We start from the raw sequence: 71490 nt of genomic DNA on the forward strand, positions 1-71490 counted from the left end.
AATCCCTGTTGCGACCTTCACCTGTGGAGTGACCTTGGGCAGAGATTTCCCCTCTCCCAGCCTTAGTTTCCTCATCAGCAAAATGAGATGCTAATAACCATCTTGCAGAGTTGTGAAAAGGATGAAATGCAAAGTACATGGAATCTAGGAAGAGCTTACTTAAGGTTAGATTTTATTCCTTCTTGGCATAATCTGGGTCAGAACTGGGACCAGCTCCATGAAGGGTGCAACACTGGGTTTTTTTTCTAAAAGTGCTGTGGACATAGGGACAGCCCAAGCCAATACAATCTGGGAGTGAGGACAGCTGCCAAATGAGGGAAGAGTGGCTTCAGAGGGCTCAGGGTCATGGGCTGAAATCAGGGCACACAAATTTGTAGGCAAAGATGATAAGGAAGCTATTTCCAACATCTTTCCTATTCCATTTTTCTGTGGCCGACTGAACTGCTTGATTCTATTCTTTGCTAATGCAGACACATGCTTTTTTTCCCCCTGGTTTTCCATTCTTGTGTATTTTTAATGCCAGGGAGAAACATTGACTTTGTGCACTGTTTGGCCTCCTCAGATGTCTGACTTGTGCCCAATGTTATCATTGCACTTGGGCCAGAAAACCTTTGGTTAGCCCTGTTATTTCGTGAGCACTTTTTATGTGCTAGCTCAGGTAATGCAATGGCGAATAAGGCAGATGCTGTGTAGCCTCATGGAATTTACAGACTAAGGCAGTCTTTGAAAAATAAAAGGTTACCTCTTAAAGGAAAGTGTTGATTTAAGTTATTCTTATTATAATATTATTTAAATATATTCAAATCTAAAACTGTATATCAATTCCCTAATTTTGTAGGTAGCTTCTACAGAACTATAGAAGTAAAGCACATTTATAAAAAATAATTAAAACTATAAAGCAATAACGTTCAAATTATTACATTCCTGGCATGACAGATGATGCAGTTTTGCTGAAACTAAATGTCAAATTTGGGATTCAAAAGTAGAAAGATATTGCCCCATGTCTAGTTCTACATTTAATCTAATTTTGACTTCAATACAACACATGCACACACAGAATGCAAGAAAATATTTGCAAATCGTATCTGATAACGGACTTGTATCTAGAATATATAATGAACTCTTACAGCTCACAAAGAAAAAGTTAAATAACACAATTTTTTAAATGGGAAAATAATTTGCATGGACATTTCTCCAAAGAAGCTATGCAAGTGGCCAAAAAGCACACAAAAAGATGTTCAACATCATTACTCATCAAACACGAATCAAAACCACAATGAGATATCATTCTGAACCCACAGAATGGATATAATCCAAAAGTCAGATAACAAGTGTTGGCAAAAAATATGGAGACTTAGAACCATTACACATTCATGGTAGGAATTTTAAATGGTGTGGTCATTTTGGAAAATAGTTTGGCAGTTTCTGAATGTGTTAAACATCGCATCACCGTATGATCCAGAAATTCTACTCTTAGAATATAACCAATATAACTGAAAGCCCACATATATTCACACAAAAACTTGTACATAAATGTCCATAGTAGCAGTAGTCATAGTAGTGAAAACATAGAAATGTCCTCAGCTGATGAACGAATAAACCAAATATAATGTATTCATACAATGGAATATTACTTGGCAATAAAAAGGAAGGAAATACTGATGCATGATCCAAGGAATCATGAATGAACCTGTGTGTGTGCATACGTGTGGTTGCCATGCACAGATATGTGCACAATTGTCAGAGAGAAATCTCAGGCCTGAACTGAGAAATACAAATTGAAAGGCTACAGAACCAGGGTTTGGGCAGAAGGCAATAATAATGAGCCACGCAGGAGCAAATGGGTGGGTGTGCTGGTGGCGAGGTGGGTAGGGGTTGGTACAGGGTCCGGGACAATAAATTAAGCATTTGGACCACAATGGGCCAAGGTGAGGCACCACAGGTGGGAGGGGGCCAGAAACTGTATTTGAAGAGGAGAATTTGAATGATAAAATGTCACCAATCTCTTCTGCTCCTTTAATAGACCCTGGAGGCAGCTCCTGGCCTTTTTGCTATCCTGCACAAGGATTTGCAGCCATTTTCAGGTAAAAAGAAGAAACCACAGATGCAAAGAGGCTTCGGAAGCTGCCAGCAGTGAGCTGTTCCAGAGAGCAGCCAGAGGGGGCTGGCCTGCAGCCAAGGCCTGGCGCCCGCGGTGTCTCCACATCTTCTTTTGTTACTGGGGATGGAAAGGAGAGAAACTGACTCAATTAATGGAACCTAGAGCCACTAGTGAACAATGTGGATAAATAAGGACTGAGATGTCAGTCCCTTTCCTAAGCAGCCTCAATGATGGGGAGGTGCTGGTGAGTTTTCCATGCTGTGTAGCCACATTCGAATCCACAGACTCCTCTTAGCCCCGTGCCTTCCAGGGTGAACACACTCTTTGCGAAGTGCAAATTCTCCTTGTACAGGGACCCAGGAAGCAAATCCTCTTTTGTATTGAGCACATATAAGGGCCTACGTTTTGCTTCCAGAAGGTGGTGCTAACTGCAGATGCTGAGCAATGGGAAGTTCAAGGGTGAGTTTTCATTGGGACTGGGCGAGTGGAGAGCAGCGGCAGTGAGGAGAGCTTCCTATCCCAGCAAATCAGTTTCCTCTGCCCCAGCACCTGGCTCAGGACCTGGCCCACAGTAGGAGGCAGCACCCATGGGCTGGCATGCCTGAGTGATAGGGAGACTTGGAGGACCCTGGCGTGGACAAGTGCCCAGAATCCTGATGTCCAGGCACTGCCGCCCATAAACCTGAAAACAGGGGTTAGGCACTTGCCACAGACTCCTGGAAAGGAGAGGTCGTTTCCTGGAAAGGAGAGGTCCTTCACTGCCACCCTGGGGTCACATTCTGTACCTTACCAACTGCATGATCTTGGGCAAGTTACCGAACCTTGTTTTTCATCCATAAAAAGGAGCTTACAATACCTAACAATGACTGTGATAATAAATAAGGAGATGCTGAGTGGCAGCGAATGGCCACTCCCTTCCCCATCCTCACCGCCCCCCCGCCCCCAATCTGTGGCTTCCTCCCTGTTCTTCTGCTCACGATGGAGTGGTGGTTCCACTCTGCAGCATGGTAGTAGGAATCCCTTACTTGAGCATCTGCATATCCAGCACCTTATCGGGTCCTCCCCCAAGGTGAGGGCATGTGGCTCATTATTTCTGGGCAGCTAATGAGCCAAAGGAGACTTGGGAACTTAGACCACCTGGCACAGGTTCACTGGCTCTAAGTCAGGTGTCTGTGTCCCCTGCTGCCCCCTGGCGAAAGCGGCTGGTGGAGCCACTGTAGCCTGGAGCTCGCACCCCTCCATCAGCCCTGCAGCCCCTGCCTCAGGGCTGACAGCCCAGCACCCACCACTCACACTCCCGCCTCCCAGCCTCAGGTATCAAGTGTCTTTCACAGAGGTGACATCAGTGTCTCTTGTAAAAGAAGCTAAGGGATGTGTAAGAGCTGGACATGAAAGGTCACTCTTTGGCCCCAACCCCTTCCATACCTCCCCCACCCAAACTCCCTCCATGAAGGTTCTGGAACATCCTTCCAGCCCTTTTCTAAGCATTTACATACATATTCATGTGAATATATTTTAAAATGAATGTTGCCATACCATATATATCGTCCTGAATCTGATCTCAACAGTATGCCTGAAGGAGCCTTCTCAATCAGCTGCCTCATTTTTCAAGGATTTTCAGTGCTCTATTGTTGGCTGATCTCTTTTTGTCCAGGTCCTTAATGATGGATTTCAGGTTGCAGTAATGTCACAATGACCATCCCTAGACACGCATTTTTGTGCGCATGTGTAGAATTCTGCATTACACTCATATTACAGGTGAAGAAAGTAAGGTAAGACAAGGTGAAGGGATTTGCCAAAGGTCACCTACTACCCCACGTGGGACCACAGACTGGGTGTCCAGAATCCCCCATCCATGCTCTGTTCTCCAGAGCACAAAGAAGGGAATTCTAGGATTCCCACGGAGGAGTGATTCTCATCCTCATGTGGAATTCTGCGCACCCGCCCTTCCTCCCACAGTCGTCCCATACATGCAACTCTGCCTATGCCTTTCTCTGTTTAAAATGGCCTGGGGGGCCAGGGGCGGTGGCTCACGCCTGTAATCCGAGCACTTTGGGAGGCCGAGGCAGGCAGATCACGAGGTCAGGAGATCAAGACCATCCTGGCTAACACGATGAAACCCTGTCTCTACTAAAAATACAAAAAATTAGCCAGGTATGGTGGTAGGCGCCTGTAGTCCCAGCTACTCAGGAGGCTGAGGCAGGAGAATGGCATGAACCCGGGAGGTGGAGCTTGTGGTGAGCAGAGATCGTGCTACTGCACTCCAGCCTGGGCAACAAAGCGAGACTCCGTCTCAAAAAAAAAAACGGCCTGGGGTTCCCACTGTCTTCAGCGTGGAGCTGCACTTGGAAGCCTATGGGCCCCCCTGCCCCTCCCATGTGCTTCCTGAACTCCTAATCCACTGGGAAGGAGCCAGCCATGCCACACGCTTCCCCAGAGCGCTCTTCCCATGCTCTGCACAGCGTTGTTCATGAACATCCTTTTCTGTGCCACTGCCCCCTGGGCCAACTCCCACTCAGCTCTCAGGTCCCCACTGACCCATCACTCTACCTAGGAAACCCTCCTTAGGCCCCCTTCGCAGACCTTCCATCCTAGACTGTGATTCCCTGCTTACCTGCTCTCCTCAAGCCAGGTTGTGAGCTCCGTGGGAGTAAGGAGCCTTCTCCTTGTAGAAGGGAGTAGTAAGCCTTCTCCGTGTAGAAGGCTGTGTCGGCCATCTACCAGCACATCCCCAGTGCTATCAGCCTGATAATGAGTGTGGATGTGGGGAATGAATGAACACATGCATGCATACCAGAGACACACTCTGCTCCACCTTTGGTGCCCCTGGGACGCTGGAGATATACCAGTAACTCGAGAACACTGACACTTAAATGCAAGACCACCCACTGTATCCCAGGACAGTCCTGGATGCCCAGAATTAGGCCACTTCGGTTGATTTTATTTCTACTGTTGATGTAGCCATGTCTGAGTTTCCCTCAATGGAGGGGGAAGAGAGAAAAGAAGGAGGCCAAGGAGGAGGATCAGAGATGCCCTGAGGGGTCACAGGTGAGGATGTCTTCAGACACTGGCATCTCAGTGGCTGTGAATGTCACATTTTTTGTGAACAGCTTGTGTTTGGGGACCATGAAGTACGAAATACTCATGATGGGCAGGGTGGTGGTGGTGATGATGGCACCTGGGACTCAACAGGGTGGGGAAGGAACAGGGCAAGGAAATGAGACGACACTGTGGTTACACGGTGAGCATCTCCCTTTAGCCTCCATTCCAAAAGGACCAGCTCCCGGGAGCATATCCACCCGACAAGACCTGGGAGAGCTCACCTTCCGGCTCATCTACCTGGTGCTGGCTGCTCTGATGAACGTGAGCACAGACAGAACCATTCCGGGGCCTCCTGCTCAGGTGTGTGATGTCTCAGCACCCTCCACACATATGTTTCTCTGTTATTCCTGTAGTCACGCCTTCCTGCGATGTAGTTATTATTATTCCCATGGTACAACTGAACAAAGAAAACTGGAATCTGGAGAGATGGGCAGTGCACCTACAGGTTCAGGAGCCCCAGCATGGCTGCTCTGACTCCAGGGTTCGGACCCTGCTTGCAAGGCATTGCTACTGGCTCTTCGGGGTACACAGACTGTGTAGTCAGAGCCACACATGAGACCTGTGTTTCTCTCTCCCTCTCTTCCTATCCAGCCTTCTCGCTTCTTTTCTGCTGCATTCTATGCCAAGCCTCTCCTTCAGAACAGACCCCATGAGTAATTGTTCCTAGGAACACACAGTCCCCCGGGAAGAGACCCCTGCTGCCTTGTGGATGGGTCTGTGCAGCTAAAGCAGATTGAACGCTCGGGGACTGGAATCGTTTTTATTTTGAGGCAGGTGGCTGAGGCAGAGTAATCCCTAAAATTAGAGAAATGTGTAAAATGCTTCAGATTTTCTTTGGAGGAAGATTATTTGCCAGAGACTGGTATACCTCTCAGGCCCTAGTTTTCAGCCTAGCTCAGCATCTTCCCAGAGAATTTGCAATGAGTTTCAGGGTGGCAAGTGCCTTGTCCTTCACAGGTGGCTCTGATGTTAGAGTAATTCAAAGATTCCTCCAAATTCCAGAAAGGGCCAGGTGGGAATATCCAACCCATAGGGGAAGGAATCAGAAGACACAGAGACAGGCTTTCCACTGCTCACAGCGGGAGGCCCCCAAGTCCAAAGTGAGAGACAAAATTAAAGGAGAAATCAGTGAACTCATGCATGTTGGTTACAGGAGAAAAAAAAATGGTTACAGAAAATTCAGGGGAGAGGGGAATAAGTTAACGACATCATGAGAAAGCAGCTGGACAAAGGCCAGGTGTGGTGGCTCACACCTGTAATCCCAGCACTTTGAGAGGCTGAGGCAAGTGGATCACTTAAGGTCAAGAGTTTGAGACCAGCCTCACCAACATGGTGAAACCCCATCTCTACTAAACTTAGCTGGGCGTGATGACACACACCTGTGATCCCAGCTACTTGGGGGACTGAGGCGGGAGAATTGCTTGCACCTGGGAACCAGAGGCTGTAGTGAGCGGAGATCATGCCATTACACTCCAGCCTGGGCAATAAGAGTGAAACTCTGTCTCAAAGAAAAGAAAAAAGAGAGAGAGGGAGAGAGAGAGAGAAGAAAGAGAGAAAGAGAGAGAGAGAAAGAAAGAGAAAAGAAAAGAGAGAGAAAGAAGGAAAGAAAAGAAAGAAAGAAAGGAAGGAAGGGAGGGAAAGCAGCTGGACAAATCCCGCCAGTGGGTTTGTCTGTAGACACTGGCCTGGTCTCTTCATCAAGTTTGTATCACTTAATTGGGACATTGCTGAGCTCAAAGGGACCTAAGGACATAAACACATGGTCTGAGGGGTCCTGCATCAAATGCTGCTTTGGGAAAGTCAGCTCTAGAAGACATTGTTGGGTCAATCAGGAAAATCAGAATATAGTCTGGGTATTAGATAGCATTAAAATGTTCCAAACAGACAGCATAGTGGAGATCATTTACTGAAAAAATCAGATTATAAAACATGATGTGCAGAATGATCTCATTTGGTGAAGTAAAAAGGGAACGATATGTGTACTGAGGTGTTAAAAGTGGAAATTTCTGGGTGGTAGGAATGTGATAATTTTCCTTTTTATTTTTGTTTGACTGTATTTTCCATTTTTTACAATGCACACGTGGAGCTTCTGGAACAATGAAAGATTATTTAAAATTTATAAACCGAACAATTTGGGCAATATTAGTAAGTGAGCATGGCAGAAAAGGGCTCATAAGCCAAGGCAACTGTTCCCGGAAACTAATAAGAAAGCCAAGGCAGGAATGGAACCGCGGGCGTGGGAGGCAACTAGAAAATCCACCAACGAGGAAATGTGAAGGACGCATCTACTTAAAATGCTCAGCCTCATCAGTAATCAAGGAAATGCAAACTAGAAAGAAGAACCAAATTTCTACCCAACAAATGAACAAGCATTGAGAAGAAAAGGAAGATCCTGCCCTGAGGATGGTGAGAGGGGGTGCCGGTGGGCATACTCACTTGGCAATGAACACCAAGACCCTTCAAGCTGTCTGTGCTCAGCAATTCCATCTCTGGGATTCTTTCTTCTAAAAAAAAGAAACCATAATATGAAAAATGTGATGCTCATTACATTATTTATAATTCTAAAAAATTACAACTCCTCCCACCATCCGGCATTTGGAGGATGGTCAAGTAGACTGTTCTAAATCCATTGAATACAGCACCAGGCAGTGGTGACAGTGTGTCCTGAGAAAGTTGAGATGCATGTGGACTAGTTTTGTGATAACATAAGTAAGTAAAAGAACAATTAACAGTACAGTCCCAACTGAGAAAAACAAATAGTTAAAAAGAAGGATTTAAAAATACAATAAAGAAACACACAGAAACGTTCACACCATTGGGTTGTGGAGGTGGAATGACATTTCTCTATATCCAGATGTTGACAAATGCCTATTACTTTTATAATGAGGAGCTAGAAAAGAATAGAAGGCTGACCATGAAGTCTTTTGGGGTTTGAGAAAGTTGTGAAAGTTTTGGACATGCAGAAAGATCAACTTAGCCAGGGCCATAAATGGCAGCTGCCAATAGGCTAAGCAATTCTTATGGATGCTTGGGAGCCAGCAGGAGCCCCCACCTCCCAGGAAGGGCGTATGAGTGACAAAGGGGAAGGAGGCCTGGCCAAAGGCAAGACCCAGGCTGGAAAGTGGGACTTTGGCAGAGGCTGGGGAGCAGCCTCAGGGAGGTGAAGGTAACAGCCAGAACCATAGTCAGCTCCATCCCAGAAGCAAAGCCACACAGCCACGGAGTGGGACCAAGGACACTGTGCCACGTGCTCAGCAGGTTGCCTGGGATTGCAGAGGCTGCTCAGTATGCAGGACTGAATGGCAAGGCTGTGCCTGCTGGCCTGCTTCAGACCCTGGGCCCCTGTTCCTGCCCCCTGACATATTCTACTTCTGTCACTTCCTGGTCCTGTGGCTTTGGGCAAGGTGTTTGTACCTGTCTGAGCCAGTTGCTCCTCTGTAAGGTGGTGCATTCGTTTCCTAGGGCTGCCGTAACAAATCGGCACCTAACTAGGGAGCTTGAAACATCAGACACTGATTCTCTAACAAAGGAGGTTTGGGCTCCCTTTGAAGGTAAACTAATAGGACTTGGGATTCACAAGTCTCTGGCTATCAGACCAATGAAAACAGCATGGAGAAGAAAGCTGACATGGAATAAGAGGAAGAAGTGAGTGCTGGGGAAAGAAGGTGTCAGAGAGGGTGCGTTCCAGCACCTGCTTCCAGACATCGGCAGCTCCAGATGCTCCCGGCTCAAGGGTACATGAAGCCCAAGAACTCTCTTCTGCCTGAACTAGTTAAAATTGGGTTTCTGTCCATTGCAAACACAAATACCCTTACTAAAATAACTGGCTATGTACTTGGGACTTGGATGTAGTCCCTGTCCTCTTGGGACAGTTTGTCTGGGGAAAGGAGAAAATTGAACAAATAATTCTAACTGTAGAGAGAGTTATAAACAAGAAAGACATCAGGGACAGTGTGGTCTGATGCTACCGCTGTGGGTTTTAGTTTGCTCCCTTGTTCCTAGAGGGAAGAAAACAAAGGTGTGTGTGTGTGTGTGTGTGTGTGTGTGTGTGTGTGTGTGTGTGATTAAACACAAAAACAGCATCCTGTCTGCCCTGGCTGAATATTCAGAAATAGTCAATCTTCAAAAACAACAGCGTGCTAAGACGCCCAGGGTTTTATTTCTCAGGTGTTGGTGAGTGACAGGTGTTTTCTACATCCAGCTTGCTTGTCAACTCCTCGGGATGTTTCTAACCATATTTCACAGGGGAAAAGACTGGCTGGGGGAGATGTGGGAGCCCCCTTCTGATTGGAGAGGAGCTCCTGTTGTCTGCAGGGCACCACCATGTGACAGGTTGCCCACGCGGCTGAACATGGTCCTGACAGATGGTCTCCCTTCCAACAGGGGCAGAGAGTGGCTGTTGGCACCATTTGTTTGCAGTTAGTGGTGTCTATCACCTTGCTGGGGCCTTTCAAAACCTTTTTTTTTGTTTTTTTTTTTTTTTGTGGCTGGTTTTTGCTCACTCCCAAGTACGAAGCAAGACTGAGGAATAAGAAGTCTGGCCCCTTCACCTGAAGCACTAGAGATTCTCCCAGTGTTTCACTCTGCATTTGCACACACGCTGCCTTCTTCGGAAGATGCCCTCCTCATGGTATAATTTCAAAGCATAGCTCAGACATTCCTCTTTCCTCGGTCAGCCAACACATCTTTAGCAAGCAGGTACCTGCGATTTGCCAGGTACCAGCCTTGGGGGCAAGGCCTGGAGCTTCTTGGTTCTTGCACTTTCTGCAATACCCAGAGACCTTCCATAGCCTGTTGAGTGAAGGAATGGGCAGCACATGGGATGCTGAACAAATAGCACAGAGCTTTATGATGACTTGGAATTATTAAAAGCTTCTGGATGCAGAGCTGATGTCCCAAAAATTTGATGAGACACTAACTGAGAGATCTTGGATAACAACCAACACTCTGATGGGGCAAGTTTTTCCCAGGTTTCCCTCCCTTCTCCTGGATGGGTCCCAAAAGCTTCACACCCTGAGAAGCCCCACCCCAGCCGGCACGGGCTTCCTGTTGAAGCTCCATTCCTTCCACTGGAGAAAGCACCAGATTGCCTCGTGGATTCACACAGCGAGCCTTACCCAGCCCAGGGGAGCCAGGGCCCTGGGTCTTGGCTGAAGCACAGTTGTGACCTACCGTTAGGGTTTTGAGCCCTTTGGGATTCCCATAGCTGAAGCTTCAGTGACAGCGTAGGGCCAGTCTAGAGGGTTCTGCAGGATTTCAGGGCCCTGGTGTTGAAGTCTCTTGGCCCTTTCCTTGCCTTCCTGCTATAGGACTGTGCCCCCAGTGCTGAGGATTCGAGGTCTGCGCATTGTCAGGAAGTTCTGGAAGCTGCCTTCAAGTCCACCTGGACATGACTGGACAGAACCTGGATGGAGTGAGTGGAACCTTCCAGGAGCTGCTTGAAGAAGCAGCCAGTAGCAGTGAACCCACATGCTGGCCAATCCGATTCCCTCTTAGAATTGACAAAAGAGGTGGCCCAGCCCAGAGGTTGCTTGGCGTGGCCAAGGACATGGGCTTTAGAACTAACAGGCCTGGCCGGGCATGGTGGCTCACGCCTGTAATCCCAGCACTTTGGGAGGCCATGGTGGGCGGATCCCCTGAGGTCAGGAGTTCGAGACCAGCCTGGCCAATATGGTGAGACCCCCGTCTCTACTAAAAATACAAAAAGTAGACAGGCGTGGTGGCAGGCACCTGTAATCCCAACTACTTGGGAGGCTGAGGAAGGAGAATTGCTTGAACCCGGGAGGCGGAGGTTGCAGTGAGCCAAGATTGCACCATTGCACTCCAGCCTGGGTGACAACAGCGAGACTCCATCTCAAAAAAAAAAAGAAGAAGAAGAAGAAAAAAAGAAGAAAAAGAAAAAGAACTAGCAGGCTCTGGTTCTAACAGTCCTGCCCTCTCTTTTTGTAACTCAGGCTGGTTGCTTGACTTTTCGGAAACTCCGGCTGTAAAATTGGCTCATGATGGGCCCCTCATGGGGCTGCGTGACAAGGACAATGACATTGCAGGAGAAGCCGAGTACACTGGCTGGCACACAGCAGGCTCAGTAGCTGGGAGCCACCCCTCCCTTTCCTCTCTTCTGATGCTGTGTTGACATGGAGGAGAGGGGAGCTGCCTGTGCTCTCCTGAGAGGACCCAGCTTCCTGAAAAAAGCTGGAAGCTGGGGGCTGACTGCTGGGTATTTAGGAAGAAGGGGTCTTGCAAGAAGCAGGAGATAAGGAGCCCGCAGGAAGCCAGAAATTAGTCTCAGGGTGAATCTGCCTGGGCTGCAGCTGGGGCAGCTCCTCCCAGGGTCCCATCATGGGGACCGCCCCTCTGGCTTGCCCTGCAGGCATGTGGGCATCCTGGAATGAGTCCCTCACTGCAGCCAAAAAACCTTGAGGCTGACCTGCCCAGGAAGACAGGGGCTCAAAAGGAAGAGAGGCATTACCTCAGCCTGGCATGGCCTGGCTCACTCCCCTTCCCTCAATAATCACAGTGTCAGCCCTCAAATGTACCACTTGTGGGACTTCTGATTGACCTTCTCTTTGAAGGCAGGGAAGTTATACTCTCTAAGTGCAAAATAGAGCTCTTGTTTTTATTTTTATACTTTTTAAAAATAGCAATGGGATTTCACTATGTTGCCTAGGCTGGTCTTGAACTCCTGGGCTCAAGGGATCTTCCTGCCTGGGCCTCCCAAAGTGCTAGGATTACAGGTGTGAGATAGCACGCCCAGCCGAAATACAGCTCTTATCCCAGATTTCTCAGGGCACATGGAGTTGGGGAGAAGATGGATTACCTTCCTGTGCTGTCTCTCTATTATATCAAGTGGAAATAAGGAAGGATAGAACACAGGCTGGGGAACTGGAGCTGGGGCTCTGGGTTCTAGGTCCCAGTGCTGTGTGACCTTCACCAGCACCCTCACCCCCACCCAGGGTTTTTGATTTCCAACGGGTAAAATTCGGGGGCTGCAGTAGATTATCCTCAGGGTCCTAGTAGCATTCCATGGATGTGACGCTGATGATATGGGCTTACTTTATTGGGGACTTAGTGAAAGCTGATCAAGAGGGGAGAAGGCTGGGGGAGCCTGGAAGACATGGTTGAAATCCAGACTCGTGCCTCCTCAGCAAGTTGGGCATGAAATTAAAGAGCCCATGCATACGAGGAAAGACAAAGAGTTACCAACAACAACCAGAAGGATCTTGCTACATAAAGCTACAACAAAAGGGTTCTGCTACAAAACAAAGAAAAGGTTTTATTGACAAACCAGAAATCTTCTTTTGAGGTTTTGTGCTGTTGTGGCCACAAGATTTAGTGCTGGCAAAGATGTTGCAAAGATAAGTCTGATCTCAGGTACAGAAGGGCTTTGGCAAGAACCCTACTCTCTCGAGCCCACAGACCCCATCTCCCTCCCCAAACCTGGCTGGTAAACCTACATTTTCTTATATGTTGCTGGTGCTTTAGATCAAATTTTCTCAGAAGGTAACGATGGTGGAGTGGGAAGAGTAGACAGAGCATTAAACCCCATCTCTGCCACTTGCTACCTGTGTCACTTAAACTCTATTAGGTTTCTCATCTGTGAAATTGATATAATAACACCAAACTGTCTTCTTTTGCTATACAGTTGGGGTGAAAAAATACTTACAGTGGTCTTACTAATACTTACAAATGTTTTATATTATTAAGGGATGCAATACTAGAAGGCCAGTATTTGGAAAATCCTGAGTGCAATGCAGGAGTCCCTGGAAGGTGTGGGCCACCTGCCTCTTCATTCAATAGGAAGCCTCAGTCCTGACCCAGTCATTTGGGTTCTGGATGCTGCTTGGCAATAAGAAGCCCAAGGGGCAGGGCACAGTGGCTCATGCCTGTAATCCCAGCACTTTGGGAGGCCAAGGTGGGAGGACCACTTGAGTTCAAGAGTTTGAGACCAGTCTGGGCAACATGGTGAAAACTTGCCCCTAAAAAAAAAAAAAAATTAGCCAGGTGGCCACCTGTATTTCCAGCTATTCAGGAGGCTGAGGTGAGAGAATCACTTGAGCCTGGGAGGCGGAGGTGGCAGTGAGCCAAGATTACATCAGTTCACCATAACCTGGGCAACAGAGCCAAACCCTGTTGGAAGGAAAGGAAAGGAAAGGAAAGGAAAGGAAAGGAAAGGAAAGGAAAGGAAAGGAAAGGAAAGGAAAGGAAAGGAGGAAGGGGGAATGGGGAAGGGGAAGGGAGAAGGGGGAAGGGGGGAGGGGAGGGGGACGAGGAGGAAGGGAAGGGAAGGGAGTGAACAAATAAATAGAGAATAAAATTTACAAAACAATGGTGCATAGAATAACATAAAAACATAACATACCTAGAGATAAAAAAGAGAAATGTAAGGCTGAAAATGACAAATATTGCTGAGAAGAATTAAAGGAGCTCTAAAGAAATGAAAAGATGTACCATGTTCATGGACTGAAAAACTCAATATTGTTATAATGGCACATTTTCCCAAATGTATCTATGAATTCAGTGCCATCCAGTCAAAATTTCAGCATGTTTTTAAAATTTGTAAGCCAATTATAAAAATTATATGGAAAGTTAGAGAACCTAGAATGATGAAAACTATTTTGAAAAAGGAGAATAAAATTGAAGAACTCCTGTACCCTTAGTTTGGCACTTGGAGATCCCACTAAGGGGTCTGATGCTGATATTTATTTTAAGGTGATTATTTTAAGACTTACTACAAAGAAAATGTAATCAAAACAGGATAGATTGATGTCAAGATATAAAAAGAGATAGAACACAGTAAAGAGTGCAAAAATAGAATCTCTCTTATACAGTCAGTGATTTTTACAAAGCCCCCAAAGTTATTTAATGTAGGAAAAAAATCTGTTCAACAAAACTAGATATCAAATGGAAAAAAATGAACCTTAACCTTACCTCACCATCATATACAAAAATTAATTTGAATGAATCCTTTGCCTAAATATGAAAGTTAAAACTATAAAACTTCTAGTAGAAAACATATCTTTGCCAATTTGGGATAAGAAAATTTTTCTTAGCAGAACAAAGAATCATAAAGATATAGATTGGACTTCACAAATATTAAAAAGTTATGCTCATCAAAAGACACCATTAAGAAAAGAAATATGTAAGCCACAGATTAGGAGAGTATTTAGAACACATATATCTAATAAATTACTTATATCCAAAATATATTTTAAAACTCAATAAGTGAAAGATAACCTATTTTAATGCTGGTTGCATTGTAAAATTGTACAGACATTTTGGAAAACTGGCATTTTCTTATAAAGTTAAATATATATGTAGGTATTTACTAAAAAAAAAAAAACTAAAACATATGTATATTTAAAAAGTAGTGGAAGAGGGCCAGGTGCAGTGGCTCATTCCTGTAATCCTAGCACTTTGGGAGGCCGAGGCAGGCAGATCATGAGGTCAGAAGTTCAAGACCAGCCTGGCCAACATAGTGAAACCCCATCTCTACTAAAAATACAAGAATTAGCCAGGTGTGGTGGTGGGTGTCTGTAGTCCCAGCTACTTGGGAGGCTGAGGCAGGAGAATTGCTTGAATCCAGGAGGCGGAGGTTGCAGTGAGCTAAGATAGCGCCACTGCACTCCAACCTGGGTGACACAGCCAGATTCTGTCTCGAAAAAAAAAAAAAAAAAACAGTGGAAGAATGTCCAAAAAAAAGCTTTACTCAGAATGTCCCCAAATTGGATATAACACAGATGTTCATCAACAGGAAAATAACTAAAAACAAACAAAAAAACAAACAAAACAACCCTGTGGTATATTTATACAATAGAGTTCTGCTCAACAAGAGAAAGGAATGAACTGCTAAAATACACAACAGCATGGACAAACAAAAGATATTATGCTGAGTTAAAGAAGTTTGATGTAAAAGAGCACACACTGTATGGTTCCATTCAAATGACGTTCTAGAACTTGCAAAATTAATCTACAATGATAGAAAGCAGAACTCTATAGTTAGCTGGGGAAGATGAGACGTGGACTGCCTGGAAAGGGGCATGAGGGGGTTTTCTGGGGTGATAGAAATATTCTGTATCTTAATAGGTGTGTGAGTTACTTGGAAGATGTGTTTATCAAAACTCATCAAATAGTATACTTAGGATTTTTACTTTTCACTATGTAAATCATACCTTGCTAAGAAAAAACTTCTTACAATAAAGAAAAAATTTGAATCTGCACAGAGGGAAAATATGCCTCTACTCTCAGAGCCATGAGGAGCCAGAACAGAATGACTCAGGTGGTCTGACTACTGGACTGCATCACCAACAGGGGAGGAGGGGCTGCCAAGAGCGGAAAGGAAGGGGAGGTGGGGTGGGCAGGATCAAGGCTTCCGTTCCCATCCGGCTAGGCCAGGCCCTGTATCACCTCCTGGTGGAATCTCCAAGTGTCAACACCACAACTGGTTGGAATGGTGAGCTTCTGAGGCTGACAAGTGATATTTGAGAATGCATAGTCAGGCTACAGTTAGACAGAGGCACCAGATGAGCTTGGCAATCCCCTTTCTGTAACAGGCTCCCTCTAACCTCTCTGCCATGAGTGAATAGTTTGGTTTTCCATAAAGTGCCCTGAATAGTCATGCAAAATAAAGAAATGACCTTTTTTGCTTTCCAAATCTTGCTAAGCCCCGAGGAGTTGAGTCACTTAGTGAAAGAGACATATGTCTGCCTTGGTTTCCCTGCGTACCTACACCAATTTGCATAAGAAAACATCACTTCGAGGCTACTAACCAGACTTGAGCTTTTTTCTCTTTCTTGCACACACTCAGACACATCCACACATATGCACTGCCCCTGTCCCCAGCAGACTTACAAGTAGGCTGTCTCCCTGAATGCATGTACAGAGTGGGGCCTGAAATGCATAGGCCCTTTATGCATGATGAGGGCCAAAAGCTGAGCCCAGTGACTGTTCCCAGCAGTGCGGCCAGAGAAGAGTGAATCCTCCTCCACATGTCTACCCACACAGACCTCCGAAGCAAAAGTGGTGCATGGGCTTCATCTGCCACTGCAGCGGAAGGGATTTAATTTCAGCTATATGGGGGAAGGAAGGCCCTAAGATGCCTGTCTCTGTTTCCTTTTACTGGCCCATTTCCCCTTATCCAAGTTCCTTGTGTGGCATCTTCAAGGGGCCTAAATTGACCAGTGAAATCACCTCATCCACCCACCTCATTTCGCAGGTGGAGAATCTGAGTTACAAAAGCAGAAGGAATTGCCCAAAGGCATGTGATCAAGTAGGGTCACTGACTAGACCAGCATCCCGAACTCCTGGTTTGCAGTCCAGGGTGATGTCTGCTACACGATGCTGCCAGCCGACAGTCTCTTTTCCATCAGAGAAGGTGGCTTATTCCCATTGGAAAGTACTGGAAGGTGGCACCTAGGCTATGGGCTTCCCCAGTAGTCTGCCGGGGGCTCCCCACCAGGACTGTTTTCCCAGTCCTGGCGTGAGGGCACAATTAGAGCAGCTTCAGAATCACCAGTAAAGGGAGGTTCTCCCCTTTAGTTGTTCACTGAGAACATAGCCACAGAGGTACAGATTACGGTTCCCAGGAAGCCCAGTGGAGTCAGATTAAGTCAGGCCACACATACCACTGAGAGCAGCCTTGTATGTGCTCCACGTCGTGTAGGTTACAGGAGGATGGACAGAGGAAGTGGAAGGCATAGTTTTGAAATATTCTGGCTGGGCACCATGGCTCATGCCTGTAAACTCAGCACTTTGGGAGGCTGAGGTAGGCGGATCATCTGAGGTTGGGAGTTTGAGACCAGCCTGACCAACATGGAGAAACCCCATCTCTACTAAAAACACAAAATTAGCTGGGTGTGATGGTGCATGCCTGTAATCCCAGCTACTCGGGAGGCTGAGGCAGGAGAATTGCTTGAACCCGGGAGGCGGAGATTGTGGTGAGCCAATCGTGCCATTACACTCCAGCCTGGGCAACAAGAGTGAAACTCTGTCTCAAAAAAAAATTCTTTATTTCAAAATGATGAGACAGTATAGTTCAGCGATTAAAAGCATGGCCTTTGGAATTCAACAGACCTGAATGTTGCCTCTCACTGTATGTGTAGCCATGAACCCCACTTTCTGAGCCTGTAAATGGGAAGGAACAGTTACCCCAGCATCTACTCAGTGAACAGTACCTGAGGATGGCTTGCTTTGAAGATCTAGTTTCAGAACTCAGGAGACACAGTGCCCAGAGGCCAGCTCTGGGCCTTCACAGCCAGCGAATATAATTTTTTTATTTCTTTTCTCTTTTGTAGAGTCAGAGTCTCACTCTGTTGCCCAGGCAGGAGTGCAGTGGTAATCACAGCTCACTGCAGCCTCTAACTTCTGTGCTCAAGAGATCCTCCTGCTTCAGCCTCTCCAGTAGCTGGGACTATAGGCATGCACCACCACACCTGGCTGTGTTAGTCAGGGTTCTCTAGAGGGACAGGACTAATAGGATAGATGTATATATGAAAGAGGGTTTATTAAGGAGTATGGACGAACACGATCACAAGGTGAAGTCTCACAATAGGCCATCTGCAATCTGAGAAGCAAGGAAGCCAGTCCAAGTCCCAAAACCTCAAAAGTAGGGAAGCCAATAATACATCCTTCAGTCTGTGTCCAAAGGTCTGAGAGCCCCTGGCAAACCACTGGTGTAAGTCTAAGAATCCAAAAGCTGAAGAACTTGGAGTCTGATATTCAAGGGCAGGAAGCATCCAGCGCAGGAGAAAGATGAAGGCCGAAGACTCAGCCAGTCTAGTCCTTCCATGTTCCTCTGCCTGCTTTTATCCTAGCCACGCTAGCAGTTGATTAGATGGTGCCCACCCAGATTGAGGGTGGGTCTGCCTCTCCCAGTCCTGACTCAAATGTTAATCTCCTTTGTCCGCACCCTCACAGACATGCCCAGGAACAATACTTTGCAGCCTTCAATCCAATGAAGTTAACACTCAATATTAACCATCACATTGGTTAATTAAAAAAAATTTTTTTTTGTAAAGACAGGGTCTTGCAGTGTTACCCAGGCTTGTCTTGAACTTCTGGTCCCAAGCAATCCTCCCACCTCGGCTTCCCAAACTGGAATTACAGGTGTGAGCCTATACGCCTGGCCCCAGTGTTGCTTTTTAATTTCTTTTTGTGGAGACTGGGTTTTGCTCGGCCGGGCGCGGTGGCTCACGCCTGTAATCCCAGCACTTTGGGAGTTGAGGCGGGGGGATCACGAGGTCAGGAGATCGAGACCAACCTGGCTAACACATGGTGAAACCCCGTCTCTACTAAAAATAAAAAATAAATAGCCAGGAGTGGTGGCGGGCGCATGTAGTACCAGCTACTCCAGAGGCTGAGGCGGGAGAATGGCGTGAACCCAGGAGGCGGAGCTCGCAGCGAGCTGAGATCGCGCCACTGCACTCCAGCCTGGGCGACAGAGCAAGACTCTGTCTCAAAAAAAAAAAAAAAAAAAAGAGAGAGAGAGAGATTGAGACTGGGTCTGGGTCTTGCTATATTACCCAAGCTCTTCCTGGGCTTAAGCAATCCTCCTGCCTCAGCCTCCAAAAGTGCTGGGATTGTTACAGGCATGAGCCACCTCTCAGGGCCCAGTGTTTTTTGTTTGTTTGTTTTTTGTTTTTTAGACAAAGTCTCGCTCTTGTTGCCCAGGCTGGAGTGCAATGGCACAATCTCAGCTCACTGCAACCTCCGCCTCCCGGGTTCAAGCGATTCTCCTGCCTCAGCCTCCCAAGTAGCTGGGATTACAGGCACCTGCCACCACGCCTGGCACTTTTTGGATTTTTAGTAGAGACGGGGTTTCGCCATGTTGGCCAGGCTGGTCTCAAACTCCTGACCTCAGGCGATCCGCCCGCCTCGGCCTCCCAAAGTGCTGGGATTACAGGCGTGAGCCACCGCGCCCGCCCCTCAGTGTTCTTGAAAGTGATCAGAGGGCGGGAGGATGAGTGGGAGGAGAGGAGCTGTCCACTGTCCCAGTGCTGACCTGCTGAGAACTTCATCCTGAGCAGGACCCTGCAGGCTTGCAACCACTCAGGCCCCCTGGTAAATTTCTAGGCTGTGGTTCTGGGTGAGTGGGGGCTGGAGTGGGACAAAGAACTAGGAGAAATAGCTTTTCCTGAAGGCTCCAGTCCTGGGAATACAAGACAAGCTCCACTGCCTCACTCCAGCTCAGAGGCAGGAAATGAACAGGGCCAGACATCTTTAGAAGTCAGTTTAAACCCAGAGAAGCTGTTGTTCATGAACCAGTTCAATGCCTCGCAGTCTAACACTAAGGAAGATCAATCACACGCTTCTCTGCTCCTGGAGTCAGCCTGCATTGCAAATAAAGAAGCTGCTGCCACCACAGACACATTTAATGGATTTTCAAAGCAAGGTGCAAACTCACTGGCTGGCTGTGTGCCTGTGAGTTCAGTGGAGAGGAATGGCTTTGAGTCAGGTAGACTCTAGCTGAACTGCAACTCTTTCTATTTCTCCAACTGTGGGGCAACTGTGGTGTAGGCGATGAAGTCCTGGGCTGAGGGAGGACCTGCGTTCTCATTTCAGATCTGCCACGGGGCATCTGTGAGACCTTAAGCAAGCTGCTTGGCTGCAAGTTTCTGACACCCAGTCCATAATCAGGGTAATTATCCCTATCCCATGAATGATAAGAGGAGAAATGAATTTAATGTTCTTAGCAGAAGGTCTAGTCCACAGCGAGCCCTCAGATAGACACTGACTTTATATACTACTCAGCTGGCATTCAGTCCAAGCACTCGGTTTGGGGAGAGAGTTAGAGGAGAGAAGAATGGGAGTGATGGGCATTTGGGCATCATCTGGAAAGACTGGGAGAATCAAACCTGGGCATTAGAACAGAGTCAGCATGTTTATGAACATAGGCCTGGGTCCACATCACCTCCCTCATCAGCTCTGGCCCCCTGGGAATGCTGCTTAACCTCTTTGAATCTCAGTTTCCTCATCTGTATGATGGGGTAACTAAAGTATCTCTAGTAAAGGGCTGCCATGAAACTTACATGAGGTAAAGCAAGGGATCCTAGCAAACCTTCAATAGATGTTGCTCAGCTTTCTGAGTCCCTTCAGACAGTGGGGCCTCAGCTTCTTCCAAAAGTTCATCAGCTGACACTTCCAGGCAGTAGGCTTCCTCTTCTCTCTGGCTGGGCCTTCTGCCTGGCCTATGGGGCCTGGGCCAGCCAGAGACTCAGGAGCGGCAAAGGCCCTGTCTAGCAAGCCAATTCTTGTCCTATCTGATAATGAGCAAGTGAGCTGGAGGCTCAATGGTGCTGTTGGACTTTGCTTTCATGATTCGGCTTACCCCACTTGAGGACTGGGCCAGGGGTGTGCATAAACAGCTTTCCTGGGGGCAGGGACCACCTGTCTGATAGTAGTAGCAGAGAGACCATTAGACAGCAGTCAGGATCCTGAGTTCCAGGCCCTGGTTTGCCACATGTCCTTATGCAATGAACATCTCCTGCAGGGTTTCAGAATTCTTATCTGTGTGTCATTCCTACAACTCCCAGGGTTCTACAAGAATCCCATGAAGAATCAGATTTGTAAAAGCTTTAAAAATAGAGAACTGCTGGTGGGCCAAGGTGGAGAGACTAGAAGGGACCTATCCCCAGAATGACTGGATGCTGCAGGTCCTGAAGTTAACATCTGAATGGGACTGACCTTCCTGTCCAGCCTGACATTGGGCTGGTATCCACAGTTTGCATCCAGAGTTTGCCAATGCTCTTTCTTCCTGCTTTTCTACAGACCTATGTTATGCTCAAGAGCCACAACCACATGCCAGGCTTCAGGTTCCAGGCATTTGCTCAGGCACTTCCTTTCCCATGGAATGCCAGGCCCTGGTCCCACTCCACTTGCAGAGCTCCAGATTTCCCCAAGGGATGTGCTCTCTGTGTCCATGGCACTTTTACAAAACTTCCCTTGGGGCATTGGTGACATTCTGGTTTGTGTTCAGTTTATATCAATATTTCATCTCTTTCTAAAGATAGTGGTGGAAAGGACCACTGCAGTCTGCAACCTCTCATTGGAGTGTGTACTCAGGCACATTCATGGATTAAAGACAGTAGCACAGTGGAAATAACAATGGATTTGAATCCTGACTCTTCATCAATTCATTTTATTCTATCTATTGGTGCTTACTTGGAGTGACCTTAAACAAATGTGGACCTCTCTGAGTCTCAGCTCCTTCACTTGTCAAGATGGAATCATGATATTTATGCCGCAGGGTTGCTGCAGGATAGGCGATGACGTGCACTTCCATCTGCCTTTACCATAGTTCTGTTTTGAGCTCTCCCTTGGGTACCAGTTACAGTATTTAGTGATTCACGTTGACTCTGTCACGAACATTCCATTGCTGCTGACTTCCCTCCAGCTTGAAGGAGCAAGCCATGCAGATCCAGCCACAGTGTGTTCTCCTGGTGGGCACACTCCAGGTCTTGTTGCCCCTGGTCAGGTGGGATCAATCATTGTGGCTTTTCATGGGGGTGCAGTGAGGACTTGTATCAAGGCCTGGATAGGGACATGCATCTCCCCTCCTTGCTGAGTGTGATCTCACTGCCAACTGGTGTCTGGGGCCATGTTGGAATCCGTGTTTGGGGAGGCTCAGCCTGGCTGAAGCTAACAGGATTGGGGCCCTGGTTACTATGGGATATCAGTGCCCCCTCAAACCATGGTCCAACTGAAGGCAGGAAATTTTGCTTAAAACTAGAGGAAAATGAGCTCAGTCTCTTTAGGAAACTGAGTTAATATATTCTGAGTATCTTTCTGGCATTTTAACCTTTCAATGTTGCCTTTAGGAATTCAGAAAGCAAATGATCTTTAAAATATGTGAGAGGGTATATAAATGTGTGTGTGTGTGTGTGTGTGTGTGTGTTCATTTGTTTATTGATGTTGGACCTAGTTACCAAGTCACCAACATCAGTTTGGTGTTGCAAAATTGAGACACTTTTAAGTTACAGCCCAAGGACACCTTCCTGAGAAGGGGGCTGAGGACCTCTGGAGTGTGCAGAAAGAGCCAAGCCATGGAGCCAGAGGTACTGGCTTCATCCCTCACCAACTCTGTCACTTAACTTCTTTGAGTCTTTGCGTTCTCATCTGGAAAACGTGGGGCAGCAATAGAAGCTTTTCTTCCTGTCTTTGTTGCAAGAACTAAATAAAGTATGGTAATGTTTGGACATGTTTTATAAACTCCAATGTGCTAGGAGAATATTAATTGACATGTTATATTGTCAATATAAATATAAATAAATATTATATAAAGATATAAAAATATAAATGGGATCCCGCGTGTCTAGAGTCTCTGGTGAGGCTTCAGTGAGTGCCTCCAGGACAGAACATCAGGTCATGGTTGGAGGATGTGCCCAGGTGATTGTTTGGCATCCAGTGGCTTACCCTGACCATTTCTCATAGAGCACACTCCTGAGAGCATGACCACAGACCACCCTCACCAGAACTATCTAAGGAGCTCATGAAAATGCAGACTTCCAGACCTTCTGATTTGGAAACCCCAGGGGGTGTGACCCAGGAATCAAACTCTTTAACCAGCACCCCAGGCTTACCAGGTGACTCTGATACACACAAAAGTGTGAGAATCACAGATCCAATAGTGACCCCAAAACATTGGCTGATTTACTCCACAGACAGTACTTGGGCACTATCTTAGTCTATTTTGTGCTGATATAACAGAATACCTGAGACTTGGTAATTTGTAATGAATAGAAATTTATTGTTCATGGTTCTGGAGGCTGGGAAGTCCAAAATTCAGGGGCTGGCATATGGTGAGGGACTTTTTGCTACATCATCCCCTGGCAGAAAGTGGAAGAGCAGAGGGAGGGAGACACACAGGGAGAGAGAGAGAGAGAGAAGGAGGGGGTGGTGGCAAACTCATCCTTTAATAAGGAACCCATTCCCATGATAATGGCACTAATCCACTTATGAAGGCAGTGCCTCCATGAGTCAAACACCTCCCATTGGGACCCACCTCCCAATACTGTTGCATTGGGGGTCAGGTTTCCAACACATGAACTTTGGGGGACACATTCAAACTATAGCACAAATAGCTCCTATCTCCTGCCAGGAGCTATTTGTAGGGGACACTTCCTTGGCAGCAGGAGAGACACACAGATGAACAGCGTCCTCTGCTGTCATATACCAGGTATTTAATGAGACATGTAGCCAACACTAAAATCTGTAGGCTACATGAGGGGGCCAAGGGATGATGATATTACTAGCATTCTGCCCTGTTTCCTTCTCTGGGAAGCAAAGCTAAACATACACATTACCTTATGTAGTCATCACCACAGCTCTGAAAGGTAAATAAGAAAACCTAGCCTCAGGGATGTTGAGTAAGTTGCCCAGGGTCCTATGAAATCAGTGAGTGGTGTGTCGTTAAATGTTTAACCACAGGCTGGGGTGGGAGAAGCCCTGATTTATGGAGTTTGCTGATTTCTATAATGCAAAAACTCTCATTGTGGTGGATTTTAAGCAACCAACATGCTGTCACTGAAGCAGAGATGGAGAGAGATGCCCATAATGGGCCCTTTTGAGCTGGTGTGAGCTGGCTTCAGAACTCCACTGTCTGCAGCTGTCAGTCACTCAGATAACTGTCAATGAGTGTCATCTGTGGACACACAGAGAAGAGAGGGAATCTTGTTTCTGCCCTCCTGACACCTCATTTCATGAGCATTTAATAAAGTTTGGATGTTTGTCCCCTCCAAATCTCATGTTGAAACATAATCCCCAATGTTGGAGGTGGGCCCTGGTGGGAGGCGAAGGCGATTGGATAATGGGGGCAGAGCCCTCATGAATGGGTTGGCACCATCCTGAATGACTTCTCAGTCCATGAGAGATATGGTGTTTAAATGCCTGGGACCTCCCCCTTCTGTTTCTGGCTTTCACTTTTGCCATGACATGCCTGCTCCCACTTTGCCTTTTGCCATGATTAGAAGCTTCCTGAGGCCCTCATCAGAAGCTGAGCAGATGTTGGAGCCATGATTGCATACCTTGCAGAATCATGAGCCAATTCAACCTCTTTTCTTCATCAATTACCCAATCTCAGGTATTCCTTTACAGCAAAGAAAAATGGCACAATACAGCATCTACAATGTGCTTGGTACTATGTGAAGGAGATAATTAAGTATAATGAGGTCTCTACCTTCAGGGGGTAGAGTCAACCACGTCCTTGCTTGGCTTACTTTATCTAGTGGCTTGAGGCCCAGGAATGTCCAGTCACCACTGGCCACACCAGGAGGCTCCAGAACAGGGCTTTCTATGTCCAGGACAGGGACCTGAGGTTGCTGACATGGTGCAGGGGGTCACTGCAGGGCAGCGTCTCACAGAGTTGAAGGGGGCTGCAGGGGCTCTGAGAGCTGCCCCTGCCTGTCCATCCCCACCCCTTCCCCACAGAGTCTTGGTTGAGAACCGAAGGGCCACAGTCCCTGCACACTTTCCTGAGGGGAGGCAGGGGTCCCCTGTGTCCAGGGTCTCTGTTGCTTGGACCATGCCTGCCAGCTGACACCCTCCCCATTTTCTGAAGAGTTATGGCACCTTATATCAGGCAGGTCCCTCATAAACTAGAATGTGCTACCTCACCAGTCTCAGGGCAGAGGGGTGTGTGGCTTCAGGGCTACAGGAGGCAGCTGCTGGAACTTGGAGCAGGACAGCAGAGTATCCACCACACTAGGGCTGCTGTCTAGGCTGGTTGTGGACAGCCTGGCTTGCCCAGGTGGGAGCAGTCAGGGTCAGCAAAGGCCTCTCCCAGCTGGAGAGATGCCCAGGGGATGTTACAGAGAGCCTCGGGGTCCCTGCAGCAGGCTTAGGATTCAGCCGAAGCTCTGGCTGTTGGGCGACGGAAAGAAGGCACTGAGAATCGAGTAACCTCAGTCATGTAGCAGCTGTTCTTGGGACAGACAGGCTGGGACACTCACGTCAAGGTCTGCCAGGATAGCATGCAGGCGGGGATAGGTGGCACTGGGGCGTGAAGGTGTCCAGGCATCCCTTCCTTTTCTCAGAGAGATTTCCTTGACTCAGCCTGTCTTTGACACACACGGGGGGATGGAGGATGTTGGGGGAAGGGAGCCACAGTGAGCCAATCACCCTGCACCGGAGCCTTCGGGGCTGGTTCCCTCCGAGCCTGTAAGTGTGAGTGTGTGTGCGCGAGTGTGTCTGTGTGTGCACCAGTGGGGATTTCTGTGATAGAAGCAGCCAGATTCCAGAGACAGAGAGAAGAGGAGGGGGAAGAACAAGAGGGGGGAGAAAATTGGGGGTGGGAGAGACAGACGGAGAGAACAGCGCGGGGGGCGGGGAGAGGGAGAGAGGTGGAGGGGAGAGCAGAGAGAGAGAGCGAGCCAGAGAGCAGAGAGGGAGGAAGAGAGAAAGCAAGAGAGCGGGAGGGTGCGCGGAGCGGAGACAGAGCTCGCGGGCATGGGGTGAGAGCGGGAGGAAGCAGAGGCAGAGGCGGAGCAGGGGCGCAGGTGCCTGCAACCCAGGATCCCGGGGCGCTAAAGGCTTCGGGTTCGACCGCACGCTCAGTCGCTGGCTCCAGAGGTGCTGCTGGGGGCCAGGGTTCACTGCCGCGCGCCAGGTGCCTGCCCGTGAGGCGGCGCGGGGCTCCCGGGTGGCTGCGCGCCCAGACGCCTGCCCGGGAGGCCGCCTGAGGCTCCGGGGTGGCCGCGCGCCCTCCTGGGAGCCATGGCGGCTGGGGCCGGGGGTCGCCGGGCGGCGGCGGCGCCGAGGGGCTGAGCCGGCCGCGGGCAGCGCCATGGCGGCGCCGGGTTGCGGACCCTGAGCGCCGGCGCGGGGCGCGCACCATGAACTCGTGGGACGCGGGCCTGGCGGGGCTACTGGTGGGCACGATGGGCGTCTCGCTGCTGTCCAACGCGCTGGTGCTGCTCTGCCTGCTGCACAGCGCGGACATCCGCCGCCAGGCGCCGGCGCTCTTCACCCTGAACCTCACGTGCGGGAACCTGCTGTGCACCGTGGTCAACATGCCGCTCACGCTGGCCGGCGTCGTGGCGCAGCGGCAGCCGGCGGGCGACCGCCTGTGCCGCCTGGCTGCCTTCCTCGACACCTTCCTGGCTGCCAACTCCATGCTCAGCATGGCCGCGCTCAGCATCGACCGCTGGGTGGCCGTGGTCTTCCCGCTGAGCTACCGGGCCAAGATGCGCCTCCGCGACGCGGCGCTCATGGTGGCCTACACGTGGCTGCACGCGCTCACCTTCCCAGCCGCCGCGCTCGCCCTGTCCTGGCTCGGCTTCCACCAGCTGTACGCCTCGTGCACGCTGTGCAGCCGGCGGCCGGACGAGCGCCTGCGCTTCGCCGTCTTCACTGGCGCCTTCCACGCTCTCAGCTTCCTGCTCTCCTTCGTCGTGCTGTGCTGCACGTACCTCAAGGTGCTCAAGGTGGCCCGCTTCCATTGCAAGCGCATCGACGTGATCACCATGCAGACGCTCGTGCTGCTGGTGGACCTGCACCCCAGGTGAGCCGAGCCCAGCTAGGGCTCTGGGAACAGCCGCGCGGGATCTCGGCGGGAGTGGGAGGTCCCTAGCCCCAGGGGCTCTTTTCCACCGAGCCTCTGTTTCTTCTGAGAACTCGAGGGTGGGGAAAGCGGCCCAGCTGTGGGGCTTAAGGAGGTGCTTAGGGTATCAGCAAACCAGGGCCACAAAAAATGCGGGTGAGCCCATCTATACATCGGTTTTTGAAGCATCAGGGTAGAAATCACAGACAGTCAGAACTCTGTTGGGCTTCTTCATGCACATTTTCTGTGTTTGTAGCTTTCACTTTAAATGGCACATGGGAAGTCCGTGGTCTTTGTTCCCTATTAAAGACCTTCAAAGTGTTTGATTCTGGCCGAGAGGGCGGCCTCGATGCTTAGGGAGCTCCTTAAGAGCTTTTCAGACCAGTGTGTCGCTTCTCTGAGTCTTTCCCTTCTCGGGTGTGTGGCGCTGCCTCTGTCTCACGACTGTGTGTGTGTGTGTGTGTGTGTGTGTGTGTGTGTGTGAATTCTGATGGACTCGGGCTGCGTCCTTCCCTGTAGTGGGCCCTGAGGGGTGGGGTGGGGGGCTCTTCCTGCCCTCCCCAGAGAGCACTGTCCAATGTCTGCCTGACTTGGTGCCTAGAGGCTCCTGCAGAAGGAGTGTGCCCCAAGGCTCCGGGGGCTGAATCTGCCCCCACCTCCATCGTCACGCTGGCTGCTGTTCTCAGGAGGGCAGATGGAGCTGGGCAAGCATGGGTACCCTCTGGGAACCCCTGCCATTGCAGGAGCCTGTCAGGGAGAGAAGGAGGGAACTCTTAGCTGCGCTGTCCTGAGCTCACCTCAGCTTTCCCCAGGAGAGTAGGAAATCGAGGAGGGAAACAGCTGGCAGTGTCTGGACTCTGCTATTTTACATCCTGTTGTCCCAGGGGAAGGCAGGCTCCCTGCTCTGTGTCCTGGGACCCTAGATAAGGGGGTGCTGGGGTCCAGATGGTGTCGCAGGTGAGGCAGGCAGAGAGCTCTGACAGGGCCAGCGTGGGCCTTCCGTGTGGGAGAACCCTGGGAACCCAGGGGAGCCTCGGGGCAGAGGAAGCTCTATCCTCTGGTGGATATGTTCCACACCAGGGTTGAAGGGGACAGGCTGGAGGTGTCAGGCGAGCATTCTGAGTATTTCCTGCACGAGAGCAGTAACAAGCAGTCCTTGACCTTCACAATGCCGACACATTGAAGGGCAAGTGTGCACGTGTTCATTGTCCCCCTGAGCACAGCCATTCCTGATTACACACTGGACCAATCTTCCAGCCACAGAATCCCCACAGATTCAGGAACAGAATGTACATGTGAGTGACTGAGAGCACATAGATACCAGGCCATGTAAACGTGGGAGCTCCACACACAATCTCATGTGTTCACACATAAACTGTATATGTACCAGACAGCTGGCCATGTGTACACAGGTTTACAGGAGTGACATGAGTGCATTATGCCACAAAGACATACATTGGCTGTCACAGCACATGTCTCTGCATAGTTCAGTGTCCTTCAAGGAAATATTTGCAGCCACAGTTGCAGAGCTATTGCCCTTTCCATGACTCAGAGCTGAGAGGCTCTTCCTTAGAGGGTGCATCCTTAGCGCTTGGGCTGGGACTGCTCTTAGAAGATGTAGGGCAATGTTGTTTAACTCCCGGGACTAAAGACTCCTAGAGGGGGCCCTCTCACCATGAGTCTAACAGCAGAGGAGGGTTGAGCTGGGAGTGGAACCAGTTCTTATTTAGAGCAGTACAAACTGCATTCCCACTCTTCCTCCAACTTCCAGAAGAGGAGGGGCCGTGGTTCCTGTTCAGCCTATTTGGGATGTAGGGCCAGCTCCACTCCTGCAAATCCCTCTGGCTGATGTCAGGCCAGACACTGCAGAGAGAGTCCTGGGGTCTCAGGAGTGGAGGCAGCTACTCTGCTTGCCTTCAATTTCCCCTCCATTCCTCTGGGAGGACCTTGATCTCTTCCTAGCCCCAGGCTGCTTTGAAGAGCCCCTGCTCCCAATGCCCTGGGACCCTCCAGGCCCAGTCTCGTTGGAGAGAGAAAAGACTTCTGGGGCCGGGGTTGCCATCGGCCAGTGCCAACAGGCTCCCTGGACTAATGCTCCCTGAGGTCATGGAATAGTGGCAGACCTGATAGCACTGCCCCTTTAGTGAATACAAACTTGTCCTTCTCTGAGGGGTTGATCCCCACCAAGCATGTGGGAGGGACAACACAAGAGGGGATGACCAGTCCTCAAGAGACCCTGACAGCCAGTCCACCAGCTTCTATCTTGACAGCACTAAACTCTTCCTCCCTACAAATGAGCAAGTACAGAGCTAGCTCAGGGGCTGCCCCAGGCACCACCAGTCTCAGGCAGTGAGCCTCTCAGGGCCATTCGGTGCTGAGAGCCTGTAGGACCCAGGAGTGCTGGTCTTGGGCAGCAGGAGCTGGCTTCTCCCTCTGGACAGCCAGGACAGCAGCCAGAGTCTTTGCTCACTGGAAGTTTTGTCAGCCTCCACACTGATGGCCTGCTGGGACTTACTTACAAAGGACCTGTTTTGAGGACCCAGGGTGGCGTTTGTCTTTGTCAGGAAGCTCCTGGTGGTGTCTGCTCTACCTGCAGGATGTTTGGCACCATAAGTAGCAGTCCTCACTACTTTGCTTCAGCCACCTCCAAAATACCCGGGACCCTCTCTTCTTAATTCAATCTGGGACCCTGGCCCTGGGAAACATTCCGCACTCCTGCCTTTCTGTGGTGATTTCTTGAGTTACGTTTCTGAAGCAGTTTGGAGTTTCTAATATTTGTTAAACACCTGGTGCTCCACCTGAATGAGCAGCATTCACTTCTCCCAAACCACAGCTGGGGACTAGTTATAGGCAGCCCCTCTCCCTGGTGCTCCCAGGCATGGCAGAGCAGGTGGGCCCCAGGGTGTGGTTGCAGGGACCTTGCTCTTCCCTGACTCACTGGCTTGGCTTAGTGATTTAACAGAAACAGAATGTTGATGATGAGGTCTCAAAGGGAAGCAGTGCCAAACCTAACTGGAGCTTCCTCTGAGGCTGCCCCAGGCTCTGCTGGTTCCCCCAGTGTGTCCTCTGTGTCCTGTGAGCAATGTCTGCAGATGTTGCCTGAGTGGCTGACTCTGGAGGGTGTCAGAATTGTGGCTCAGTAGACAGGAACTACACTGTGCCCTTGACTTTACAGATGAGAAAATGAGAGACCCAATTTTCTAAGAGAAGAGAAGCATTCGCCTAATTCAACAGATCTAGAAAGTGTCTCAAGCTAAGACTCACACTCAGGTCTGCCCCTAAGATTTATGCATGGAGCAAATAGTGCAAATGGAGGCTCACCAACTGTGTCTATAGAGACTTAGACGTTCTATATTAAGCTTACAAACTGTTAAATGAAATGTGTTCTGCCCTCCTGCCTTGGTGAATATACCTTTATAATGACCGGCAAGGCTGGGTTCGCATTTAGAATTCTCAGGCTCCTTGGGGATCAACCTCATATGTGCTGGGAGAGCCGAGCTGGCCCACCGCCTTGCCTCCCACCCCAGCTCTACCCAGCACCACGAGGGGCCTCCCTTGCACACTGCACGTTGCACACCCATATTCCATGCACATGTGTTGCTCACAAACACCACCCCTCAGGCGTCTAGCTGGGCACACAGATGGCACAGTCTATCCTCAGGAGGGTGGGACCAGGGGAGATGCCCACACATGTCTTGCAGGCAGGATGAGGGCGTTTGGGCAAAGAATTCCATGTTTTAGGCATTTAGAGCTTGGTTTGGAATGGAAAGTCGGGGCTGTAGGTAGGCACATCCCCTTAGCCCTATGAACTCTTTATTGTGTGGGGAGGGATGAGGGACTCTTAATGTGCAGGGCCCAGGGCAGGGGTCCCTCTTGCTGGATTTGAGGGCCAGACTGCTTATGCCAGTATCCTGACCCCAAACTCAGGGCTCTTGCCCTCCATCAGTCGGCTTGTTCCCTTGCCTTAAAAGCCAGAAAAACCAATCTGAGTCACTCCTTAAATACTCAGAGCGTGGGCTCTGGCTGGACTTTAGTTGTCTAGGGATCCTTCAGGACCCAGGCCCCTTGTGGAGAGAAGGGAGGTGTCTGTGGATGGAAGGTTTTAGCTGAGATCACCTCATTGATTGACTTTTCAGATATTCCCAGAATGTGCCATCCCCTCTACCCTATGACTGGAGCCGCTGGGGAACATCTCTTCCACCCCACATGTCATAATGCTGGAGGGCCTGTCTCCTTTTGTCTCAAGGAAACTGTTGTGTCACAGCCTCGGGACCTCTCCCCTCCCCCGCCCAGCCACACCAACACACATGCTCGCACTCTGGCTGAACAGTACCTGTCACAATGCTGGAGGGCCTGTCTCCTTTTGTCTCAAGGAAACTGTCATGTCACAGCCTTGGGACCTCCTCCCTCCCCCACTCAGCCACACCTGCACACATGCTCACACTCTGACTGAACGTACCTGACTGGGTTGCCTCGGGAGAGCTTTGAACCTCACACCCTCTGCACCATAGATTCTGCCTGCAGGTCTGAGGACTCTGGGTACCACCACCAGGCCCAGGTATGTTTGAGAATGCCCGCCACTCAGTGATTCTGTGGCAGGCAGTGGGGTCTCAGGGAGCCACCCCAGAACTCACTCAGGAGACCTGGGAAGAGCCCTGACTCTGTCCTGATCTCTCTATGTAACCTTGGGCATGTTGTAAACTTCCCAGTCCTCAGTGTTCTCATCTGAATATAAGTAAAATAACAGCTCATAGGGCTGCAAGATTTCAAGGAGCTCAGTTTTGCAAAGCTATGGAGGGGGAAAAAATGACAGCAAGAGCAAAGTGATGTTGTTCTGGGAGCGGGTGAGCTGTTCTCATACTGTGCTTAAATAATAATCATAATAATAAGCAAGAGGGCCGTGATGTTTCCCTTGGAGCCTGGGGATGGCTCTGCCTTGCTCACCTCTTGCCACCTCCCTGTTCTCACCTGGAAAGCAGGAGAGCCCCAGGCAGAGGAGATGGATTCATCCTTTTCTTTTGGAAGATTTCAGGAAATGAGTGATGTGGCTCCTGACTAGGAGCACCAGACTAGAAGCCAGTGACTGGATGCTAGCCCCACCTGCACTGTACTCCCTGAGTGGAAAAATCACTCTCTCTTTTGAGCCTCAGTTTCCCCCATCTGTGATCTGGGGTGCGTGGATGAGCCGACCTTTCATACTATACATGGCTGTGGAGTCTTTTAGCTGGTCTGTCCCAAAGCAGAGGCATGACCGGGCCCATGTGGATGTGAACCCCAGGCACAGCACCCACTGTGTAGACACCCTTTGGGCTCCGTGGCAGGCCTGGTGCCATTAAGGTTAGGAAACCATGTCCACCAGGTCCCTGGAGGCCCAGAGAGGGTCACAGAGCCAGCACAAGCATCAGATCTCCACCTCAGGCCTCCTGACTCTTGGTTCACTCTTGCTGCACCTTTGGCACAGTCTCTGGTTACAGCTGTCTCTGTCAAATGCATAGGGCAGGAAGAGAACTTCTACAGTGGGGGGAGCTCTGTGGCTTTGGAGGTGGTGCACATGGCCCCAGAGTCAGAAGGTCTGGGTTCAGGTCCTGCCATCACCTAGAGTGACGAACCGTCCTGGTTTGCCTGAGGTAGAGGAGGGATTCTCGGATCTGAGCCTTTTCCTTTTAAAACTTGGATAGTCTCCTGCAAACTGTTCAGGAACAGTCCCAGATAAACTGGAACAATTGGTCACCCTATCACCACCATTTTCCCACTGTGTGATCTTGGGCCAGTTTCTTAACACTTCTGTAATTTATATCTTCTCATCTGAAAAATGGGGACCATGATGATATCAGTCCCTCACTCACATAAATGTTGTGAGTTTTAAATAAATGAATAATTCCCCATCACGATATCTAGCATGGCACACATATTATAGACTCAAGAAATGTGAGTTGCTAATTAATATTAATTTCTAGAAATTAATTAGTAATATTAGTCATGAGTAATACATTTTCAGCCAGGACGAAATCTGTTTGTACCAAGCCCAACTCCAGTTCTCAACTCTTTAAATTCCTGGAAATGCAGAAGTCGGGGGAAAAATCTTGGAAGAATTTTAGGAGGCTTCAGTCTAAACTAATGTGAAATTGTCCATCTGTGATAGGAAATCTAGTTAAGAGGAGTTTTGATTAAGTATCAAAATCATGAGTCTCCTGGCAGGCAGGGAAGGCTGCCCTGGCATTAGCGATGTACATGAACCTGGCTCATGAATATTCTCTCCACTGCTTGTATTTTTTTAACAGACTGCCTATTTTTGGAGCCAGGCCACTGCAGCTCAGGCTTGGCACTGCCAAGTTATCTTCACTTCCTGGGCAACTGTGTCCACAGTCTTCTTTCCTGTTCATTTTTGATCCTCTGGAAGGGTCCCACAGCAGAGTGGAGCAGAAACAGGGTTACAGTTGGAGGCACAGGTGGCTCTTGATTCCATCCTCAAAGCTATGTCATTGATTCCATGGGGATTTGGGAGTCTCCTTAGCTTCTTCAAGCTTGGTCCCTGGAGGAACCAAGTGACTCCTTCAATGACCCCATCATGTGGTGTCCATAGATCCAGGCAGGGATGAGGCTGTGGATGGAAGAAGCATGGTTGAAGAAATGGAGGAAAGGAAGCCTCATGCCACATACTGTGTGCATGGAGTCCAGGCTGCCCCAGATGTAAAAGACCAGCTTTGAGTCATGCACGAGGGTTCAAATCCTGCCTCCACTTAAGCAAATCACTTGGCCTCACAGAGCTTATGCTTTTCATTTCTTCTTTTCTTCTTCTTCTTCTTCTTCTTCTTCTTCTTCTTCTTCTTCTTCTTCTTCTTCTTCTTCTTCTTCTTCTTCTTCTTCTTCCTTTTCTTCTTTTTTGTTGTTGTCGTTGTTGAGACAAAGTTTCGCTTTTCTTGCCCAGGCTGAAGTGCAATGACACGGTCTCAGCTCACTGCAACCTCTGCCTCCTGGGTTCAAGTGATTCTCCTGTCTCAGCCTCCCAAGTAGCTGGGATTACAGGAGCCCACCACCACGCGTGGCTAATTTTTGTATTTTTGGTACAGGCGAGGTTTCACCACGTTGGCCAGGCTGGTCTCAAACTCCCGACCTCAGGTGATCCACCCACTTCGGCCTCCCAAAGTGCTGGGATTACAGGTGTGAGCCACTGTGCCAGGCTGAGCTCATGGTTTTCATTGTAAACCACGGCAGGTAAAAACTTTCCTTGCAGGTAAAACACACCTGCCAGGATTAGCTGTGGTAAAGAGAAGAATCTGAGATACTACTTAGAGAGTGGGGCACTCTGGAGCCAGCCCATAGCAGATGATCAGTGAATTATATGAGCAATAATAAGAGGTAATGTTTAATGTTTCTTTGTACTGACTTGGGCACTGTGCCGGTGGCTTTGTGTGCTTCACACATGGAATGCATTCCATGCATCTCTGTGCTTTATGCATTTAATTCTCAAAACAGCCTCTTGTAGCATTTTATTACATTATGTGTAATACACTAAAATATATGATGCATATTATTATTTTACACACGAGGACCTTGAGGCTTAGTAATGTCACACTGCTTGCCCAAGGTCAATAGCTACAGCCAAGAGTTGATGCTGGGTCTTTCTGACTCCATAGTCAAGTTCTCACACTAGAGACTGCTGCCTGTGTTAGTAAATAGTGGCTCATCCTGACCTAGCAAGGGTGCCTCGTAGTTCACCTTCTCTCCTCTCTCACATGCAGTGTGCGGGAACGCTGTCTGGAGGAGCAGAAGCGGAGGCGACAGCGAGCCACCAAGAAGATCAGCACCTTCATAGGGACCTTCCTTGTGTGCTTCGCACCCTATGTGATCACCAGGTGAGCCTGATTGGCAGGTGTGTGGTGGGACTTTGAAGAGCAAGGCAGGGCCCAGTGACCTTTAGCAGTGGCAGCCTCTCTTGGCCACACGTTCTTCTGCACGGTGTGTTGTGGGGGGCAAGAGTGAACTTGCCAGATTTAGTGAACAGGAGGCTGCTTGCTTTTCCTCTCCACCCTCGAATTCTTTTGGATTCAACTCAGAACCCAAAGGGTGTGAAAGACTCTCTCCCACTCGATTTCTAAATCACATAATTACACCCTTTATCCCAGGCTCCCAACCCCCAGGAGGCCCTAAAGAGAAGGAGAAGGTGAGAGAAGACAGAGGGAAACATCATCTACCCCAAAACCCAGCTCCCCACATCCTGCTTTACTGCCCACTGAATGCAAGATGGCCCAACCCCCAGGTGTCCCCAACCTGAACACCCAGGTCAACAGCAAAGTCACCTGCCACCTGCACAGGGAGCAGGTAGCATGCTCTGTGTCCAGCCAGGTGGGCATACTTGTCCTGTGGCTCAGGGGCTCTTCCACTGTTAGGCCAGGTGCTGTGAGGCTTGTTGTGTTCTCTACCAGATCTCCAGATCCTCGAGCCAGCCAAGGTTGCAATACACTAGCCTTGGGTTGTGTATCTCTCAAGCCAGCTTGCTCTAACTGGAGCACTCCCCACATGTGTTAGCCAGAAAGAAGGAAAATATATATTACTCAATCAGTTTTGTGCACTGGAGGGAAAATAAAAACTCCAGAACTTTGCATCTAAAGGGGCTTAACTAGTTGAGAAGTTGACAATAAAAAAGGAACTTCGATGGTTATTAGAAGGTGGATATGGAAGCTTTCATTGAATCTGGGAAGCAGCATCTGTGCAGGGTTTTCTGTGTGTGTGTGTGTGTGTGTGTGTGTGTGTGTAAGAGAGAGAGAGAGACCCAGAAAAAGAACAGATCCCAGCTGCCAGCAGCCCCCAGCATCCTCAGCTGCAGGAACCAGGAGGGGCACCCCTGCCTCACCATCACTCAGCATCTTGCACACCCCAGTGAGGAGGGGGCCCTGTGGACAGTTCGCCCTGTTTCCTCCCATTTGTCCTTACACTCAGCTGAAGCATGATTTGCCCTGGCCTCTGCTGCTGCTCCCAGTTCTTCTTTCTGCCATCCAGGAGGCTGTCTTCTACTCGCAGGAGCCCCTGTGGATTGCAGACACTGGGCCTGACTTCCTGGAGACCAGCTCTCTTCTTCTTTTCCCCAGATAGACAACGCTGGGGTGCCTTCCCCTGTCTTCTGTGGCATGCTGCTTTCTCTAGGGGAGATCTAGTTAGCGTGTGTCTCATTTTGAACGTGGAACCAAGGCCTGTCTGCAGGTCTCTGGATGGGTCTGACTGGAGCAGAACTATTGGTTCTTCTTTCTAAAACTGTCCGCTAGACCTCAGCACCACCGACATTCTATGCCAGATACTTATTTGGTGCCAGGGGCTGTCCTGGGCATCATGGGGTGTTCAGCAGCATCCCTGGCCTCTACCCAGGGGATGCCAGTAGCACCTCCTAGTGAGGCAGGGGTACCTTTCCAGTCCTTCTAAATTTTGATAACTAAAAATGTCTTCAGACATCACCAAATGCTCCCTGGAGACCAGAATCACCCCTGGTTGAGAACCAGTAGTCTAGACCCACCACATCTAGCCAGGAAGCCACAGCTTACATCATTCAGGGTTTTCCACAAGACACAAAGCCTAGGCAACAGAGGAGAAAGGATTTCTGTTGCTCCCCAAGTGAGGCGTGGCAGAGGACTTAGCAGCATGACTCTGGAGTGTGCCTCTCCAGAGCCCAAACCTCAGCTCCCCCACATCCTGCTGTGTGACTTTGGGTCAGTGATGTGGCCTCTCTGGGCCTCCAGAAAGGAGTGCAGTGTTGTGAGGATCTAAGGACAGGGACCATGGAGACAGGCAGCACAGGCCTGCAGAGGACATCTGTGGTCTTCACTGTCCTTCCCTCTGGCACTTACAGCACCATCCACAGTGCCCCTGCCCCGGACTGGCTGCTGCACCAAGAGGGGATTTGATCCAGTGCGGGAAGGTGCATCAGACAGGGAGGGCACACAGAGTGCCTCCTCTTAGGTCCCAGAGGCCGGACAGCCGTGGGCTAATGAGGTGAATGGGCACCCTCAGAGGATAGGTGACACGGTTCCAACTTCAAACTATTGGACTTTTCTCTGGCTTAATTTCATTTCCCAACATTTTCCTTTTAAAAAAAAAATTACAGCTAGGTTCTCTCTAATAGTGCCCAGGAAGTAACGTTTCAGTAAAATGGATGATGATAGATTACAACTCAATATGCTCCCTCCAAATGGATTTGATGCATCTTGGGTTTTAAAAACATTCACAGAACAGTTCATCCTCCATGGGGATGAGCAGCACCTTACCCGGGAGAGAAGCGATGCCCAGAAAACCTCATGAGTACAAAATATGTCTGGCAGAACCCCGCCGGGCCCCACTGCCACCACCCCAGCTGCTCCTGCCTTGGCTTTCTTATGTGTGTGGAGGAGCCATCCTAAGAACACCTCCTAAAATGAGCACACACCCACATTCCAGGCCAGCACATCTCTAGAGCACCTTTTCTGTGGAGCATAAAAGAATCCCTCCAGTGGAGGCATGGGTTGGTGCGACCCCGGGAGTTCCCCTCTGCTGGGGACATTGATCTTGTAGTCCTCTAACCCAGATGGAGCACTGTGTCATGGGAAAGGCCCAGGCTCCACAGGTTCTGGGGCAGGAATGAGCTCTCACAGCTGGGGCTTCACGGACAAGCCTTGTGAAGTGGGCCTGGCTGTTCAGGGCAACTGTCCAGGGAGAAGGGACAGCATGAGCCAGGTCTAGAGCTGTGCTGTCCAGCACGGGGGCCACCAGCAACAGGTGGCTACAGGGCACTTGAAACATGGCCTGTCCAAATAGATATGCTATAGGTTTAAAAACACACGAGCTCTGAGACTTAGCATGACACACTCTATATATGAAATTAATACATTTTTGGCCAGGGTCAGCAGCTGACACCTGTCATCCCAGGGCTTTGGGAGGCCAAGGTGGGAGGATTACTTGAGGCCAGGGGTTTGAGACCAGTCGGGGCAACATAGTGAGACCTCTTTCTCTGAAAAAACATTTAAAATAATAACTAGCAATTTTATATAGAATTCACAGTGAAATGATAAAGTTAAATAAAATATGTAATTAAAATTAATTGCACCTGTTTCTATTCACTAGCAGAACATTTCAGGTGACACCCGTGCCTGCCTTCTCTCTCTGTCAGCCCTCGCTGGCCTGTGGTCAGGGAAGTCAGGGGTGTGAGGTGTGCCGGTGCCCTTCTCCCCACTCCCTCCTCCTAGACCTTGAGCTGCTCATATCATTCTTCAGTGGCCAGGACCTCCATGTCAGCCACTCTAAGAGGATGCTCAGAACTTCCTCCTCCACCTTTCTCTCCCGTCAGGGCCCTGCTCGATGTCAGGGTTTATCTGGGAATGTTTACTGAGCAGTCAAATCAGTGTCTTCCTCCTTGGGGTCAGGAGGCCTGAAGGGAGGAGACATCAGACCCTGAAACAAGGCAGCAGGGAGAGGAGTGCAAGGCAAATAGAGCCTGCTGGTGGGTCCTCCTGCAATCACACCCCTCTTGGAGCCACCTGACCTTGCCAATCCCTCTACCCCCACATGGCTTCCACAATGTCCAACCAGATGCTTAGTCTTTAGGGTGGCTGGGCGCCCCCCTCCAGGCACACCCTGATGGGCTTCTGTGAATTTATATTTACTGCACCAGGGGCCATCTGAGCCCCAGCTGTGCATGGGTGCGGCCAGGACCCCATCAGAGTTCCACTTCCCCTGCCAGGACATGGACTGCCAGGCTGGGCAGGGTGTGGAGGGGACAGGATTAATCTCACAGCCACCTCCAGGGAGCCTGATGCAAACTCTTCCATCTTCCTTTGAGTCAGGGTTGAGAAACACACACTGCTTGTGAGGAGAAGCCAATCAATGGTAAGGAATAAATAAGATCGCCCTGCAAAGCATTCAGCACAGTGTGGACTTATCATCCACTCTGGAATCCGGATCACTGACATTTCCAGTAGCAATTTTTTATTTGTCTGCTGTTCTTTTCAAGATGATTTCCAAGTGTAGACATGACCAGTCTCAGAAGAAGCTGAAGGCAGACCTCTGAAATGTAGTTGAAGATTTAACTTCTTACAGAAAATGAGCCCTTGTGGAGAACCAAAAGCCATGGGTTTTGGAGGCAAAGGACCCTCTAAGCTATCATGTCATGCAGGGAGGGTGAGCTGGTTGCACCATGCAGACCAACTTTAACCCACTGCTGGTGACTAGCAGAGCACTGTGTTGAAAGCAATTCTGAAGCCAGGCTGGGATTAGCGGGAAAGTGGTAGGAATGGCTGGGAGAGGCACGCAAGCTTGAATTTTTTCTTCGGTTTGCCAATTTGGCTTTACGTTAGAATCGCCTGGAGAGCTTTACATCCAAATCCATATCTGGACCTCACACTGAACCAGTTCAGTTAGACTCCCTTGGTGTGGGGCTGGGCATGGGTGGCTTTAAGGCGCCTCAGATGATTCTAATGGCCAGTGTGCTGATAGCCATGTCTCTATTGCATCCCAACCCATTTTACTGCTGGAGGAACTGAGGACTGGGGTCAGGGAGTGTTATAATTGCCCAGAGCTATGCATCTAGTCGGCAGTGGAACTGGACTTCCAACCTCATTGGGCTCTCCACCTGCCCCTCAGGCTCTCAGAGGCCTCTGGGGAGTCTTTGCAGACCCAGGTCTCCCCTTCTCTCTTGTGTAGATCTGTGGCTGTGGCATTAAAGCCCATGGCATGCAGAGAGTGCTTCCAAACCCCTTCCCCAGGATCCTCTACCCACTCCCAAGGCAGATCTCCCGAGGCTTGCTGAGCGAGTCATACTCCTGGACTCCCATCAGCCCACTGCACTGCAGCTGCAATCGTGGACTGCAGCCCTGGGGCAGGCAGAAGCCTGGGGGAACATCCAGGGGTAGGTCCTGGAAAGTTCTGGAGCTCCATATGGAGGAAGTCACTTCCTTGGCTGCACACACAGGCTCTCTTGAGAACAGCAGCCCGAGCTGCATCCCTCCAACCTGCCAGGTGCTCAGTGGTGGTGGCCCAGGGGCATTGAGCTCAGCTGTAGCCCCAGCACTAAAGAGGCAACACAGAAGATGTGGCAGGTGTGAACCCTGTTCCGAGTCAGATCCCTGAGATGGGAGACTCCTGGCCTAGATGGGATTAATGGGGACCAGGAGGCAGCCCTTGGGTGGAGCTTGTTTGAGCTAAGAGATGTATTACCGCAACAGGTTCAGCTGGATCTGACATTGCTGTGCCTTCCACAGCACTCCACAGTTTGCTCAGGTGTTTTTCTCCTGGGCCCTACAGCACCCCCAAGAGATGGACTGGGTGAGCTATGTGAGCTCCACTCTGCAAATGGGGGCACCAAGGCTCAGAGAGGAAAGAGACTGCACAGGTCATTTAGCTAGGAAGACTCAGGGAACCAGGCAGCCTGAGCCCATCTGCAGATGCCACTGGGCAGCTCCAGGGCCCCCTGGGCAGAAGGATGTCTCCCTTGCATGCAGCACCTCCTCATTGTTCTCAGCCTCCTCACTGTCCATAGAAATAAAAATCAAAACCCACCAAGGCAGTGACAGGCTGATCCCGGGGAATTCAGAAAGGAAAAGTAAGGACAAGCTCTATCTCCTTAATTAATTCGGGAATGTCCCTTCATTTTTCATCCTGTAAGTCCTCACTCTGTACCTGAAGCTGTACCAAAGCTGTCCAGACACCCTCTGCACCTAGTTAACATTCTCTTGGGTTTTTTTTTTGTTTTTTTCTTTTTTGTTTTTTTTTGAGACAGAGTCTCACTTTGTTGCCCAGGCTGGAGTGCAATCGTGCGATCTCAGCTCACTGCAACGTCCATTTCCCTGGTTCAAGTGATTCTCCTGCCTCAGCCACCCGAGTAGCTGGGACTGCAGGTGCGCACCATCAGGCTGGGTGATTTTGATATTTTTAGTAGAGATGGGGTTTCACCATGTTGGCCAGGCTGGTCTTGAATTCCTGACCTCAGCTAATCCACCTGCATCGGCCTCCCAAAGTACTGGGATGACAGGCATGAGCCACCATGCCTGGTGCTAACATTCCCATTTTAAAGATGAGGAAACTGAGGCTCAGTCAGGTTCCAGCCTTCCCCAATTCCATCAAGTGACTCAGCCTCAGTTCTAGTGTTCTGCCTGAAACCGGCGGCCGTGCCCAGCCCCTCACAATGACCGCTCTGCTTCTCTCAGCAGAAGCAAAGGTTCCTACTTTCCTCCCAGAGGGATGTGGGGAGACACGTTGAGGCACAACCCACTCAGAAACGGAATGCAGTTTCCGAGATGACTGAAACCAAGTTGTTCATGTGTCACTTACACTCTTCATTGAGCTGTCAGCGCAGAAACTAATATTCCCCACAACTCCCCAGTGACTGTATCTAGGCAGCCAGCCTTGCCGCTTCCACCAGCCTTGCCGCTTCCACCCGCCTTGCCGCTTCCACCCGCCTTGTACCTTACAAATGGAGACGTGTCAAGAGTGTAGGTTGACGTCAGATGGCAGCTGGGAATGCTGGGAGCTGGGAGGCCAGGATATTGAGGAAGAGAGGAGGATTCTGCTGTAATATCTGCCACCCCTTTGAGTTGATGGAGAAGATCCCACTGGCTGGGTGGGGGATTCTCTTCTCTTCACATTTGCCTGTTAACTTTCTCAGATAGGAAAGCGTAATTCTTGGGTCAAGTGTTTAAAAGAAACATTCCAGTGTTCCTGTAGGTTCTCAAGCTTTCTGTTGGAGAGCATGAAGTCTTTATAACCATACCTGTCACTTAGTGAACACCTGCCAAGCACCTGGGGCTATCAGCGCATACCTTATTGCATCTGGGATAGCTTTAACAAGGTAAGTGCTAGAATCCTAGTCTCACAGAAGTTCAGAGAGGTGAGATGAGTTGCTCAAGGACATATGGGTAGGGAGTGACTGAGCCAAGAGTTAAAGGTCAGCGTCAGGCCAGTTGGCTATAACTCAGCCTTTAGGCCATGCCACAACACCAAAGACTGGGGCAGGCGCTGGAAACACAGAGAAGCCACATGTGTATGTTTTCGGCCTGATTTCCAGTAGGGCCACGCATAAGTACCATGACATGAACTCAGATGGCCTCCAAGCTCCTGTGAGTGAAGCAGGCATTTGAGTTTCTCTAGCAAAATTGGTGGGTTCCCCTGCAGTCATCCCCAGTCTCCCATGTCACTGACAGTAGTTTATGTAGCTGGAGTTCCCAAGAGACCATCAGCACTGGTAGCCAGAGCCACTGGCAGATGCAGTTGGCATCTCAGAAAGACAGGACATCCAACTCTACCAGCCAAAGAGCCGCCTGCACTTGTGTACTGGGGCACACGAGGCCACAGTGGGAAACATATTTGCAAAGCTGCACCTTCACTCTTAATAGAAGTCTGACACCTCCAAGTCACAGTCACACAGGCTCTGTGTCCTCAAAGCCCTAGGTCACAGAGGACTCTTCCCAGAGTCTTTGAGCAGGGCCTGCACATCCACAACAGGTTCTCATCCAAAAGCTCAAATGACATATTTTCTGAATTAAAATCCACATGTCTGGAAGCATTTGTAAGGCTATGCTCTCCACAGCGATCTACGCTTACAAATAATTGTGGTTGTCGTAAATCATTGGAATCAGCCTTTGAGGCACTTGAAAATCTGACAGCACCATTATTGTGGCTTTTCAAAGTCAGGAAAATGTGTAGATGGGAGAGGGGTCTCATATGCAGGGGATTCCCAAAGATTGATATTCTGTTAATAAAATGACTTCTCCATTCTGTCTCATAAAAATTTAAAGCATCAGCTCATTACTTCAAATATGCAGGTCTTCAAATACACAAGCTGAGTTCTCCAGAAGTCTTGGGAAGACCCTGGGCTGGCTGTCCAAGGAATGTTCTGTGGCCCAAGTTGCATTTAGTACACAACGTATGTGTGTGTGTATGTATACATGTGTATGTATGTATGTGTGTGCATGTGTTTATGTGTGTGTGTGTGTGTGTGAGTGAGAGAGGGAAAGAGGAAGAGAGAAGAGAGGAGAGATGATGGTGGTATAGAAGGTGTAAATAAAGGGTGCTAATTTGTCACTTTAAATTCAGGATTTGAAAGTACAGGTGCTTGATCACACTGAGGAATGGGAACCTGAGTCAAGGAGGCCAGTGGGGCAGCCTGGCACCAGGAAGGCACATGGTCACCGGCACCCACCTTCCAGTTTCAAATCCTGGTTCCTGAATGTTCCGGCTGTGTAGCTTTGACACTTCTCTGCCTTGGTTCCATCTTCTGTACCATAGGGAGAGTGATACTGGGGTCCTGAGATGGTCTCTGTGAAGCAGTTAAGGAAACACAGAGCCCCTGGGGGCCCACAGGAGGTGCTGGGTCAGGGGCTGCAGGGGTTACGGTCCTGTTCTCACTTTGGAACTTGCTTCCCTTGGGGATTCCCATTGTGGAGCAAGATCAGGACACTGGTCTCTCCAGAGGCTCAGAGAAGGCCTTGGAGTTCTGGCAGACATGCCTCCCTCCTGCCTCCCGGGACCAGGACTGCCTAGGCTGCTGGGTGGGAATGTGAGGTCCCCATGGGTGAGGAGCAAGGGTGGGCAGCTTCCTGTCTCCATCAGCCCTGGACTGCGGCAGCCAGCTCAGATGCGCCAGTCCCCCACATCAGAGGGGCTTGTCACTGACAGAGGAGGCATGGCTCCATGGAATAGTTCCCTGGACAGCTGTCAGAACATAGGAGTACAAGCACACAGGGTTTGGGGGTCTGGCAAGATCTGTGGGTATCTGCTCTGTGTCTCACCCTAAGTCAGAAAAATACACATCTCTGTGCTCTGCTTCCTTTTCATCCACAAGCTCTGCGCCCTGCAGCACTTTGTATCCTCTCCAAACCCACACACCCCAGGCTTCCATAGGGGCTGGGCTCTTGTGTCAGAATCCCCTGACATGCTTGGAAGAGGGGATCCCGGCCTCTCCCCAGCTCCATCCCCTCCCCCAACCTGATCTGCTGACCGAGGGTGTGGACCTAACCCCAGGGGATTTTCCGGGGGGAGCTGTGTCAGGGCAGGCATGTGAGCCTTTTGAGCACATAAGCATGAACGTTTCCCCCGAATGGAGCCTCATGCCCCAGAGAGCACACGGAAAGTCATCTTGTGCTCAGTGGAAGTTCTGGGCAGGTGGCAGGCAGCGATGTTTGTGGGGACAGGCCCTAATTTCTAGAGGGTGGCAAGGGGCGACACCCTGTTCCTGGGGCTGCTAATCTTTGTCAGATCTCCAGGGTTGACCTTGGCATACACGTGCTCTAGGAGTGGGGTGGGGCTGGTTGATGCTGTTATGGCCAGGGGTCCCCAGAACAACCACACAACCACACAGCCTCCCCTGCTCCCCATGGGGTTCTTCAGGTGGCATTTTGGTTTGCTAGGGCTGCCGTAACAGAGTACCACAAACCGAGCGGCTCTAACACAGAAAGACCTCTCACAGTTCCCATGGCCAGAAGTCCAAGATCAAGGTGTTGGTTCCTTCTGAGGGTTGTGAAGAAGAGCTCACTCCACCCATTCCCCGAGCTCCTGGTGGTTTGCTGGCCATTTTTGGATTCCTTGGCTTGCAGATGTCTCACTCTGATCTCTGCCTTCGTGTTCACACGGCACTCACCCTGTGTGTGTGTCTCTGTCCAAGTTTCTGCCTTTATGAGAACACCAATAGTACGGAATTAGGGGACCGCCTTACTCCATTATGACCTGATTTGTATCTGAAACAATCTTATTTCTAAGTAGGATCACATTCCGACACCAGGGGTTAGGACTTCAACATGTGAATTTTTGGGGGAGATGCAATTCAACCCTCAATGGGGGCCATGACAAAAGGAAGCCAAGTCCTGCTCTGTTAACACCTGAGCCCAATAACCCCTCACTGTAGGGCTTTCCGCCAGAACTGAGCAGGAGATAGGGCCTTACACTGGAGACTTCTGCTCTGCGAGCTGCCTCCCTCCCACGTCCCGTCCTGAGACCATCCACTAACTTTGACTGTGGAGGGGGAAAGGCATTAAATAAGCTGACAACATGGAGGAGGAGAGGCTCCCTTTAGCACACTGTGACCCTGCCCACTAGTGACATGTGACTGGGCAGAATTGTAATGCCCCTTTCCTGGAGGGAAGGGCACAAGGAAGGGGTGAGCAGAGCTAGATCTGGCAGGAAAACATGGACTGAATTGTCCCTCTCTAAAAGGTCATCTGGAAGGGATCTGGTGCTCATCCAGATGCCTGCCCGGATCTGGAATTAGAAAGAAGTCGTTAATGGCAATATCGAAACCCTTGCCTCTTCTCATCAACAAAAGGAGCTGGGGGCTGTCGGAGCTAGTGTGGAGCATAGCCAGCAGCCAGCCACGGCAGGCGCAGGGAACCACCTACATGGGGCCGCGAGAAAGCAGCTCAGCCAGCCACAGCCGGGCCTGGAGGGGGCATCCCAGCTACCCCCTGCCAGTGGCCACATGGCAGCAGTGTCCAGGCCTGTATTCAGCCAAAGCATCTCTTTGCTTGGAGGCCCTGATAAAGGCCAGACATTGGCTTTTCAAAGCAGAAATTGTCATTGTGCACAGTGTGGACGGGCAAGTGACAAAAGTTCCAGACAGCATAGAGTGACCTCATGGGAAAGGGGTTCTTGGAGCCGGAAGGGACCCCAGAGCTTCCTTTGTCATGTCTGCAATGCTGAGATTCACATCTTGGCGTGGCCACTAGCCAGGACTTGGACTGCAGTAAGATGGAGCTGGGCTTCCCATGCAGGAGACCCTGACTTGCTGCTCATCTCTCTGAGCCTCAATTTCCTCACCTGTAAAGTGGGAATAATGATTCTCATTCTGCTGGATAATTGTACGGTTAGAGATTGTACACATAAGTGCTCGGCCCAAAGGAGACACTCAACTGGGAATTATGATGTCTGAGCCAGGTGGAGAGCTGAGACTTGCCATGAGATCTCTGAGAAGCAAATGCAATAGATTTTACCTCTTAATTATCTAAATGGTGAAATTTTAGATTGTCTTGAATAATTTTATTCTGTGAAATCTACAGAGCCTGCAAATAACAATTTTGATCTTGCTGAATGGTTTGATGATATCTGGTTCTTTCAATAAATCCTTTTGGGAGAGCCAAAATGCTAAGCCTGAATTTAGCAAGGTATAAAAAACTATAGACATTTTGAAAAAGCAATTTGGCATCGCATAGCAACAATGTGTTGGCATTCAGCTAATTCATTGTTATTATTAGGTGTGAATTCTAAATTCAGGTTTTTTTGTCCCTTTGAATTCATCACTTCTCAAAATAGATTTCTTTAAAGTATAGATTTCCTAAGTGTTCACAGCTCCATTTCCCCATTCAGGCTCCCAAGCATATGAGAGGAGACATAGCCACAGTCCCCCACAGGGTCAGAGGGCAAAGGTAGACAGTGGTGCTGAAAATGGGATGCTAACTAGAGGGTCCTCAGAGTGGACTCCTTGAGAGCCTGTTCCAGAAAGGGGCATTTCTGTGGAGGATCACAGTCCACCAGCTTCCTCCTCCTCCTCTTCGCCAGCTCTACAGCCCAAAGAAGGCTTAAGTATAACCAATTAAAGATAGAAGCACTGAGTTCCAGCTCAAGCTCAGTTCTTTCTGTACCTGGGTCCTCACCTGGCCAGATCCCCAAGCTGAGAGCCACCACCGCCTTCTATCTGCAGGTACTCCAGGTAGAATACAGGTACTAGACCCCCAGTCAGAGGGGAGTACAGGTGCTGCACCTTCCATGGCCACTGACTTGCTGTGTGATATCTGGCAACCCCTTTCCCTCTCTGGGCCTCAATTTTTTCATATGACAGTGGGTGGAGGAGACAGTGTTATATGATCTCCAGACTCTCTCCCAGCTCTGTGGGTCTTTTCTATTTCATGTTAATGCTGGATAATGTCCAAATATGGCCAGGGGTGCTGGACACACTTGAGAGAGTAAATGGCCTGATTTGGGTGGAGGGTAGAATTCTGTTGAAGGCTTTCCCTGACCTCATAACATGGTATTAGCACCCTTGCCTGGAGCTGTCTGGTGGCACCGAGAGGACTCTAAGATACATGGGCTGTGTCTTTCCTCGCCCTCCCCCAAAGAATGAAGGTCCCTTTAGGATCACCTGACCGCGGCTATTGTCAAAGACCACCAGGATCCGAACCCAGGGAAGAGGCCTTCCTTGCCAGCATTCTTTCCTGTGCATGACATACTTTGAGCTTTGCAAAATGTTTTCAAAATTGTTCTGAGCCCTTCCTTCCATGCAACTTCCTTAGGAACACAGAGCCAGGATCGGAAGCAAACAATGGGACCAGACTCTTTTAGTTAAAAGATCATTGAGACGATATTGTCCCACCTTTTTGTTTTTCACATGAGACATGCAGGTCCAAGGAGTGAACAGAGATGCCCAGGACCATATGACAAGTCAGCAGCAGAGTTGGCGCCAAAGCCAAGACAGCCAGCTATTAGCTAATAGCTGGGTTCTCAGTGCAGCTTGGATTTCAGAGTCAGACGGACCTAGGTTCAAATTCTGCCTTTACAATTACTGGCCATGTGACCTTGGGCAAAGTATCTAACCTCCTGGGACATCTGTTTCCTTGCATGTAAAACAGAGATGGTCATATCTCCCAGGGCTCAGCAAAACCACATATGGAAAGTGCTTAACACAGTGTGTAGAATAAAACCCAGCCTGATGAATGTTCACCATCATCATCATTGGTGTAAACTGTTATTGTTATTTGAGGAGGCAGTCTCAGATAAATTGAGGGTTGGGCTGGGAAACCGTGGTCTGCAGGGCACAGACAGGCCCTGGCCCATGGCCACTCCAGGCGGTGCTTAGCTATGTCCTCATTAACAGCTTCCCTGTCTCTCCGCAGGCTAGTGGAGCTCTTCTCCACGGTGCCCATCGGCTCCCACTGGGGGGTGCTGTCCAAGTGCTTGGCGTACAGCAAGGCCGCATCCGACCCCTTTGTGTACTCCTTACTGCGACACCAGTACCGCAAAAGCTGCAAGGAGATTCTGAACAGGCTCCTGCACAGACGCTCCATCCACTCCTCTGGCCTCACAGGCGACTCTCACAGCCAGAACATTCTGCCGGTGTCTGAGTGAAGGACCGCGCTCCTGCTGAAGAGTTTAGAATGAGGCAGCGGTGAGAAGAAGGGTGGGAGGGCGTGGGGGCCCCTGGGTGGACACCACCAGCCACCAGTCCCTGGCATGCCCAGTGATCCTGGTTCCCTGGCTTGTAGGGGCTCCAGAGCCTGCTTCCTGGTTCCTCAAGGGCAGATATTGGACACTCCTTATTTGTCACCAAAGGATGACTGTAGGCCGTGTGCTGGCCTTTCTTTCTAAGAAGCTGCTTTGAGCTCCTGGACTCACCTGAGGCTCCCTGGGGGATGACACTCAGTTCTGTCACTGTCAAGGATGCAGAGAGCTGGTGGTAGGTGGGAAGCATGGTGTCCACCTGCCTGCTGACCACTGGACGCTGCTCCATGCTGAAGAAAAGTGACAGTCTCCAGGGGACATTTCAGCCATGCTGAAAGGGAGGCTGGCAGTGGTCATTTGGCCCGGATCTAACATGGCACCTCGTCTCCACAGGGTAGTGGTGGCTGCTTCAACCCAAATATTATTCAGCTGGTACTAACGACATTGTGCCCAGCTGGGACTCTTGGGCTCTGTGCCTGAGGGAAAATGTTTCACAACTAGTGGCTGCCCAATTGCTGCTGACCAGTTGTCTTAGAAATGGTCAATTGGATTCAACTTTAGTCCTCTCCTTCCCCCTAAAAGCGAATGTTTGTGTGTGCAGACAATCTTAGCATGAAAGTGGTTTAAATAGGCTGGTCCTACATGTATTAGGTTCTTTCAAGTTTGACTGGGAGGTCACCTTTTTCTGATTTACAAGTCCTAATTGTTGGAGCTCAGTAAAGGTAGGAGGAAGGTGGCTGGTTGGTCCTCCCTTCCCCCTGTTTGTGACCTGAATTTACAGGAAGTGTTTCAACTTGTCTTATGCATCTTATCTGGCATGTCCTGGGTGATGGATGGGCAAGAACTGGCCTGAGCAGGGATTTTTGCCTTGATTTTAAGTCACTGGGTTCCATTGTCCTGGCACCTCCATTTCCTTAGTTTCTGTAAGCCTATTAACAGAAAGTAGAGGCTGTTCAAGGTTATCAAGAAAGTGCCCTGTGCTAATGATGAGATAGTGAATTTTTTTTTTTTTTTCGAGATGGGAGTTTCACTCTTATTGCCCAGGCTAGAGTGCAATGGTGCGATCTAGGCTCACCGCAACCTCTGCCTTCCAGGTTCAAGTGATTAGAGACAGTGAAATTTTTATGGAATACTGCACCTATAAAACACATGCCAATCTGTTAGCAGTCCTGACTTGATTTAATAAAAACCAAGGAGAGCCACCCCTGCTTTCTGGCCATCTCTTCTTTGTCTACCATTTCAAATTGACTTGTGAATACTCAGAGCAGTTATTTTTCAATCCTCCACTCTAAGTGATTCCTCCAGGGTGGGAAGCACGGGGAGCAATGGAATCAGATGGCTCATTCTCTCCTTCCAGCTCTTTACATCCTAACTTTGGAGGTATAGAAGGAAGGATGTGGTCCAACGGGAAGGAAGTGAAGAGTCTATTGGTTTTTACTTCTAGGCAGTCCCAATTTTTAAAGGCAGAGAAGTATCTGCATCTTTATTTGAAAAGACGTCTTATTAACTCTTAGCTCCTCAGTTAGAAAACAATTCACCTGGCTTAGTCTTGTCTAGTTTCAAAGTTTCCACGGAGACTAGAATGGAGACAGGTGTAGCTTCCAAGGAGGCCTTGGCATCTTGCAGTTGCTGTCAGAGATGGGCTCATATCTGCTTGGGGAAGCCAATGGGGCACAATCCTTCCCAATTTCATGATCTGGGGCATCATGTCGGTAGCTGAAGTCAGCCACGGTGGGAGTGTTTATACCATGAAAATCAGCAAGTGCTGTAAATCAGGCCTTTTGCCCCACAGAGAGCTGATTGTGAAACATCTACTAGCACACCACTGCCAGACATGACTGTGTGTGTCCCTGAAACAAAATTGCTCTGGCTCAGAGCTCCTTTGGCCACTCATATTACAATAGCAACAGACATTTGCTTCCTGGTGGCAAGTAACTGTGCACCCTCCAACATCCCAACCCCAGAGGGACCAGTGGGATTGAAAACCAGCAGAAGCCAAGACAGGATGCACAGCTGAATTGGAGGAGAGTAGCTCCCTTCTCACACAAACGCTTTCAAAGTTGGGCAAAAGTGGCCCAGTGCATGAGGTCAGTCAACAGCCAAATTCCAGCAGCAAAATACATTTTCATCAATATCACTTTGGGAGAGTAACTGTGGCACATGCTCTTTCTGCTTTCTCTGTACTGTATAGGCAACGTGTTGTACTCCCAGTAGCAACTAGGTCTCTTTTACCTCTTCTTTAGCCAAGAAGCAAGATCTGTCACCCACAACATCACATATCTTGAAAAGATGCTTTTCATAATTTTCACTATACCTCTAAAACCAATTGTACCGACATCACGTAGACAAAAACTCCAGATAAATCCATTGATTGGGTATTTTCATTATTATTTGGACACATGAATTAAATCCCAAGGGAAAGTGAGAAGAAAATTAATGTATTAGCAACCAGTGTTAGCCAACTCTGCTGTAATTACCTTTAGATAAATGTTTATTTTCATCTCTATACAGTCTATCAAATTTGCCCCCTGGCTTTATTACTCCCAATTGAATTATCTACCTCATTTTGTTAATTTAATTTATCAAAGGTAACATTGTTTTCTCAGGTATAACACATAGAAACACCAAGATTTTCAGCATCTGAATCAAACTAAAATTACTTGCTTGACTTCACTCCAGGGTGAGACTTGACCTTTAAGGCCCAAACTCTGGTGAACTGTTGGACTGGGTAGAAATCTTTCAAGAAGCTTGGAAATAAGGCCATAAAGGAGGGGCTTTCAAATTCCTAAATCCACATATAGGGCTGAGTTCCTAGTCCTACACAATCAGAATTTGCCTTTTTAAGTCACCCTGCAACTATTCCGGCTTTTTATATGGCACCTTTCTGAGGGAGGGGATTTTACAGCCGAGGGACCTCCAAAGGGAACGTCCATTTGCATGTGTGCCCTGGTATTTGGGGTTTGTCTCATGGTCAGCTCGCCTCTCAAAGATGGCTTACCAATCACCTGCCTGTTTTTACTTAGAAAGCAGGCTTGGGCAGGAGGGGAAATGGATTTGAACCATCTCAGACCAACTCTATCTCTTCTAGGACTCAGCTCAGCCTCCTGTCCCCATGAGCAATAAAACTCTCTCCTTATGTCTGTGAAATTCGTTTTCTTTTTCATGGTGCCTTTCTTTCTAAGAAAAGATAGAAAGAATGGGGCCAGGTTCATGTCCCGGTTGTCACCCTTTTACATGCTTGGGTGCAGGTAGATGAGGCCTTCCCATGGCTACAGTGTGACCCTTGGAGGAACCAAAGGCTGTGCATTGTTAGAATTTAGCCCAGATGCAGGATAAACTAGCTTGCCTGAGTTTAATGAGGATATTATATCAGGTGCCAGGAATCCCTTGGGTCAGCTCCTATCCTCTGGACGGGGAGCACCATGGGAAAAAGAGGTCCGAGTCATATTTAGGGCTTCATGTGTCTGGAAGGGAGCCATTAGCTCTTAAATTATTCACAGAAGTCACCACGGAAGGTTGTTTAAGATGCAGATTCCAGCATCCCCTCCTCAGAGATCAATTTCAGCAGGGCCAGGCAGGACCTGGGTTTCCGCACTTTTAATCATCGATGCCCAGGTAACTGATAGGAGTTTTCTTCAAACCATCCCCTAAGGAGAAATGATCTTAGACACTTGGATAAACTCTATAGAAAATTGAGTGTTTCTATTAATAACTATCTAGGTTTCAATTGTCTTGTATCTTTCCCTAATTCTCCAAACAGTTCAATCTCCAGCTTTATTCAATGGCTGGGCCATTTTGTTCTTGGAGGGACAAAATTGACCTCTCCATGAAATTGCAAAAACCCATCTTCATTCCTTTTTATGGGGCTCCAGGTCATAAGGATGAGATATATTTGGGGTACTGGCAGAGGATGGCAGAGCTGGCTGGCTCTGAGCCAGGAAGCCTTGTTAGAGGAAGGAACTCTGGCATTCAGAGGGGTCCCCTTGGGGGCACTTGCTTGGGTCTTGGATCAAACTCTACTGGGGCAGCCTGGCTGTGGGAGGTGATGACATCTGCCACCTCTGCCACTACCCAGAGCTTGTCCTGCCCTCTTCCCAGCCAGCCTCACACACAGGAGCTGAGCCAGGCTGAGGCAAGGTCAGCGAGAGACAGTTCTCCATGCCAGTATCTGGGTGTGGGTCTCTTGTTGGCTCCCAGCTCATCCCGTGTGGCTGACCCTTCCAGGTCACTTGGAGCAGCCAGTAATGACAGTGTCCTAACAGCTGGTGGGTATGGAGGAAAGACTAGACATCAGGCTATGGACTCACATGGAGGGCCCTGGTGTTGGCTCTGGGACCTGGGCTGGGCCGGACCTGGGGAGAGGGTGGGTGGAGCTTGGCCTCTGCAGTTTGCGCTTGCAGGTTCAGGGGAGAAAGTTGTCTGAGATCAGGGTTTAGGGGTAGTGTTTCCCATTAATCTTCATCATAATCTTTTGATGTAGGTGCTGTTATTATCTCTACGTTACACATCTGGGAGGATTTGAAAGTCCTGGAGACAGGGAGGTTTGGGGGAGAATGCAAAACAGGGCAGGGCTCTCAAGGAGGGTGGACCAGTGACCATGGGGAAACTGAGTGTTTCTATTAATAAGTATCTAAGTTTCAATTGTCTTGTATCTTTCCCTAATTCTCCAAATGGTTCAATCTCCAGTTTTATTCAAGGACTGGGCCATTTTGTTCTCAGAGGGACAAAATTGATCTCTCCATGAAATCCCCTGCACCTCACTCTGGGCAGCTCTAGGCTCAGCAGATGTTTTTCTGCCATTAGGAAACAGCCCCTTACTCTCAGCTCCTGTGCTAACACCCATACCCACCAGCTGGGCGTTGGGACCTCTCCCGTCATATGGCTGCCACTTGCTTGGGAAGGAATTCTCCAGACTCCTTTTACTTTGTATGTGTTTCTAGGGGAATTCTGAGGGAAGAAGCTTTGCAGCAACCTCTGTGCCCAGAACATACGGCTCACAAGTCCTTTGTGCCGACAGGGAATCTATCTAATTGTTTTAGTGTGTGAGGCTCATTGTCAGCCTAGATTTCCCTGAAACTCTGGGCCAGCAGCCCCCAGGAGCATCAGTAGGACCCTGCATTTCCCCTGGCACCAAAGTGGACCTCTTTGCACCTTGCAGCCGGGAGAACTGACTTAGAGGGCCCTGGTGTTGGCTCTGGAACCTGGGCTGAGATGGATTTGGGGAGAGGCTGGGTGGAGCTTGGCCTCTACGGTCTGTTCTTGCAGATTCAGGGGAGAAAGTGGTATGAGAGCAGTGTGGTTTGTAAGTTCCCCAACTTCCCCGCTGGCTCACACTGTCTCCCCAGACCAATGGCCTATTAGCCCCCAAAAAGTTAGTCCAACCCCAGGCCAGCTGCCTTTGCTCTGCTGTGGCCTAAGTTCTGGCCTGGTCAAAGGAAGGTGGCAGGAACTCCAGGCTTGCTCCTGCCCCCTCACACCTCATTCCACAAATGCGGAGTGAAAGAGCAGGAGCCAGACACATCTGGGGGTTGACTGTCTAGAAAGGAGGAATCAGAGGTCCCAAGGAACACAATCATGCAAATTCCTAGGGAATCTGCATCAGGAGAAAGAAGCGGCTAGGACACATGGTGGCTTCACTCAGCCTGGCCAAGACATCACTGTGCAGAAGAAGAGATCTGTCAGGGGTCCAGAGGAGCGGAGTCCTGGAGCCTCTGGGAGGGTGGCATGTGGCAGCTGCAGGCTGTGGTCCAGAACTATGAGCAGACTTGCCTGTCACTCTCCAAACATTTACTGAACACCTACTGTGTGCCAGGCCCTGTGCTTTGTCAGGCTCTGGGGGAGACAGGTCATTACTCTGCAGTGTGGGAAGCGGGGCTGCCCTGGAAGTGTGTACTCAGTGCTGTGGGGGTACAGAGGGAGGGCTAGAGAACTTAGCTGGTGGGAAAGGAGGGTTCTGGAAGGCTTCTCAGAGGTGGTGGCATTGGGCCAGAACTTACAGTAGGGAAGAGCATGTGGCAAGGCACAGAGGAGATGGGAGCCTGCCTGGTGAGGGGTCCAGTGGTGACAGAGCTCAGTGTGGGTCCAGAGATGGTGTCAGGTGAGGGCTGAGAGGGGAGGGCAAGTGCCCCTTGAGATGGGCTGAACGTGATGATGATCTGTGGCCAGTGGGAGATGATAGAAGTCTTGAGGTTGGGAATATAAGAATTAGGTCTCTTTTAGAAAGAGAGGACATGGAGAAAATCCATATATTTTTAGCTACCAAAAAAGAGAAGGAAGAAAGAAAAGAAATAAGAAGAGAAGCAAGACAGAAAAGAAGGAAGAGAGAAGGAAGAATGGGAAAGGAAGGAAGAAGGAGAGAAGGAAGGAAAAACAAAGGAAGGAGAAAAAGGGAAGGAAAGAAGAAAGGAAGGAAAAAAGGAAGGAGGGAGGGGAGGAAGGCAAAGAAAAAGAAGGAAGGAAGGAGTCCTAGCCACTTCTTTCTCCTGATGCAGATTCCCTAGGAAGTTGAACGAAGAAGGAAGGAAGGAAGAAAGGAGAGAAAGGAGGAAGGAAAATGAATCTCATTCATTTTGAGGGGCATCTTCATTACACAGCGTGGGGAGGGAAGCATAATTCACTCTTAAGAAACCAACCACACCAGCCAGGGCCCATCTTCTGACAATATCCTGAAGGGTTCGAATGTTTGTCTTCGGTAGGGAGTGCCACACATTTAATATCAATGCAGGGTCCTGATGGGCACTGCCACATACCCCCAGGACAAACGGAAAAATCCACACAGCAGAAACAAGCAGTTGGCAAAAGCTGTCCTCATGCTACTTGGCAATTCAATCACCCTCCCTTCACTCCCACACCTATCTCCGGGTGTTGCCCGTACAGTGTGTCATGTAAATAGCATCTAGCATTTAAAGGTCAAATTTGATGAGTCTAATCAATCTTAGCAGTGTTCCAGTTCATCACGTATACCCATATTTAAGGACTTTTAAAGTAATTTGGATTTTTAACTCAAAAGACGATGTGTACCCCTTGGGGCATGCGTGTGTTCTTAGGAACACCAGCGTGTGGTATTTCCTGTGTCCTCTCATGCATGCTCAGCATGTCACTGTTGTACTCATTCCCTGGCACGGAAGAATTGTTGCACATCTTTAATAGAAGCCAAAGCCCATGATTTGATGGTTTCAAGAGCCTAAAATCTGTATTTGGAGAGAGGAAGTCTACTCTGAACAGTGAGAGTTAAGAGTATCACCATCAAGGCGCAAGGCTTCAGTCTTATCCCGGACAATCCTCAGGGATTGGGTTTGATGTCGGGGGAGCATTGGATGCCATCACGTTGACACTCAATTGATTGGGTGACCCAAGATGGTCAGTTTCCTAAGGACCAGACCATAGTGACTGCTCATGCATCGGCTGAAATACCAAACACCCTGCACCAAAAGACTCAGCTTGACATTGCCTTGCACTCATGTATTACCAAATCTTTGCTTGAATTATTAATAGTAACCAAACCCTCTGCTCTAACAACCTTCGAATGTCAAGTTCCCTTGCAAGCTGAAATTGTTCCAAACCTCAACACTCCTGTTTTACAACAAACATGTAAATACAACCTCTTTTGGAGTGCAGAAACATTTGCGGAGTCTGGTGTGCCACCAACCCCATCAGGATTTCCCCAGGGGAAAATGGCTAACTCTGGATCACAAACAGCACAAATTAAAAAGGTGCCTTGCCTGATGCCCATTACCACCTGGGGTGGTTTTTCTAGACACCGGAATAGGCCAGATTTAATTTTCACAGGCTCATCTGGGAGAAGGATCAAATCCTGCCATCTGGATGTGCATTATTAATGCTGGTGTTTGGTGAGGAAGCTCCTAGGAATGCATAGATCTCTCCTTCTGCCATAGTATGTCGTGTGTAGTGGATGCCAGTAGACAACTTTAGCCACTCCCGTCCGTCCTTCTTCATGGAACACACTCATTTCGCCACACGGAGGCTTTACTCTGCCCAGTGTCCAATGGGAGAACCATCCCTTCCCTTTAGTGAGAGGACAGCTGGCTAAATGCTATCCTCAGTCCTCCTGGAGGCTCCTAGTAATGAGGGCACTGAACACCAATTCTTTACATTCCTTGAATTATCATAGATTCTATTTTTTTCATGTCTGTGAAAAGTGGGGTGGGGAACTCACACCAACCATAGCTTGGGGCATCCAGAGAGTGGCTAGTAGATGATAGAAGGGAGTCCAGTTAAGGAAACCTAAGGTATGTGCCAGCTGGTTTAGCATTCAATATGGAAATGCACTTTATATTTATTTGCACACATCAAGAATACTTTTGGAAACCAGGATTTAGAAAAATAAAAGATATTTCTTTCCTGGGGACAAAGTGACCTGCAAATGATTGGCTTATGTACAATGTTGCAATCCCTTAATGTCAGACTCTTAGGAAAATGGGTGGGACATCTGTGTGTTTGTGTTGGAGTGAATGTGCCCATAACCCTGTGCTCCCATAAGTCTGTGTGCCCGTGATCATATGCATGTGGGTGAATGTTTGTGTGCCCATGATTATATGCATATGGGTGAATATTTGTGTGCCCATGAGTATATGCATATGGGTGAATGTTTGTGTGCCCATGAGTATATGCATACGGGTGAATGTTTGTGTGCCCATGAGTATATGCATATGGGTATATGTTTGTGTGCCCGTGATTATATGCATGTGGGTGAATGTTCATGAACACAAACAGCTACACTCAGAGTAGAAAACAAATGAAGCAAAAGTTTAGCATCCTCTCATGTGTGTCAACATTGTAGTTTTACATTTACTTTCTTCTAATCTATTAAACATAAGTATGGCTCCATTTTTTTAGTATTACCAGAAGCCCTCCCAATACGGCAATATTACCTTCTGTGTAATCCACTTGCCAACAGCTGTTTTCTGTTGAAATGGGACTCAAGAATTTTGAATCCAAGGCCAATGCTGCCTGCTCTGTTTACAATGGTTTGTGTTTTGTGGATACATATCAAATGCTGTAATATATTTTTATGATAGAATTGATGGTTAATACAGGGAAAAAGTATATATTGTGATTCTGTCCAATAAAGCCTCCTGTTATAAAATCTCTTGCACACTTTTGATGACCTGATGTAAACACATTTTAAGGTACAGGTTAATTGCCAGAAATGTTAGTTCCACGTAATTTCATGGTGACACCAAAGTTTCTATTTCTTCTCTTTCCTGTCTTCCAATATTGTACCCCTTTTCTCTCCCATTTCCAATGCCCCAGGTGCTCCTGCCCACCCCCGCAGCCTTCTGAGTAGTAGGTATTCATCCTTTGGGGGGCCATCTCTTAACTTGCCCAAAACCACAGCAGCCCTCCCCTTCCCAAACACCCCTGACCAGGGGGATGCGTATTCCCCACCCTTTCAAATACCTTGCAATTTTTGCCACTTTGGCCCAGTTCCTCAGGCTTTGCTAGATGACTAATTAACTTCTTGGATCTCAGAAACAGAGTAGGAGGGGCCTGGGAGAAGGAGGACCAGACTTCTTGGTTGCCTGCTGTGTGCTTGGCACTTTGCTAGGGGTCTTGGCTATAGTTTCTCATAGAGCTCCAGAGGTGGGGCTTCTCAATTAGTAGATGCAGGGACTGAGTTCAGAGAGGTTAAATGACTTGCCCAGGATCACACAGTAAGGGGGCATAGAGATTTGAACCCAGGTGTGACTGATACTAAACTCCTATTTTTACCAAATCCATGAAGACACTTCCTGAACTTAGAGATGATTCAGCAAAGGCCTCTCTTCTACAGCTGGGGAGACTGACGCCTAGAGAAGGAACTGACTTCCTGATATCAGATACTAGAACTTATAAGTCCTAGGATCTTAGGCAAGTTACTCCATTCTTTCAAAACTCTCTACTATTTTCTGGTTCAAATATCAGATTTGCCTCTTTCTATCCTAGCACAATCCCCTTTCTGTGGCACCATTTCCTCCCCTCCAAATGGGGAGAAGGACCCTCTATTCCTCAAGGTCTTGTGAGGATTAAATCAGCATGGCACATAAAGCACATAGCAGGTGCCTCACATCTGCAGACACCAGAGGCCCAATCCACATCACAGTGGCTCTCACGGGACTGGGGTCCCCCAGGCCTCAGCTACTGCTTCCTTAGGACAGTACTTCCTTCTCAGCCAAAGAATTAACATAAAATTAATATCCTAACATGAACAGCGACTAAGAACCAGAGCACACATGATCAAATTACCAGCATTGCCACTAACTGGCTGTACCACCTAGAATGAGTGACTTATCCTCTCTATGCCTCAGTTTCCTTGTGGATAACACTGGCTAGCATCACTACTGAGTCATCATGCTTCAGGCACTCAGAACAGCACTTGACACAGGGTTAGCCGCACAGTCAACATTGCTAGTCAGCCTCAGTGCTGTCTTTTTAGATAGCACTCTGTCTCCATAGAGGGGGTGTAAAGGCAGGCATGGGAGAGATTGTGGATGAGAGGACTGGGCTGGGGCTCCTTAACGTTGTTCACACCCATAGTGCTTACAACATTACAGCTTGATCCATTTCTGAGTGAATTTGCACAGCAGTCTCAAGCCTGACCCTGGGGCCAGGTATTTGAGCAAGAAGATCCAGACGTGATGCAGCCGGGTATCCCGTGGTGCTCGATGGCCCAGCACCCACCTGGGACTAATGCAGCTGACTCTAACTTCACTAGGCCCGTAGAGAATGGACATTGTGTATGGGGCTTCACTCCTGGGAAGTGAAGGAGTGGCAGGGGCCCCACAAACATTCTCTTAAAGTGGGCTCCAAGCCACTGTTCTAAGCAGACGGACCTCTTCTTGCCCTCCAATGCTGAATTTGGCTATCTTCAGGGGAGTTGTGAGTTTCCTTGTAGGTCAGCCCAGCCCCAGAAGAAAAAGGAATCAGGAAAGCTGCTGTAACTGGGAATGGGAATGGGATGCTTCAGTCTGTGGGGGCCACTCTCCCCAGCATGGGAGCATCTCTAGTATCAGCTCCAGGGGAAGACCCTTATGCTGCCTAACGCTGTGAGTAGCTACCTATCCTGAACACCTATCCAGTCCCAGATGCTGCACTAATTACTCCAAAAATACCATCTCATTTAATACCTCAATATTCCTAGGAGGTGAGTGTCTTTCTTATCCCATTTTACCATTGAGGAGCCTCCAGGGATGGAGCAACTTGTGCAAGGTCACACAACTGCTCCCAGAAAGGCCAGCTCCATCTCTCTAGCTCCTAATGCCTCTCCCTTCTGCAGGGGCCCTGCAGGCAAGCTCGGGAGCACCCAGGGAACCACTGTCCCAGCGTCAATATCCACACTGCGACTTACACTCCCTCTTTGGTGACTTTCAACAAGAGTTTAAGATGGATATTTACAGAATCACATTCCTTCTTGGCTTCTAACTTATGTCATTTGGCCTGATACAAGGCTCTTCACTCTTTTAGCTGTAATTTTCTCAACTTTAAAAATAAAGCTGGGTGTAAGATTAGACATAGAAACCAATAGAATAGAGTCCAGAAATAGACTGACCCATAGATGATCAATTGACTCCAACAAAGATGCTAGGATAAGTCGGCGGGGGAAAGGATAGTTTTTCATCCTATGGTGTTGGAATAGCCACATACAAAAATAAATAAATAGACAGACCTCCACCCATCCCTCACCCTATGTGCTGAGCTTAACTTGAAGTGTCTCAAGACCCAAATGTAAAGATGGAAAATATAAAACTTCCAGAAGAAAAGATGGGAGAAAATCTTTGCAACTTTGAGGCATGCAAAGGTGTCTTTGATAGAATGCGAAAAACATTAAAATTAAAAATTGATGAATTAGAAATTCATCAAAATAAAAAACTTCTGCTCTTGAAATACCATTTAAGAAATGAAAAGACAAGCTACAGAATGGAGAAAATATTTGCAATACATAGTCTGGCAAAAGAATGGTATCCAGAATACATAAGACAAATAACCTGTTAAAAATGAGCAAAAGATTAAGGCCTTGCTTCCAAAAAAAGATATGCCAGTGGCCAAACAAGCATATGAAAAGGTCTCAACATGATTAGCCATCAGCAAAGTGCAAATTCAAACCACAATGAGATACCACTACATACCCATTCAAATGGCTAAAATTAAAGATCAACAATAGTAAGTGTTGAAGACAATGTGAAACAACTGAAACTCCCACACATTGTTCTTGGGAATACACAATGATTGTATCATTTTGTATCTTGTGAAAGAATGTTCACAGTAGCTTTATTTGTAATAAACAAGTGTGTCCTTTAATTGTACTGGTGGTTATGCAAGTATATACATTTATTAGAGCTCATAGGGTTGCAACACTTTAAATGGGTGCATTTTATTGTATTTAAATTATGGCAGAATAGAGTTGATTTAACAACAAGGAAAGCTGTTTCTCTTAAAGGTAAACATTAACTTACTATATGACTCAATAACTCTACTCCTAGGTTTTGTTCCAGGAGAAATGAAAATGTGTCTGCAGAAAGAATGTTCACAGTAGCTTTATTTGTAATAAACAAAAACTGAAAACAACCCAAATGTCCATCAAACAATTGTGGTATATTCTGTTTTATTCCATTTATATGAAATGTTAAAAAAAAAGACTAAACTAATCTACAGTAATAAAAAATAGATCAATGGTTATTTATGTTTGGGATGGTAGAGATTATAAAGATGCATAAAACCGATATTTTGGGGGTGACGGAAATATCGTGTACTTTTTTTTTCTTTTTTTTTTTAAGATGGATTTTTGCTCTTGTTGCCCAGACTAGAGCGCAATGGCGCAATCTCGGCTCACCGCAACCTCTGCCTCCCAGGTTCAAGCGATTCTCCTGCCTCAGCCTCCCGAGTAGCTGGGATTACAGGCATGCACCACCACGCTCAGATAATTTTTGTATTTTTAGTAGAGACAGGGTTTCTCCATGTTGGTCAGGCTGCTCTCGAACTCCTGACCTCAAGTGATCCGCCTGCCTTGGCCTCCCAAAGTGCTGGGATTACAGGCATGAGCCACCGTGCCCAGCCAAGGGAATATTGTGTAATTTAACTGTACTGGTGATTATGCAAGTATTTTGTTAGAGCTCATAGGGTTGCAACACTTTAAATTGGTGCATTTTACTGTATATAAATTATGGCAAAAGAAGTTGATTTAATAACAAGGAAAGCTGTTTCTCTCTAAGATCTCTTCTAGCTCCTGGAAACCTTGACAAATATGCAGAATTACCTTCTCCTCATTATGAAAATTCTTCGCTTTTTCACACTGCCTTAAATTCTCCCAATAAAATGAAATTCATCTATGCTAACTCATCTTCTTTTAGAGCAGGGGTCTTTAACCTTTTGTGTGGGCCTGTTGCCAGCCTGGGAAACCTATGGACTCCTCCAAATAGCACATTTCAAAGAAGGAGGTAAAATAGATAAGATTTCAAAGGAAGCCAGTAATATTAAAATATAGTTACCAAAATATTTTTAAATATTTGCATTTGCAATATAGTAATATATGTACTTTGTTAGCACATCAAATGACAAGATCTAGTGGCAGCCTAAACATTACCATCATTCCAAAATATGAGCTGAAACAATATTTCAAATGCCTGCAACAATTGTAAAGTGATATCAAGATGCATGTGCTTTCTGTTGGTGACAAAGTCACAAGCCACCTGACATCCCTATAATCTATTCCTCACTTGCAATTGAAAGTAATACTTATTTATTTATTTATTTATTTATTTATTTATTTATTGAGACAGAGTTTTGTTCTTGTTGCCAAGGCTGGAGCAATGGCGTGATCTCGGCTCACTGCAACCTCTGCCTCCTGGGTTCAAGCGATTCTCCTACCTCAGCCCCCCAGGTAACTGGGATTACAGACACCCACCACCACACTCGGTTAATTTTGTATTTTTAGTAGAGACAGGGTTTCTCCATGTTGGTCAGGCTGGTCTCAAACTCCTGACCTCTGGTCATCTACCTGCCTAGGCCTCCCAAAGTGCTGGGATTACAGGCATGAGCCACCGCGCCTGGCCAATACTAAATTTTAATTAGAAGTTAGTGAGAATGAAGACCTAATTTTCCATCCGACTTCATAGATTGAATTCTGTCTATGGAACCCAGTTCGAGAACCCCTAGTTTAACAAGTGATTTACACCTAGTGTGAAATTTTTAATCAGATTTATTTCAGTTAACTCTGAGACTACCCCCTCACACACATGAAGGTGAAAAGAAGGCTTGGAGCACCAGCTAGGGAGGACAGGAAGGCCTCTGAGGGTGGGCAGAGCTGGAGAATGGACGCAAAATCAAGATGGGAAGGAGCCGCCTCAAGATTTCATGGGTGTGGTCGTGGGGGACCTGGTTTAGCTTCTCTCCTGTTCTAGACAGCTCTACAGAGACAGAGCTCAGGGGAGGGTTTTCTACAGGTTCCCCGTCTGGAATGCCCTGCTCCTATGGGCCCTAACTGAGGCACTAGAAGAAGGATGGACGAGCAGAGCCAGGAGTGGGCACGCCTTTGTGCCCAGGCTTCTAGGTCTCCTGGGTTGGGCAGGACACAGAGCAAAACCCCTTCCCCAACTCACACAGCTCCAGTCAGCTGCTGGCTGTTGGCAGGGCAAGGCCCACCCCCCAGAGCCCGCCCCCGACAAGCTGTCCTCTGAGACCTCAATGCCACAAGGGTGAACTCCCACCCAGGGTTCTGGGCTTTGCTTCAGGGTGCTTTGCTCTCTGCCCAGAAAAAAATCCCCCAGAAAAGGAAAGACAAAGGGGTGGTTACCTGCTGAACTCCCCACAGGTTTACCCTGAACCGAGGCCCAGAGAGGGGAAGGGACCTGGCCGAGGTCTCCAGGAGGTCGGGGATGTGCTGGTGCCCTGCCAGCCCTGGGCTTCTGCCCTCTCCTCCCCTCAGACCAGCTCCCATGGGAATGTGAAGAAAGGAGGGCCACAGGCACCAGTGAGGCCACCCTGGGGACACACAGGTGGTTAGAGGCAGCTCAGACCTCAGACATTATCCAGGGCACTTTTATAAACAGGAAAAATGTGGCCGGGCAAAGAGTAGAGGCTCCTGCTAACACCACCAGCTGGTAGGTGGTGAAACCGCACATTAGCCCTTGGATATGTGATTCCCCAGCCTGACCATGTATTAGAATCACCTGGATTGCTCACTCAAAACATGTCTGCTGGCACCAGGCCTGACGCTACAGAATCAGCAGCTCTGTAGAGGGGCCTAGCATCTGCACCATCAATGAGCAGCCCAGATAGCTCCAGTGTGCAGCCAGGTTTGGGGCCCATGGCACTGAGCCATTCCCAAGTATAGCCTAGGAAGAGATCCTGAGCTGTGGGCAGAGGGAGGGAAGAGCTCGGGGAGAGCATCTGGTTCAAGACACTTGATTCACTTCTTTTTGTTGGTTGGTTACATCTAAAACTAAGGATGGGTGGCTGGGGCGGGGGCCAGAATTTAGTCTTAGCTGAGCTGGGGGCCAAGTGGAGTGTGCCCTGAGGCTTGGGACAGGAGCATGTGGGTGGGACTTCCCATCCCTGACCCCCACCCTTATCCTGCCCTTCAGTGGCTATGAGAGATGGCAACCAGGTCACAGGGCTGGACTTTGTGGTCTCAAGCCCCAAGGAGTAAAGCTGGGCAGGGCTTTGGCCTGGATCAATGGCCTTAGGACTCAGCCCACACGTAAGTGGGGTGAGTGCAGTGCAGGACAGCGTTTGTGTTCTCCAGAATCTGTCTTCACTCTGACTCAATCACCAGGGGATTCTGCACACCGGTCTTAGTAGAAATGCACCTCTGAGTTTCAGTTTAGCTCCCTGCCCATCACGTCACCACAGTGGTCCATGGAATCTGATGCGTCCCGCAGCTCAGCCCTTCCACCTTGCCCAGTGTGCCCTCCTCACCGACAGCTCCCGCTCCCAGCCCCCTGCCTCTCCACTTCTAGGGCTGCAATCTGCTTCTGTCTCCTCCTTGGATCACACACTTGGACCCAGCTCCCTGTTTTGCTCTGGGCTCTGCTTTCTCTTGTGGAGTTGGTGTCACCAAGGTCTCAGGTGAGAAACTCCTTCCTGCCGTGTGACTGTCTGCGGAGAAGTGGGGCACCCTGTGGGGGATGGGATAAAAGGGGTGTCCGTGCACTCCAAGCTGTGGCCCCTTGGGTTATAGATCAGGTTTTATCCAAAGACCCTTGTGATGAGTCCAGGCTTGAGTTTAGTCCCTATTCCAAGACATGAGTTTGCATTTCTTCTTTCACTGGAAGATGACATTTCAAAAACTTTCCTTGGCTTTCAAAAAGCTTAGCATTAGATGATAGAAATCAGCTCATGGGCCCCTTGCTTTTAGGTGATATTTATTCTGTTTCATCCTTGAATATCAATTTGTCGTGCATCCAAACTCGCTATGTCAAGCCTTTTGAATGAATGCAGGGTATACGTCTTAAATTAACTCCATAAAACTTGAGTAGCTAGCATAGAAATTTAAGGAGTATGTGAGCAGGATGTTATTTCCCCCAGTTCACCTGGCCTTCTTGCACTCAGTGCTTTCAGCAGCTGTAGGGCGTTTTGTGTGAAGTTATTGACATGAAGGGATGGGAGTGAAATCAGTTATCAGATAACAAACAAGTGCTCTCATGTCTGATGGGTAGAAGAGGGGGCAGTCACTTCCTCAACACGTGAGATGACACTGACTTTGCAGTGAGCTCTCCCCAGGAAAGAGGAGGAGCCCTGGGCAGGCGGGATGGGGAAGGACCCTGCGGGAACCATGGAGGAAGTTTGGAGCTCCCTGCTGGAGCATGCAGCCTGCAGGGCTGCAGACAGAAAACCTCGTTCCGCCCTGGTTTGGAGGTTTGCTGGCTGTGTGAACCTTGACAATGTACTTCTCCTCTCTGAATGTCAGTTTTCTCAACTGTATAAAGGAAACAGTAATAGCTACTTTGGTTGTTTGTGAGGGTCAAACGCAACACACATACAGAAGCCCTATAAAATGCAAATACTTTTATCCTCAGTTCTGTGCAGAGGCCACTGGGTTTACTTATGTATTGATTCTCTCTGTCCTCTCTCCCACCCCTATCCTCCTCCCCACATGCCCTCACCTTCTTGGTTTTGCCCTCCCAGAAGTAGGGGAGTACAGTTATTCGGTTAGAGCAGTTACACTCTTGGGGGTTTGCTTCAGCCAAGAAGACAGTGAGCCGTGGGGATCGTAATTAATGGAGGCAGACTGATTAGAAATGAGCCACTGAATCGGGGTGTTTGCTGATTCATCTTGGAAACACTAGGTCCTGAGTCCCAATCGGCTTCTACCACATTGGTCATTGTTCTACTTCTGCACTGTTCTGTGCAGAAGCACCTGTGTTTACTCATAAACTTACATATTGATTCTGTCTCTTCTCCTACCCCCATCCTCCTCCTCATATCCTAAGTGCTCAGCATGGTGCTAGGTACACAGCAGGCACTAAATAAATGTTTCTTTAATTAAATTCCCATTAATAGCTACACTGTGTGAATGGTACTTTCATGATAGATTTTTCTGTCACCCCTTGAGTTTCTGCAGACATTAGGATTCACAGAGAATGCTGTGTTCCAAGTCAAAATATTCATTATGACACATGCTGTTTGCAATTTCCACAATCCAAGTCATTACCCATAATGTGCTTGGGGAGGAAAACAAACCTCTCTTGGAAATGCTGCCATGTAGGGGTTGGGGTCAGAGCTCTGCCTCCAAACTCCGTGACCTTTCCTGGAGCACTTCTCTGTTGACCGTGACCAGGAGGCATTCCAGGCTTGGGAGCACCAGCCAGAGGACCCCCAGCCAGATGAGATCCAGTCACACATCTCAGGCAAGGTCAGACAGCCCAGGGACCCTGGGAATGCAGCCCACCAGATGTGTGCTAAGGACAGCATGCTTATTTGGAACGCTGGGTAACCTGTCATGCATTGCAGAAACATGGAGATCCCCCTGTTTGACATTTTCCCCTGTTAATCCCATTTTTTAAAAATAGCTGTGCGGTGTAGAAGTTCCCTCCTGGTCTCATTAGGTGTCTCCTTATAATCGCAGGTTTTAAAGCAAGCTCAAGGCAGAGCCTTTCAGAGAAATTAAACCTAAAGAGAAAGAGAAGAGAAAAAGAAAATGCGTAGGAGCTGGATAATTGCATGCCTGTGTCTCTAGGGGTGGGCTCAGGCACACAGAGCAGCAGATGGGATCTAAATTGAAGGAAAAATCGAAATGAAACACAACTCAGACATATGATCATCAAAGCAAGCCATGAGAATTTCTGGACAAGCCTCTAGCTAGTTATTGCTTGGTGACTTTACCTAGGTAATTGGCTCCATTGTCTCTCCCCAACCCCAGATGTCACTCAGCTGCACCTCCTGTCTTTCCTCTTGGTGGGGGAAGATTTCTAGAAACTGCTTCTTGGGCTGCAGGTCAACGGACATCAGCCAAGAGACAGTTTTCCTCCGCTTTGCCTCCCTGCATCTCCCACCAGCTGCTGCACTTTGATCCAACCACCTGCAAACCTACCCAGGACACATGGGGCTCCTAACCCTGTACTGTCACATAGCAGGTGCTAGTTTTGTTCTGTTTTTAACATGGGCTCATGCTTAGAAGCAACTTCAGCATGGGTGAGTAGAAAGCCATGGGCTTTGGAAGCAGAATGACCTAGAATGGAGTCCATTGCTTGCCATCTTTTTCACTTTAACCTCCATTAGCAAACTGTTGACAACAGTAGCTGAACCCTTAGATTAAGTGAGCTATTCTGGAAGGTCCTGGCACACAACAGGCAGCATTCATGCTAGTTCACCACTTAGCCTCTAGTTTCTCTGGGGTAGGGGTCGTATTCAGAGTTTTCAGAACTTCTAGCCCTTCCAGGGCAGCATGAGGCAGTGTGGTCAGTGAGAGGAACCCCATGGGTTTGAGACTCTGCTTGCCAATTCTGTGATCTTGGTCATGGCCCCAATGTCTCTGGACCTATGTCTTCCAGGGGCCATCAGGGACATAGAGACGTCATCCCAGGCCTGCCTGCCCAGCTTAGCTGATCAGGCTGCCATGAATTCTGGGTAGTTACGCATGAAAACAGGTTCTATCAACGTTAAAGGCGAGTCCTAACTCCAACCCAAATTAGTGCCTCAGGACAGCTAAGGAAGGAAGGAAATGAAGGTCCCTGAATCCAGCTTATGTGTGGGCTGTTAAAGGAACCGGAATGCTTACCCAAGGCAGAGGACAGAACCAGTGAGATTTGTACTTGAAATAGACAAGACTTTTCTGACCATTAGAGCTGCCTAAAGAAGAGCCAGGCTGTCCCAGTGAGGAATGCATGTTCCATGGCTGCTGGGGCTATTGAGGTAGACACCAGATGAACCTTTCTCATGGGGTCACAGCAGAGTCTCAGGTTCTGGAGGATTTTGTACAGTGCAGAAAGTCCTCCCCGGGCAGCAGCTGGAATCATGTGGGGAACTTGTCAATCCCACTGACGCCAGGGCCACCCCAGACCAACTGAACCAGAATAAGAAGTATGAGCTCTACTCTGGCCCCATCTAATCTTGCTCCAAATGGAGCTCAGAACCTTCCAATGGTTTCCCATTGTACTTAGGACAAAGATTATATCCTTACCAAGGTCTCAAGTCCTCTTGTGGTTCGCTCTCTGCCAGCCTCTTTAACCGCGTCTTGTCCCTCTCACTCACTCACAAGTAAGTGTTCTGCTATAGCCTGAATGTTCATGTCACCCCAAAATTCCCAAGTTGAAATCCTCACCTCCAAGGGGATGGTATTAGGAGGCAGGGCCTTCGGGAGATGCTTAGATCCTGAGGGTGGAATCTTCATGAAAAAGGAGACGCCAGAGAGCTCCCTTGTCCCCTTCTGCCATGTGAAGACACACTAAAATGGTCATTTATATACTGGGCATTAGGACCTCACCAGACACCAAGTCTGCCAGTTCCTTGATCTTGGACTTCCTTTGATCTTAGACTCCAGGACTGTGAGAAATACATTTCTGTTGTTTTTAAGCCATCCAGTTTTAGATATTTCATTATAGCAATGAAAATAGATTAAGTCACAGTCCAACTGCTTAGTGCCATGGACTTATCAGAAGTACCACTAACACATTCACTGTGCCTTTTGACTATTCTTGGTTATTATTTTTTTACTTTGATTAAAAACACAGGTGCACTTGTTACTTACTTCAGGTGTTGTCTAGGACCAGGGGCAGCCAATTATCCCATTACAGAAACCATGTACTTGGAATAATGATTGTGCTTCAGAATAATCCAATTCCATTCACCTGAGTAAAGTAAAAGACTTTATATTCCTGTTAAGATCAGGCATACGAAATGACTGAGTTCTTATTCCAGGAGAGGCTAGCTTGGGTGGCTAGTGGATGGAAATTCTACCCACTGAGATCAAGAACTGGGGGGTGGGAATGATGGGTCCATTTGGGGATACGTTGAGTCTGAGGTGGGTGAGTCCAGGGGATAGTTGGTTGATGGCTTTAAAGGAGGGACAGTTGTAGGATGGGGAGGAAGATTTGGGAATCATCTAGATTTAGGAGGTGGTTGAAGCCATCCAAGTGAAGAAATTACCCAGGAACTGTGTGTTGATTGAGAGAGACTCAGAGAACCTCTGATGGGGCAGGTGGAGAGAGAACAGGGAGACTGAGAAGATGCAGAGAGATGAGCAGTGAGAACTAGAAGGAGCAGGGCCACAGGAACCCAGGTTGGAAAAGCTTCAAGACTGAAAATGGGGCAGAAAGCATCAGTAAGGTGAGGCCACCTCGATGATGTTGGACAGCGGAGTGAAGACAGTGGGGACTATGGGACTGTGTCAGGTGTGGTTTGGGCAGCAGCGTGGCGGTGAAAGTCAGCACAGAAGACAGGAACATGAGTGGGAGATGAGGAAGGACCTCATCTCCCATTGGATGGATAAAAACTGGCTGCTCCTCTCTGCACACTAAACGAAGTGAAAAAGAAAAAGAAAGACAAATGTTTCTATTTTTCCAGCCCCTCACTGGCCCGGAGGCCTCTTCTTCCAGCCTCATAGATTGTATGTGTGTGTCTGTGTGCCTGTGTGTGTGTTGTGTTTAAGTCACTTTGCTTTCAGATTCTTGCCTTAAAACTATTTAAAACAGGGGGAAAAAGTAATGCATCCTGTATCAGTCAGGGTTTTCCAGAGAAATAGAACCAATATATATTCAGAAATGTATTTTAAGGAATTGGCTCATGTGATTGTGGGGGCGGCAAGTGTGAAACTTAGGCTGGAAACCCAGGCAGGAGTTAATGCAGTTGTCTTGAAATAGAATTTCTTCTTCTCTGGGAAACCTCAGTTTCAACGGATTGGAGGAGACTTTGCCCCATTATTGAGGATAACAGTCTTTCTGATTTAAAGTCAACTGAGAGTATATGCTAACCGCATCTACAAAACACCTTCACAGTGACACCTAGATTCTTGTTTGATTAAACAACTGGCTACTATCGCCTAGCCAAGTTAATGCATAAAACTAAACATCATACATTCCAAATCATGCAAACTGCTAATTTCCTGCCTAAGCTTTATCACTGACAGTCTCATTTCTGTTTAACAAGATGAGAACAAGAAGATGGAAAATGGAACAAGAAGAACCTGGGGTGGGGTTCCTCCTCTGGCCCCTCAATAAGTCATGGGATAGCAGAGGTGGCTGCAATAACCGTGCTTTCTAAGTCAATGTTCAGCTCTTTCAAAGAATTCACCTCCCATGGCCTATAAGGCACAAGGAAACCTCTTATTTACCCAACAGTTACAGTCTCGAAGTGACTTTCTCCATGACGTGTTAGCAAGCAGGCACCTTCTCAGTGACAAACATCGGGGAGCTGATAAAACGCTCCCTCCCACGCTCGGCTCTTGTGGTGGATTGAACAACGCTAAATTGGTTCAGAATACTTGTTGGTATTTCCCCATCTTTTTTTAATGTCAACCTATTAGCAGCTCGAAGGGATGTCCCTTGAGGGCCACACATGTATTATCACAGTGGAAGTGAGACGCCACTGAGATGCCCACACAGCTGCCTCTATAAGATGTTCTTCCTTCCAACTGAACCTGGCCACTCGGGAGTGAATCAGACAGCAGGACCGGCTCCCCCTTGTGTGGGTTACTGGCTTCAGATCAGGTGGAGCAGGTGGAGGGGCTGCAGGGGGCTCCTTGGGATTCCTGTTTGCCCACACCTCACCAGTGGGCTTGCTGCCTTTACCTATATGCAGCCGTTCTTCTTTTCCTGGCTTTTAAAATCAGTAGGTCCCCAGTGAGCAGCACCCACAAGAGGTGTGGTTGCAAGTCTACCTGGGACGTGGATCTGAATTTCTTGATCTGACCTACTGGAAAGACCCAGTGGCTTATGGGAAAATGATCAGCCTTGGGCAGTTAAGGGCCCCCCTGGCTGATTCCCACAGTTGTTAAGCAAACATAATTTACCTACTTTTTCCTCTTTGGTACTCTCATTTCAGTGTTACAAGAAAAGAGTAGCACCTCTGATCCTGTTGCAATAAAAAGTTTGAGATTAGGGCTGGACACAGTGGCTCAGGTCTATAATCCCAACACTTTGGGAGGCTGAGGCAGGCTGATTGCTTGAGCCCAGGAGATCGAGACCAGCCTGGGCAACATGGTGATACCCCGTCTCTACAAAAAAATACAAAAATTAGCTAGGCCTGGTGGCATGCACCTATAGTCTCTGCTACTCAAGAGGCTGAGGCAGGAGGATACCTTGAGCCTGGGAGGTCGAGGTTGCAATGAGCCATGTTTGCACCACTGCACTCTGACTTAGGTGACAAATTGAGACCCTGTCTTAAAAAAATTTTTTTTTTGGTATTACTGAGATAAAATGTGGATCCATTAGACCAGGGATTCCTATCTGGGGATCCACAGACATTTTGGGATTTATTAATTTGGATGGTGAAAAAACATTTCTTTGTTTTCACTAACCTGAAATGTAGCATTCCTTCAATCATGAATGTGACACTCAAAAGTAGTATTAGCAGTGCCTATGACTTTGTAACTAATAATAATCATAGATATTTTCATATCACATTACAGTTGCAGAATTCTAAAAATAGCATTTCTGCTCATCACTTCAAAATTACAGCAATATGAGTTGGTTGTCAGATCTTGTGTTGAATGCATTAATAATGAAGCACACATATTAATATATGACACATTCATTTACTAAAATATTCTTGTAATTGCACTTTAAGGTACTGGGTTTCCTTTCTAATCCTATATACATTGTTTTGTGCATTGTAAAATATGTTTTTGAGGAATCCATGACAGAGAAGAGATTCCGAACCTCTGCACTGGGTCAATGGTTTTCAAACTGCAAGAATAATCTGAGCAGTCATGGGTCATAAAATCAACTAGCAGGTTGTGACAGCCCTTTTACTTTAGGAAAAAACATGAATAAAATAGAAAACATCAGAGTACATCATGTACTAAAGATACATCAAATCTTTATCATTGTGTGGTAAGTGTGTACCAGTTGAAATGTTTAAAAATCATGAGCCTAGACAGCAAGGGTTGTAAAGACAGGAATCATGTCTATATTTTGCTCATCATTGCCTATCTCTGTAGTACTTAGAA

General features: G+C 48.4%; 1 protein-coding gene across 1 annotated transcript; it reads left to right on the plus strand.

Moving 5' to 3' along the window:
• Positions 1–25933: 25933 nt before the first annotated feature.
• On the plus strand, positions 25934–54328 carry GPR26 (G protein-coupled receptor 26). Its single transcript, XM_003816330.6, has 3 exons — positions 25934–26693; positions 34475–34588; positions 47567–54328. The coding sequence occupies exons 1-3, from the start codon at positions 26026–26028 to the stop codon at positions 47796–47798; spliced, it is 1014 nt and encodes a 337-aa protein (XP_003816378.4). The 5' UTR covers positions 25934–26025; the 3' UTR covers positions 47799–54328.
• Positions 54329–71490: the final 17162 nt, after the last annotated feature.

The sequence above is a fragment of the Pan paniscus genome, chromosome 8 (assembly GCF_029289425.2).
Source record: "Pan paniscus chromosome 8, NHGRI_mPanPan1-v2.0_pri, whole genome shotgun sequence".
NCBI classification, from domain to species: Eukaryota; Metazoa; Chordata; class Mammalia; order Primates; family Hominidae; genus Pan; species Pan paniscus.

What these genes read in the sequence shown, in the direction of transcription:
- GPR26 (XM_003816330.6), top strand. Translation starts at nt 26,026, where the DNA reads ATGAACTCGTGGGACGCGGGCCTGGCGGGGCTACTGGTGGGCACGATG. An exon ending in CTGGTGGACCTGCACCCCAG is followed by an intron (nt 26,694 to 34,474) that starts GTGAGCCGAGCC and finishes TCTCACATGCAG; the next exon opens with TGTGCGGGAACGCTGTCTGG. An exon ending in GCACCCTATGTGATCACCAG is followed by an intron (nt 34,589 to 47,566) that starts GTGAGCCTGATT and finishes GTCTCTCCGCAG; the next exon opens with GCTAGTGGAGCTCTTCTCCA.